The sequence below is a fragment of the Haliotis rufescens genome, unplaced genomic scaffold (genome assembly GCF_023055435.1).
Source record: "Haliotis rufescens isolate VD_foot unplaced genomic scaffold, xgHalRufe1.0.p SCAF_6, whole genome shotgun sequence".
Taxonomy (NCBI): Eukaryota; Metazoa; Mollusca; class Gastropoda; order Lepetellida; family Haliotidae; genus Haliotis; species Haliotis rufescens.
The window spans coordinates 31,028,179-31,089,400 of NW_025964334.1; the positions used below are offsets into that span (position 1 = coordinate 31,028,179).

The 61,222-nt window shown below is 41.3% G+C and overlaps 4 protein-coding genes across 5 annotated transcripts; 1 reads left to right on the forward strand and 3 right to left on the reverse strand.

Annotated features, from left to right (window-relative positions):
* Positions 1-3,252: 3,252 nt before the first annotated feature.
* Positions 3,253-6,027, reverse strand: LOC124117785 (zinc finger protein Eos-like). Its single transcript, XM_046479797.2, has 3 exons — positions 5,889-6,027; positions 5,401-5,523; positions 3,253-5,231 (listed from the first exon to the last, which is right to left on the reverse strand). Exons 2-3 carry the CDS (start codon positions 5,513-5,515, stop codon positions 4,132-4,134), a joined length of 1,215 nt encoding a protein of 404 aa, XP_046335753.1. The 5' UTR covers positions 5,516-5,523; positions 5,889-6,027; the 3' UTR covers positions 3,253-4,131.
* A 3,312-nt stretch (positions 6,028-9,339) lies between these two features.
* Positions 9,340-18,537, reverse strand: LOC124117770 (biotin--protein ligase-like). Of its 2 annotated transcripts, none has more exons than XM_046479775.2 (4): positions 18,441-18,537; positions 15,733-15,936; positions 13,582-13,809; positions 9,340-12,756 (listed from the first exon to the last, which is right to left on the reverse strand). In XM_046479775.2, the coding sequence occupies exons 2-4, from the start codon at positions 15,911-15,913 to the stop codon at positions 12,188-12,190; spliced, it is 978 nt and encodes a 325-aa protein (XP_046335731.2). In that variant the 5' UTR covers positions 15,914-15,936; positions 18,441-18,537; the 3' UTR covers positions 9,340-12,187. The 2 variants fall into 2 exon arrangements, with proteins under 2 accessions (XP_046335731.2, XP_046335732.2); XM_046479776.2 differs by lacking the exon at positions 18,441-18,537 and adding an exon at positions 16,104-16,235.
* Positions 18,538-18,616: 79 nt separating this feature from the next.
* On the forward strand, positions 18,617-24,252 carry LOC124117769 (synaptic vesicle 2-related protein-like). Its single transcript, XM_046479774.2, has 3 exons — positions 18,617-19,295; positions 20,315-20,596; positions 22,048-24,252. Exons 1-3 carry the CDS (start codon positions 18,731-18,733, stop codon positions 22,719-22,721), a joined length of 1,521 nt encoding a protein of 506 aa, XP_046335730.2. The 5' UTR covers positions 18,617-18,730; the 3' UTR covers positions 22,722-24,252.
* Positions 24,253-34,825: 10,573 nt separating this feature from the next.
* On the reverse strand, positions 34,826-58,318 carry LOC124117790 (gamma-aminobutyric acid type B receptor subunit 2-like). Its single transcript, XM_046479803.2, has 19 exons — positions 57,863-58,318; positions 55,050-55,187; positions 53,745-53,921; positions 50,376-50,474; positions 49,307-49,372; positions 48,849-48,965; positions 48,267-48,338; positions 47,202-47,414; positions 47,007-47,070; positions 46,584-46,667; positions 45,815-45,965; positions 43,300-43,432; positions 42,508-42,615; positions 41,386-41,508; positions 39,321-39,387; positions 38,382-38,490; positions 37,392-37,554; positions 36,463-36,603; positions 34,826-35,727 (listed from the first exon to the last, which is right to left on the reverse strand). Exons 1-19 carry the CDS (start codon positions 58,085-58,087, stop codon positions 35,662-35,664), a joined length of 2,316 nt encoding a protein of 771 aa, XP_046335759.2. The 5' UTR covers positions 58,088-58,318; the 3' UTR covers positions 34,826-35,661.
* Between the last annotated feature and the right edge of the window lie 2,904 nt (positions 58,319-61,222).

Sequence of the window (61,222 nt, forward strand, 5' to 3'; positions counted from 1 at the left end):
GGGCCACCCTTGACCCCCTTTCACCTCAAGGCTATCCCAATGGACAAGAGAACATATGATCATGATGTTGTGTTTTGTCAACAGAATGAGATTTCATAAAGAGCCAGCAGAAGAATTTTCCAAACATTTTATTACAGACAATAATCAAACATTCGGGGAACAATTTCATGGGATATCCTTATTTGGCATGTGGAAGTTTGGTCAACAAAGATAGGATTGTCTTTCATCACTAACACAGGACATAAACATACCACACACAGATAGTAACTGGCTCCATAGAAGCGATATTTGGCTAACTGTAGAAGAGATGTTTGGCTAGAATTCTAGAAGTGATATTTGGCTATGATTCTGGAAGAGATGTTTGGCTACAACCGTAGAAGTGATGTGTGGCAACAACCATAGATGTGATGTTTGGCTACTACCGTAGAAGTGATGTTTGGCTACAACTGTAAAAGTGATGTTTGGCTACAACCGTAGTAGTGATGTTTTGCTACTTAGAAGTGATGTTTTGCTACACCTGTAGAAGTAATGTTTGGCTGCAAATCTAAGTAAAAGTATAACATGAACTATCAAAACCATGTTCATGAAACAATATGATTAAAAAATGTTGCAAAACATGTAAGATTAACAAAAGGAATATATGTATACAAAACATGACCCATAAAACACACCATGTAAACAAAATCTATCATTCTTTCATGCTCACATGACCCGTGAAGATCCGTGGTAGAACTGGTCTTCAGCAACCCATGCTTGCCGTAAAAGGCGACTATGCTTGTCGCAAGAGGCGACTAACGGGATCGGGTGGTCAGGCTTGCTGACTTGGATGATACATGTCACCGATCCCAATTGCGTAGATCGATGCTCATGATGTCAATCACTGGATTGTCTGGTCCTGACTCGATTATTTTACAGACCACCGTCATATAGCTGGAACATTGCTGAGTGCGGCATTAAACAACAAACAAACAAATCATGCTCACACAAGATGGTTACCAGCTCACATGGCATCTGAGTATTCTGGCACTGTAAACCGCCATGTATTTCTGGTTCCGGCAAAACTTACTTAAAAAATCATGATTTAAACTCAGAATACTCAAGAATCGGTCTTTCAGATTCCAACACTTACAACATGTACAATTGATGTCAATCACCAATTTCATCTCTTTCTCTCTCTATAGGTACTGCATGGGACAATAGAGAAAAATTGCAAGACATCACTTTCAAACCCTGTTGGAATGGTCGAGGCATAGTATTTCTTATTTTTCCATTTATTTCAAACCTGGTAAAACTGATCACATAAAATTAGTTTATTTCTTTATATTTTATCACTGTTAGGAATACATGGGAGAATATTCTTTTTATGAACATCCGTACCTAACAACTGGCACTGAAATACATACATGTCAAATAAAAACCAGCCTGCTAGTCTGTGTCAAAAAACATAATTAAAGGGCTAAAAAATAGCCTCTAGTCCCATTTGCTAGTTCGCCTCAAAGAAAACCTGAGAGACAAAACTTGTTCACCCCCTCCGTTTATAATCAAAAGACATTATAAAATATCATTTCTATCAGTATCAATAGATACCAGGAAAATGTAAATCCAACACTTCTTTATTTTCTGATCTTTTTACATACATGTATCTCCATATCACATTTATCTGATTTTGATCAATGCCCAACGTAGTAGCAATAGCTTCTGAAGTGTTGGTACAAGAACACTGTACTCACTGTGTGCTCCTCCAATTGTTACGACGACTGAGTCATGTCCCATGATGCACAGAGGAAAAGGAAGCAGAGGGTTGTCAATTAACTGCTGCCATAGAAGGGTTACAAAACCTGTCTTTGGAAAATCAATTCCGGTTTCTAAATTTCAATATGAGTTTGTCAATTTGTAAACAAAAGTAAATGCATTTTGTCAGAATTCTGTTTTTTCCAGGTGCATATTAGAAGGGTTACAAAACCTATCTTTTGTAAATCAATTCCGTTTTCTAAATTTCAATATGAGTTTGTCAATATGAGGAGTCAGTCAGAATACCCTGTTTTAACGTTTTCGAGGTTGCATGATTAGAAAACACATTCCGACTGTCACTTTCATGATCTGGTAAGCAATGCTTTGATTGGTCGGATGAAAGGTCGTTCTGAAGTGACCCGTAATGGGACGTCCTCAGATCTTTGTTAAGCGGTAGCTAGATCTGAGATCTGAATTTAATGAGATTGAACATGCAGCAACACGAGGAAGACTAGAAGTATGTGAAAGTGAATGTTGTAGCTGGATCAAACAGGACAGTTGGTAAGACAGACAATGCACCACGCCATAAGCTCACTTGACGTTCAATCAGGTTAGCTTAGAATAAGAGCCATTTTCTTTAACAAATAAAAAAGGAACATGGATGAAAGAATTAAAAAAAAAACAGGACCAGTGTACTGGATTTCATGTTTTCATGATTAAACATCCTGACAAAATTTAAATTGTGGCAAACAGCTCATGTCTAGCCTCATTTATTTAGAGGATGCTGTCTGCAGGGTTCACTCTAGGATTGTTCTGACATGGGCCCATTATGTGAAAATTTCAAATATTCCAGAGGTACACCCACACTTGCCCATACAGCACAATCTTAAAATCCCCCATTGTATTTCAAAATGTGGGCCTTTTTTCAAATTTAGGGGCTAAAAGCACAAGGCCCCACCCTAGAATTTCTGACATGGGCCCTTTATGTGAAAATTTCATATATTCCAGAGGTACAACCACACTTGCCCATACTATGCATACAGCACAATGTTAAAATGCCCCATATATTTGAAAATATGGGCCTTTTTTCAAATTTAGGGGCTAAAAGCACAAGGCCCCACCCTAGAATTACCCATGCACTGTCATATATCTGGAATACCAAGGAACTAAACAAACAAACAAACAAACAAACATTATACATATAACTACAGCATTACTGCGAAACGTTTCTGCCCTATGAAACAGTTTATAGCCAATTATGTACAAAAAAAGGTCATTTTAGATTGCCTGAGAGATTCAATTACTTATTCATTGTTATCAATGAATATGGATCTTCTTTGGAGAAAACACAATGGTTTCACCTGAAATTAATCGAGTGAGTGAGTGAGTGAGTGAGTGAGTGAGTGAGTTGGGTTTAACGGCGCTTTTAACATTATTCCAGTTACATCACGGCGTGTCAGCTTAATGTGGGAGGAAAGCCCGAAGTGATGCAGGTCTCAGACGTTTACCACTTCTGTGAAACCCACGAGCACGGGTATGGTGCTGACAAACCTAGAAACATAATCGGGGCGAACCGGGATTCGAACCCACAATCATAGGTTTCTGGCATGTCCAGAGACGCAACTCTGCACAGCGAATAACGGCGCCGAAATTAATCGAAATATAAGACATAGATAGAAAGGAAATTTTACAAGAAATCCTTTTCAAAATAAAATTGAAACTTTGAGCTTTCCCAACCTGCAGAACATCATAAATAAAATCTCTTTCAACCTCAGTGGTTAATGTAATTTAAGTTAACTACAACTCTCTGGACTAGCTGACTATTTGCCATATCTAACTCTGTGTCTGTATAAACATGGTATAAAAGTAATAAATGCACACTTTCATCAAATTTCAGAAAACTGGAATATTTGAACACTCACTTCATGACTAAACAGGTCAGGTGCAGGGATTTATCTAGGGTTCTAAATTAAGTGCCCTTGTCAGGCAAATTGGGAAAAAGTGATCATTTGGGCAAATAGGGATTTATTTTATTGTTATATTTCTTTCTAATTCTGAGGTATTTCAACAATGTACTTTCATACTGTATTCAATGCAACAATGCAAATCTAAGCATTAAAAAGCCTCTTCCTCTTCATTGGTCCTGATAATTTCAGTGAAATACAATCAACCCTACAAAGCCATAAAATTAGTTTTACTGCATTAGCATGAACTGGGAAATGGTGAATGCTAATTTTGGAAATTTCACAGACATTTGCTGGAGATTTTGGGCCAATATTGGCCTCTGACTAGGAGTAGATAAATCCCTGCAGATGTCATGGATACTCCATCATGCTTGTACATGTTAAACAGAGCACAGAAATACAAAGCAGTGATAATCTTAAGAGAACTGTGAAGCTATTAGAGTTTGTGTTCACTCAGAAAGTGTGCAGTAAAGTCATATTTGTCCTTCAACAGTTTTCCACAGATATTGCAACAGCGGCAGTCCATCTTGTCGTGCATGCTGCGATGAAGGTGGTACATTGCCGCATCCTGGAATATCACACAACAGAAGTCACAGCGGAATATATCATCCCGCGACATCATGTGACGTATCAAATCTTCCGACGAGAAGTCCACCAGAGAGATCCGATTGTTTGTCCGAATCTGACTCTGAACATGACTAGAGTTGAAGCCCGAGGATAACCTTGACCCATACGACCTTGACCCTAGATGTCGGGACGGGGAATGTCCAAGAAGGGACTGTCGCAATGCTTGTGTAGGAATTCCGATGTCAGAGCTGGAGTGATTACTGTCGCTTGTGACACTCACGTTATCAGTATCGTCAGCACCTTTCACAATCTTATGTTCAGATGCGATTTCAACAGAGTCGTTCTGATCAGTTTTAGGGATGATGCTGTATCTTTGGGATGATGGGAATACTGGCTGGTTGCCTCCATCCGACAGAGGACTTTTGGAGACAGGATGAAGAGGAATCTTACCTTCCAACCACTTGTCTGATTGACTTGCGATGAGACTGTCTGTATCTGTCTCCAGATCTTCCACTTCTGTCTTGATCATCGTCTGAATATCAAGTTCAGGTTCCATCTTCCGTACAAATGCTGGTTTCCTTCTCCGCGTTGATGAGGGTAAGGGAGACAACTCTGTCTGATCCCCTCCATCCACAACCAAGTCCCGAACCAACTCAGGTTCTACCACTCCGGTGCCCATGGTCAGTTCTGTTGTTGACCATGTTCCACCCTCCTCCAACATGTGCTGTTGAATGTGTTGTTCAAGACGTTGTTTTCGGCAGAAGCCCATCTTGCAGATGTTACAGGAGTAGGGTTTTTCTCCTGTGTGTATGCGTTTGTGGCCATTGAGGTGAGATGACTGGGCGAAGCGTTTGTTGCAGATGTGACAGGCATATGGTTTCTCACCTGTGTGAGTTCGTTTGTGGATGATCAGGTGAGCTCTCTGTGTGAATCGCTTATTGCACACATTGCAGCCATGAGGACGTTCACCTGAAGATGATAACACACAACATTTATGACCCATGCTTATTATGCAGTGATTTAGTTTGCTGTAATGCTGTCATTAACGACATTCTAGCACCTCTCATCATAAAGCGCCACTGCCGATATGGCTGTTCGAAAAAAGGGTACTCGATTAAACATTAACATAGAGGCCAACCTGTGTGTGTGCGCTGATGTTCAAGGAGGCTGGCTGGGGAAGACAGGTGCTTGCCACAAGTAGTGCATCTCAGGCGGTCATTCCCTCCATCAATCTGTTCAGCCTTCAGTTCCATGATTGAGTCTAAAAAAACCCAAAATACTTAAATGATTAATATTACAATTTGACTTATCTATCAAAATAAACACTTCGACATTTGTTCATGTGTGATTATAATCAGAAACCGTAAAACAAATTATGGTCTCTGTAATGATTGATACATGGTTGTTGCAACCAGGTACATGTTGTCAAATTAGATGCCTTTATGATGAACATGATATTGCTAAATGTTTTATGCCATACCAACGCTCCTATATAGTGTAAGTAAACCACTAGCAAAAGTTAGATCTCGCCCAAAAATCATGATGTATTTTCAGAACTGACAAACTGAGTAGAAATTCCATTTTCTTTCGTCACAACCACAATATTTGTATGATCTTGTAACCAACCTTAACCAGAAGACGATGTTGGTTTTCTTTCATCAAACTATGGTGCCGTTATTGTTAATACAATGACACAACAGTCGACATTCTATAACTTAATCGTATGCTCTCCATCTGAATCCCGGAAGTTGGGTCTTGCTATCAAGGGGACGTCACTCTCATATTTTGTAAAGGTTCAATCTCCTCACAGCGATAGCCCTTCAGCGGAGCTCTCTTTACTGAAATATTCTCTTTTTCATAAATAGGTGTTTAGTATTGCTTGTTTGAATGAGTGAACCACTGTTTCTTATTGGATTTGAAAGGTTTTGTGCAAACGATATTTCTCATTGCTTCCAGGTGTGTTTTGTTAAAAGGGCACACATTTACATAATATATGATTGTCAGGTAAATATCTCCAGCACTCAGTCGAAAAACAAAACATCCGATTATGTGAAAACACATACCGGTACTTTTCGAGGCTGCATGATTAGAAGTCACATGCCGACTGTCACTTTCATGATCTGGTAAGCGACGCTCTGATTGGTCGGATGAAAGTTTGTTCTGACGTGACCCCTAATGGGATGTCCTCAGATCTTTGTTTAGCGGAAGCGAGAACTAACTTCTGATTTTAATGAGAATGGGGTAAGAGTAGGTCCCCTGTGCTGGTCGTATGTAGCGACTGAATTGGTTAGTTGTCAAGCTATAGTTGACTTGGTTTTTGCGCATGTCATCGTATCCCAATTGCGTGTGTCAGTGCTCATTATGTCAATCACTGAATTGTCTGAGTGTGGCATTAACATCAAACAAACATATTGCCACATGTATTCGTTTAACCATAACAACAACTGCCTAAAAAATTAGTCAGAACATTAAGTTAGGTTGTTGCGTACGTTCTCTCAAATGTTTTGGTCACTATAACCAATTCCGACAAACCAAAATCTGGATTCGGCCCTGAGAACAGTTAACCTATTGTGGAGAAAAAGGGGGAAGATGAAAGCACTTTTCCTTCGTGTGAGTCAAAACAAGACATACGTCGAAATAATGGTTCGTCAAGGGATCCTCCCTATAATTGACAGATGGCTGATGTAGAAATGAGTGAGTTTTCTCAGTTCGCTCCATTTCGAAAAGCATTTCAGTTATTTCACGGCATGTCAACATAATGTAGGATAGCCGGAAATGAGGCAGGCCTTTATCAATCGGTGAAAGCACCGAACACTTTTATGGTACTGGCAAACCGAGAAAAATAATAGGGTCGAATCTGTATGGGATTCGAACCTATGACCATAGGTTTCTGGCTCACCAAAAGATTGAAATCTGAACATCGAACTGCAGCGCCTCAGACGACTGGGACGACAGTATCCCAGTAGGAGTGGGTGAGTGAGTACGAAGGCCCCATGTGACACCTGCAAATATACAGATGTTTGCCACTGACGGTACACACACACCTCTACGTTGGCGATCTTCTTTATGCACGTGAATATACGCATACACTTCCTTGATAATACCCTTGACACCAGTAATATCTCCCCGACTCTATCCGGGTAAGATTGCTCTTAATATACCATTGCCAGCGAGGGAGATTCCCCTGAATAACCGGTGCCATAAATGTAATATCTCCAAAAGCTCCCTACACTTATCAGTGCTATTATTCTCTGTAAATATCAATTATCTCGAGTTTGTTTACTTAATATAGGCGAAATATCACCAATCAACATTTTAACATAAACAGAACTTTAGTGAAATAAAAATAGAGTTAGAATTCGTTTTGATCTCTTTGATACTCGTAAATGACTGCATTCAGTTTACATGAGATCGAATAACGCTTACCAGTCCTGCTGGGAACAGACGTGATACCAAATTAAAACCTGGTAAATTCTTAAGATTTGACACTTTTAATTGTTAATTGTCCTCAAATTACGCCAGCAACTTCATTGTCCCGTTAAAAGCATTATTTTGGTTAAATGAATTGTTTTTGCTAATGGAAACAATTTGGAGGACGGTTTCTCTTGACCATACGTTACATTCGTAAAAGTTATTTTTAATTATATTGTAATATTTTCAAATTAGTTATGACAGTGTGTCAACCTGGAAGAGATTTGTCCATATGTACATGCTTTCAGCCACTGGTTTGTCTGGTCTACATTTGTTTATTGACAGGCTGCGCTATAGCTGACAACCGTGATGTACCATCAACTTCAAACTGGCTCATACAGTTAATTTTATCCTGAATTGTGCTCCCACCCAGATAACAACAGACTTTGTGTGATGTGGTAGACATTTTAATAGCAGTGACAACAATCCAAGAACACAAAGTAAGTTCCATTGGTCTTAACATCAAATCAAAACATTCAATAGCATGTGAAATATATGTGTAAAATCACAGTTATATTTCGGTTGGAGATATGTTCTAATAACAAAAAATATATATGAATACATATTAACAACAAAAAAATGTCAGAAATCCTGGAATGTCACAACACACATCTATTACACATTCAAACCACTCAATATTTTAAAAACTACATCATATTCACACACAAACTGAACAAAATGACAACAATTAAAAATTGTCACTCATGGCAAGATCAAATCCTTTTAATGCCAGACCCGTTTATTTTTCTACCAATTTCTTGACATCTCATTGTAAGATATTAAAGAAACAAACATTTGTGAAACAATACATTTTTAAACAGAACAGGGTATAATTAGAAGAGTTCAGTCGACTTAAAAAGTAATTCCTTCTGGGTTATTGAAAGTCATTCATTTAGACAATCTAGATCTTTTTGCAAAAATTAATCCATAAATCTAGATCTTTTCGATCAAATTATATTGAGTAATGTATTTGTGAAATAACTATTTATGTTTTTCTGTTTCCCTTGAGCTGTCAGTTTTATCAATGACCTGGTCCACTTGCACAAAGCATTCTTAGTGTTTTGACTATCAAAAGTCTATGTTAAAGTATGCGAGTTACAATTGTCGAACAACTGAGACTGTTTAGTGCAAATGGACCCTGATCACATTCTAACTTACTTTAACACAATTTGGAGCATAAAATCAGATTATTGTTATTCTTATGTCAGATTGGTGAATAGTTTTTTCATAAAACATCTCTCTCATTATTCACAGCACTAATCTGGATGGCCGTAATACCCGTCGTCATGAAGATTAATTTGTTTTAACCCAGTATTTATATCACAGCATCTCAGCTTGATGTGGTTGAAAAGCCTGAGTGAGTGAGTGAGTGAGTGAGTGAGTTGGGCTTAACACCGCTTTTAACACTATTACAGTTATATCGCGGCGTGTCAGCTTGATGTGGGAGGAGAGACCGAAGTGATGCAGGTCTCAGACTTTTACCACTTCGGTGAAACCCATGAGCACGGGTAAGGTGCTGACAAACCTAGAAACATAATCAGGGCGAACCGGGATTCGAAACCTTAATCATAAGTTTCTGGTGCGCCCAAGGGACGCAACTCTGCACAGCGAATAACTGCGCCTTAGATGACTGGGCCACCTGTGCCCCCTGAAAAGCCTGAAGCGATGCAGGTCTTAAATGTTCATCATGAAGTCCATGGGTATAGTGCTGACAAACCTAGAAACATACAGAGAGCGAACCAGTTTAACAAAACCACATTTGTTCATCATGTGCAACTATTCTGCAGGAAACAGCTGGAATGTGCTTCCCTAATATGATTTGTATGTTTACATTAAAAAGTCAGTTTATGATAGTGATATTATACATTATAGCTAAAATGAATAGAATTATCATTAAACCGCCCGCATGTTATCAGAAATTATATCTAAAACGGACAGATGGTCGATATTGTTGTTTCTTTTTATTTGATAACAAATTCCATCCATTTTAGCTATAATAATGGCAACGCTTTTTTTCAGGGCATTATCATTTGCAGAAGCCCTCTGACTTTTCAACTGCCCTCCTTCGTCGGGACGTTAATGGAAGACCTCGGGCTTCTGCAAATCATAATGCCCTGACAAATAGCGTTACCCTTATATTACAAGTCTTCTTTCCATACTCAAAAGATGAGGATATTTCTCCTATCTGATTTGTTCGGTATTTTAGTGTAGTTTTCGTATTCTCAGTACTTAAATTCAATTACATTATGTATAATACTTAAATATCTTCAAATGTCCAGTTAAATAAGTGTTATTAATATTACCTCTCAAAAAGAGAAACGACCAAGATTCTAATATCCAAGTATGTGTTTATAAACACTGTTGGTATGTTGGTACGAATACCCACTGATCTACATGAAAATTCTCATGGTGGTATTAATACTCTGCGATGTATATGACACTTATGGCTGTATTTGTACATGTACATGGGAAATAATAAATTTTTTTACAAAAATTACATTACTTCTATACAAATTAGTTATGGATCAAAAGTCATCTATGTACTGTCACAATAGAGTATTTCATTTTCACAAGGTAAGACATTTTCTAGATATTCTACATACATATCTTGTTTTGTATTAATACATCATGTCATGATCTGAAGCTCAAACTTTGTCAAGGGGAACCTTAACATTATCACTGATTATTTGTACAGTAGTTGTATCCATTTTTGTATTTAAAAGAAACACAACAACCCTGGTATTTACTGTAACAGTACTGGATATCATAAATATTCTAATTATAACAATTTCCATACCTATAGCTTACATCATCTGAAAATGATTTCAGGAAACATATTCAGGATACCAGCCTCTCTAAATCAAACGTGAGGTGTTTGCAAGTACTTGCAAAAACAGAAGCAGATCCTTCACTGGTATTTCCCTAAGTATTCTAAAGTCTTAAAATATCACCCTGTATTTGCAGTCCACAAACATTACTTCCACACCTTGACCTTAACCAAGACGACAATTACCAACTATTACCAAGTCTCAGGACTGTATAGGTATAAGTGTAACAGCAACAATGACCTTGGCCTTAGATGTAATTTGATCAAAACCTTTTCACAAGCAGGGACCCATACTTGAGGTTTATACCAAGTTTAATGATACATGTACATGCATCAATACCACAAAAGTTTGAGCGAGAATTTTGGATTTCATTCCAGCAAAACCTTATGGGTCACAACATTATATTCTGTGAGTCTTTGGGTTTTGCCTGGAGACAGGATATGTTTTGGGTCATTGCTTCAAAACCTGTGCAATCTAATTTGTTTTTCACAACTCATTTCTTTCAGGATATCCAGCATGTCAGCAAACAATTTGTGGACAAACATTTTTTCTAGATTTATTCTGGAACTAATCTTTTTTTCCCCCAAAGGATTCCAGGGTTTTTTTCAAGATGAAATTATAAGCAGGATCCTGGGCTCTGATTTGTCCTGTCGTCAGAAAGTACCCCAGTGATCACTACCTCACTTCAGATGTATTAAATTATAAAAAGTTATGAGGATGTATTAAGTTATGATTATCAGTGGGCCAACACTGATAATCCTTTCACATTGGAAAGGAAACATTACATGTATTAGGAGGTATAGCCAGAGCTGTTAAAATAAAAACTCAAGGGTTAAAAATGGGGATTGGCCAATACCCTTAACGATAAACTGAGTGATTTTACGCCGCTTTTAGCAGTATTCCAGCAATATTATGAGAGGGGACACTGGAAATGGGCTTCACACATTTTACACATGTGGGGAATCAAACCCAGGTCTTTGGTGTGACGAGTGAATACTTAACCACTAGACTACCCCACCACCTCATACTCTAAACAAACATTTGAAAGCAATTTGCATTGACACCAGTTTACAATTACCAATAGAAATACACTGAATACCTGCATTTTCACAGTCCATTGCCTATAACTAGAAGAAATATCATAACAAACCTATAATAAAACTCATAATACATACTTTTCAATTATGATTTGTTAAAAATATAGATATGAAAAATGTCAAAATGTGAACACTATGGATCAAAGTGCTCAGCTCGTGACAAGTTACTGAATTATCAAATTCACTTCTCTGTTTACAAAATTATCAAACACCTTGAATAATTACGTTTGATAAGTCTAGAAAGTAAATGCCATTGTATGCTTATCTAGCATCAACAACTGCTGACAGGGAGGGAGGAGGAGGGTGGGTGGGAGATGCTTTGACTGATATGTCAGTTATCTCAAGTCATATCAGGGGGAAAGTAATGCAGTTTACCACCATCACACCAAGGATCACAAATTGGTTGAATCAGGGAATGGAGGCTATGATCAGCCAATACTGGTACGACTAAGGGTCACAACTCTGCAAAACAAGCTGCATGAAAGCCAAACAAAAATATTATGGATTTTTAGCAAAGAAGTTTTCACTTTCATTTCAACTTATTAAATAAGTTTTTTTTATCACAATCTAATCTTAGATGATGTAGCAGGGACTCAAAACATTGTTGTCTAGTTTTCTCGCTTTTCTTTAAATCATCTATCATAGCTGCAACAAAAGGGTCGTCTAAAGGAAAATGATCGTCCCTGCACTCTATATGGATCCCTGTCAAAACAGCCACACCTCTGCCAAATGTTGTTTTCACAATTGAAGCGGGAGCTCCTTCCACTGATGAATATTTGGCTAGAATATCAAAATTTGGAACTAAGTCACTGGTATGCAAAGAGTTCTCTCCCCATGAGGGTGATCCCAAGTCTGTCTGATGGTCAATGGCTGCCCTGGGAATGGTTTCCAGTGTATGTCCAGAGAGTTGGTTTTCGAGGTGATCCTTCATGACGGCCTTGGCATGGTTGTATGGCTGAAAATGCCCCCCTCCGTTGAAGTAGGAATGAAATTTCACAACCTTTTGCAGATTTGAGTCCCAGAATTCTGTGGGCACTGCAACTGCACCTTGGAAGGAGTTGTATTTGAAGTTTGGAAACACGGGACCTTCACAGAGACCTAAAAAGAGAGAGAATTATTTAAAGGGAGAGTGTTGCAATGGTTATGTACAACATGATGACAAAGTTTTGTTTATTTGTTGTTTAATGCTGCACTCGGCAATATTCCAGACATATGACGGTAGCCAGTACAAAATAGAATGACATGTAATAAAGAAGTTATCACGCATGTGTGTTTTGGGGTGCCAAATATCATCATTAGGAACAAACACGCCAAAGCTCCCTATATACAATGCTTATTCCTAATACAGGATATTTACCATCTCAAAAAAGCATGGCAAATGTAGCCTTCTAATTTCACCACTCGTTAACATTGTTGTCCACCTGTATCATGACTAGGAAACTCAAATGCGCTGTCTGCTGTATATGTATGTAACCTACACCTTCTAAGTATATTACATGTCATGTCCCTTAATGTGAAAATATGTAACATCACATACTGACTTGAATAAAAAAATATCCAGTGGTTGATATTGTGAACAACGATCCATGTCGTCAGGGTAAGAGGACACACTATTAACCACGTCACCGAGCCTGACCACCCGATCCACCACTACGACCAGCAATATTGTGGGTACCCTTTAGAACCCAGAATCCCCACTGGGTGATCAAACAACTAAGGTTATATGCTGATTTGTTGAGTTAGTGAGTGCGTAATGATTACTTGTTTAGTGTTGCTTTTACCAATATTGCAGCCATATCCCAGCAGTCAGAAACTTGAATTCAGCTTCCAACAAACACTTCCCATGAACCACAGCATCAGTCATAAAAGAACACTCACTCATTAATTGTGAATATTAAATATAATATACAAAAGTTCAAATACCTGGGAAAAATTTCAGATGTCTTTCTCCACAAACATCTAAGGGTCCACCTTTGTCGAATTCAATAAAGTCACAGGCGAAGTAGCCCCCTGAACACAACCCGAGGTAGGACCCTCCTTGGAGGACATAGTTTCGGATAATCTGTATCCCACGATCCCCCAGTGCACGGATGAGACCAAGGTCATATCCTCCACCAACAGCAAGCAGTGCAGCGTCCTTGACCCAGTGACCTGTCCAAGGTAAAGGACAAATTAAAAGTGGTGCAACTTGTTCAGTAAATTTCTTGTTTAAATACCCAAAGTATATATTTGATTCTCATAAATCACACTGTAAATGAGTGAAATTAAGAATCAAGGTCAAGGGGTCCTGGTCATAACCATATAATGTCAAAGTTCAAAATGTCAAGTTTTGGGGGTCCCTAGATTCAAATACCATTGCATATAACCTGAAAGACCCCAGGATCCGTCATAAATTGTCTTTATTTTCCACATTATTTGTGAGAAAAAAATACAATTAACAGGATGATGTGTCAAACTGCATATTTACAAACGAACCTGTCCTTAATATGCAAAGAAGTTTAAATGAATTTTTTTAATGTGGGCATGCAAAATATATACAATTAACAGGAGAATGTGTCAAACTGGATTCTATAAACAAACCTGTCCTCAATATGCAAAGACGCTTAAATGATAAGAAATGTCTTTGGTCACTGTTCATTTGTCATGGGTTAAAACATCCCATTACCCAATGATCAGGACAAGCAAATTTTCTAACGCGGTTCGCATAAAACAGCTGTTCGATTAAACTGACTTTAGCTTGCGCTATGTCACGTGACTTCCACTGACTCAGAAAAAGCGTGCTGCTTTTTGCTTTTAAGCAGGGTATAAGGGATTTATTCTGCCTCTCAGAAATCCATGTGTAGCCTGACGTGCTCGTGGCGGGGTATAAGATTTATTCCCCAGCTGAGAAATTTATTACCCTCAAAGACGGGATACACAGTATTTTATCAAGATCACATGGACCAATCAGATCTCATCATCATGACATGGAAGTATGAATAGTAAGAGTTGTTGTCAATCGATCATTATATGTCAAAATCTTATTTTTCAAATAGCCAGACCAAAAGATGCCTTAATGTTGCAAATGTTGATTGTTTTCTTCTAAAATAGTGACTCATCAAACTGTACCATATGTAAAAAACTAACCGGTAATATACCAAAATATTACACTTTTGATCAATGTTATTTTAAATATATACAGTGTTTCACATAGTCAACAATAAATCATTGACGTGTGAACATCTGATCAATATTTTCAAACTATTTTAAAAGATCATTACACACAATAATCTTAATGTATGTGTATAAAAAAAAATGCTAACATAATAACATGACAGGAAATACAAAGCTGTACATCACCCTGTATTATAATTTTTTATCGCAAAATAAAACTTTTCATTCAAAATGTCTCTTGTGAGAAATTGTTTTCCAAAATGAACATTGTGATATTCTGATAATCATGACACTTCTCCCAAAATGTATGAAAGAGTTCAACCTTTTAAGCAGCCATGAAGAAATGGGCTATCACTTGCATGGGTACATGTCATGTCATCAGTTTTTAATCACTTTTTTAAATGTAGAGTTTCGTTCAACAACAAACTCAATCAGGCAAGCGGTTTTATCATATTTATTGTCCTTGGGCAAATCAATTAAAAAATATGGACTCCCTGCACTGAAGCTCACTTGGATGTGTAGTTATTAGTCAACAGTTCCAAATGTGAACAACAGCTGCTGTCAACGCTGAATATCCTCACTACATTTCCTCAATGCTTAATACAGCGTAGTAATCAGTAACAAAGGAACATATTCATTTCCTGATTTTATGACACTTCAACCTCACCATATGGTAAACAAAGCATGTGTTTTAGTGTTGGCTATATAATAAAATAATTAAAAAAGACTGCAAATAGAAATAATTTCAAATTTAACACGTTTATTTATTAATAAAAGCAGCAAGGCTCTCTGTTATATCTTTCCAATGCCATCAACTTGATAAACTAAACTGCTAATTATACATAGGTTGTATCATAGACCATACACTATTATGTTATGGCCCCTGGTTATATATACAAGGCTATCCATGACGCAACTTACCCTTGATGATGTCAGCAGGTTCAATATAAGCAACTGTGTATGTCTCCTTAACAGCCCCCTTCAGCGATGCAAACAGCTCCATGCGACACTTCTCTTCAGCCCCTTCCCCATGATACACGTACACCTTACGTTTAGACATCCTCAGCAGTTGCATCAGAGAAAGAAGCCCTAAATACACCATCCACGCTCTCACAAAGCCACCACCTGAAAACCAATGTCAAAACCGTTAAAGAGAAATTCTATATCGACCCTGTTTGGGAGCACATGTGTGGAGCCCCACCACCATGTCTTCAGCATGGCTCGCGAGTCGTGCTTTGTAATTCTAGTTCAATAAATACGTTTGGACATTAATTGTTATTGCACAAACTCACATTTTGAAGTCGCGGTGGCATATTTCGTTACACTACAGTATTATCGAATGGCAGGTGTTGAACATGATAAATGTTCATGGACTTCAGTGAGGCGATCACTCGTACGATTCGTGATTTTATGAAATTGTGGATCAATCGTTGCTAAAACGACACAGGAATGTGTCACATATGCAGCATCGTCAATAGTAGTAGTAATGTTTACAAAAGTACCATTTTGGTACAACATATTCTCCATGATTTACACATTAACATAATTTTATATATACTATTATTTCAACTTATAAAAATGTATTTTAATCGTTTTATGATTGGTTGAATAATATATCTACAAACAGAATTAATACATATCATCAATGATCATGATGCGATACATTTGCCAGGAATAAATAAGTGCTCGTTCTATAACCTACGATAAACAATCGGAATTATTCCCTCGAACATTCACCATTCAGCGGTCGAAAAGTTTTCACACGCCTCTTATCGTGGCGAAGATGTAAAAGCTTTACCCACATGCACACTTTAATTAACCATGTTGAGCAACTCATATCGGAAGTAGAGTAAATGAACAGAATATTAATATACCTTTCAGATCAATTTTTCATTTCAGCGCTCCCTGTTTTTTCCCCAGCTACTGAGTATTTGTCACAATTTATCAATGGCTATTGTTAGCTTTCTGTGGGTATTCAATATATATTGAACCCCACTGGTTCCAGTCTATTGAGTATATTTACACCAGTCATTAGATATTTGTATAAATAATTCTTTATAATGATTTTTTTTCTTAAAATGCTGTTTCAGGTTACTTCTAATTTGTATCTGTTCCTGTGCAGTCCCAAGCGTGTACTCACAACAGCGATACACATGTCTAATAACAAAGCGAGTTCACGTATGTGTGATGCCTGTATAATTCGATCAATAGATAAAGATCGGAAAAGAAATACAAGCCCGCAAACATTGGGTGATAACTCAGTGTTGTCATACTATTGTTTAATTTTTTTTTATTTCCTGATTAGTTGTACGCAAGCAACTCACAATTAACTGGGAATGTATTTTATACACATACACAACTTATCTGGAGCTCTGTCATTGTCAATGGCAAATCATGAATGTAAACGCCCAGCCCTGGATATTGTGCAATGAATGTTCGACAGCTTGATTCCGGAGAGCTTCTGAGACAGATGTGATGTCTTTTTAGGCAAGTGATTTTGCAAGAAATATGCCTGTTTATCCAGCAGTGAATGGGTAGCCAGTAGGATGAGATGGTTATGGGACTGTTAAAATTTAAAATATAAATATGCACATTATATTATCGTTATTATACAGACGAACATAACCCTGTGGTGACCTCCGACCTTTTGAAAATATAATACGGACCAATGACCAAAAGAAAACAAACAAAAATACCTTTTTCTAAATAAAATAATACATGGAGTGTATTATCATGTCACATACCTCACCCCCACATCCACCCGTACCCCGCCATTTAGGAAATCCTGTATCCGTCTATGATAAGACCACGTCGTGTTACTGGAATATTGCTATCGGTGTAAAAACAAACTCACACAAACCTAGGGGGTGGGTGGGGAGGGATTGGTGGGAAATGGTGTGTGTGTGTGTGTGTGTGTGTGTGGCGATGATTAGATACTTCTTTCAGTTACAGCTGCAAAACCAGCATATACAGTCTGAAGCAAAACTATATTTTTCAAGGATTATCGGGGAAAACTTATTTCTTTCGATTAATCACAATATAATCGGCAGGAACTATAAACTTTCTGTAACAAAAGACACACTGATCGGAGTATCGGTTTAGCAGGTCCGGACTAGCGCGGTTTCAGTGTATATGGTAGCCCCACACCCGTCAACATATTCTATTTCCCTCGGAAAAACGGTAAATTAGTACAACATTTTAATACTTACAGCTGCTACACGGAATAGTACTTTAAACACGACCTTGAAAATTAATGAATCAACATTAATGAATAGGTCCATTTCCGCACAAAAAGTCAGACTTTACAATTTCCCATGCCATGTGTTTAACATGTCGATGTCCAATTTCAGGTCACAGGTGTCTATCATTCACGTAAACATGACAATCTGAGTTGCAATGCGGTGTGAAATAGCACAGCTCGAACCCACGATGAAGTCATGGCCATCCGCTATTGTATGTAACAATCAAACTACCGCCTACATTGTTAAACAATGTTGAATGTGTTTGTGACTAGCACACTGCTCTGGATAACATCCACTCGGTGAGATGCGGCATGGATAATTCAGTGCCTCACGGGGAAAATAGTTCCTGTAGAGATGTAACAATTGGATTAAGACGGGTCTACCTACCGGCATTTCGTTTGCACTGGCAACTGTATCGAGAATATTGTTATGAGTTAGCATCACGGACAGAGCGAACCAACGTTTCAATGTCAGAGCTTCGGCAATGATGAGGCTCTAAAAGGATGGGTCATGCCACCGAGAATCACAATTTCGAGCAACCATAAACATTCCATGTAGAATTTGGTGTGATATCTAAACCCTCATGCATTAAATGCGCTTATCAAACCTTTTTTCTGTTTACCTTATACATATTCAGGAATATATTTCCTTGAGTGAAAAGTCAATTAATAATCAATATGACGACAGGGGACTCTGATATTGGCTTGGCGAATGGAGTGATGACTACATCTCCAGATGAACCGTCTTCACAAAGTAAAGAACCGATGCAACCCTTCACTCCTGAAGACGAGATAGAGTCTGAAACATGTCTGCTGCAAGATCACGAAGACAAAGACAAGAAGATCATCCACCTTGATGAAGCCCTATCACAAATTAAGTTTGGACTCTTCCACATAAAGATGCTGATTCTCGCTGGCGGTGGATATTTCGCCGTTTGTTCTGAAATTCTGGTGTTTGTTTTCCTCAGTGAACCCGTGAAGAAGGAATGGAATCTCAATCACTATGACTTTGCCTGGCTTCCTTTCTTCAGTGGAGTGTGTGGTATTGTCGGAGGTTATGTTTTTGGCGTGCTGAGCGACAGGATTGGACGCCAGATTCCCTTCATCGTGTCAATATCAGTGTGTTGTGTGTTTGGGGTGGCATCGGCATTTGCTCCTTCCTACATCCTCCTGGTGATACTGCGATCCCTCGTCTCTGTCGGGACTGGGGGACTGGAGTCCGTGGACTTTGTCCTGCTGCTGGGTCAGTATGTAATAGTTATAGTGAGTGAGTGAGTGAGTTGAACGCCGCTTTGAACAGTATATCACTTATGCCGCCGTGTTAGCTTAATAAAGGAAAGCGCAAATGATGCAGGTCTTAGCGATTTATCACTTTGTTGAAAGCACCGGCACTGGTATTAGCTAATAGCTGAGGAACTTAGGTATCATAACCAAGGCCAATCTGGGATTCGAACCCACTAACATCGGATCCTGGCATGCCTGGGGGACGCAACTATGCACAGTTATGTTTTTTGTTTGTTTGGTGTTTAACGCCGCACTCCGCAATATTCCAGCTATATGACAACGGTCTGTAAATAATCGAGTTTGGATTAGATAATCCAGTGATCGATCGATCTACGCAATTGGGATATGATGACATGCTTCAACCAAGCCTTACCACCCGATCCCGTTAGCCCCGACAAGCATAGTCACCTTTTACGGCAAGCATGGGTTGCTGAAGACCTATTCTAACTCAGATCTTCACGGGATATGGCCAGACGCATTCTCCATCTCTTTTGACTACACTAATCATTGACACGCACAATACGGCAGATCAGATCCGAATGTGTGAGGTCCTTCTTTGTGGCGTTAACTGCCGTGATATTGCTGAATGTGCCGGGAAAGCACACTCTTGTAAAAGGTTATATTTTGAAACCATTATGTTTGTGGGACCAGTTTATCACAGCCACACATTGAGATACTTTTATAGTCTAGTTGTGGAGTTATAACTATATAAATGTGTATCTCAATCGTCCTGTGGGGACTGTGTGATTACAATGAATTTAATGTTAGCCGCTTTTAGCAATATTCCAGCAACATCACGGCAGGGGACACCATGAATTGGCTTCACACATTGGACCCATGTGGGGAATCGAACCCAGGGCTTCGGCGAGTGGAGCGAACGCTTTATCCACAAGGCTACCAAATCGCCGCCTGTGATTACAAATGATGGTAATCATATGCTTTTCTTCTGCTTTCATCTTTTCTTGTTTTTGATTGCAGAATTTCTTCCAAAACGAAACCGAGGCTCTTACATGGTGTTCATTACATTCTGTGGTGCTCTCGGTGCTGTGGCTGCGGGGGGTTTTGCGTGGCTCATCCTGCCTCGCTTTGGATGGAGGTGGTTTGTCGGCGCATGTGCAGTTCCGTCCATAATCGTGTTTATTCTGAGATTCATCGTGCGAACAGAATCACCACGTTATCTCATGATAAGCGGCCAGAAGGAAAAAGCAATGAAGGTTCTTAAGAATATAGCAACACAAAATAAAACGGAATTACCCGAAGGTAAGGCATGTGACATATCTCCATATAATTGAAATAAACTCAGCCCTAATTTTCTTTATTTTCAAATACTAGTATCCTGAACAGTGTATCTGATTTGGAAACCACAAAACTAAACTCATTAAAGTCCTATCTTAGTGCTCGCTACCGCTACACTTTGACCTGAGGACATCTCATTACAGGTCAATTGTGTATATATCAACTTGGTCTCGTCGCTATATGGCTGAAATAATGCCGATGTGACGTTAAATTTTAACTCACTCACTCACTCATTACAGGTCACGTCAGAACGATCATTCATCCAACCAATCACAGCGTCGTCCATCAGATGCTAAAGCTAAAGTCCCAATGTGTTTTCTAATCATAGGTTAACACCAGGCAATAAATGAAATGGCACACAACCTTTTTCAGAGGCGTAAATAAGTATTGTCCACAGGAAGATAAAATAAAACAGATGCTCGGAGTGTTTCAAAAACTCGACGAGAAGAATTTTATTTATTTTGAACACTTCAATATCAATATTGTAATGAAATTCCGTTTTCTTTAGTGAAGAACGAGGTGTGGAAGTCTACGGAAGCGTAGTAGGGCCACGGTGATTTTTTTGTCAAAGTATCTCCTACGTAGAACTTATTATCTCCTACGCAGGACTTAGTATCTTCTACGTAGGACTTAGTATCTCCTACGTAGGACTTAATCAATGAGGCTTGAATAGAACACACTATATATCAGTACTAAGTCCTACGGAGATACTAAGTCCTACGTAGGAGATATAAAGTCCTACGTAGGAGATACTAAGTCCTACGTAGGAGATATAAAGTCCTACGTAAGAGATAGTAAGTCCTACGTAGGAGATAGTAATTCCTACGTGGGAGACAGTAAGAAGAAGAATTTAATTTATTTTGAACACTTCAATCTCAATATTGTAATGAAATTCCGTTTTCTTTAGTGAAGAACGAGGTGTGGAAGTCTATGGAAGCGTAGTAGGGCCACGCTGAATTTTTTGTCTAAGTATCTCCTACGTAGAACTTATTATCTCCTACGCAGGACTTAGTATCTCCTACGTATGACTTCCTATCTCCTACGTAGGACTTAATCAATGAGGCTTGAATAGAACACGCTATATATCAGTACTAAGTCCTACGGAGATACTAAGTCCTACGTAGGAGATATAAAGTCCTACGTAGGAGATACTAAGTCCTACGTAGGAGATAGTAAGTCCTACGTAGGAGATTGTAAGTCCTACGTGGGAGACAGTAAGTCCTACGTAGGAGAAACTCAGTCCTACGTAGAAGATACTTAGACAAAAAACAATTTCACCGTGGCCCCACTACGCCTCCGTAGAAGTCAGAGTAATATACCTACCTACCTACCTACCTACCTACCTACCTACCTACCTACATGTATCCTTTGATATGTTGACGCTATTATGGTAAGACACATGGTGTTTGTTTCAGGTGAAATAATCTGCCCAGTTTCTACCGTTCGCGGAAGAATACAAGACCTTTTTTCTCCCGAGCTCCGCAGAAGAACACTGTTCATGAGCCTCATCTGGTTCTTCCAGTCCACCGGCTACTGGGGAGTCACCATCTACCTCCCAGAATACATGAACTCGCTGGGGGTGAATTCCTACATGAACATGTTCACTATCTTTATAGGTGAACTACCAGGAATTGCCCTTGCAATGATCGTCATAGAAAGACACATGCTCGGAAGGATCAACAGTCTTAAATTCTTCTCGTTCTTTACCGGGGCGTCGCTTCTTGTCTTTGCTTTCGTTCCCTTAGAAAGTATCAAAGCCGCGCTTGTTATTGTATGTTATTTCTTCATGGTGCCTATATACTCGATACTGAATGCATTTACCCCAGAAATATATCCCACAGATGTGCGGAGCACTGCCATGGCTTGGGCTAACATCGTCATTGAAATCCCGGGCTTGATTACTCCTTTTATCGGCGCCATGTTATTGTCGTCTGATATTGTCTGGCTATATCCGGTCACGTGGACCGCTTGCTTCCTGCTTCAGTTCATCTTCTGCTTCTTTGTGGGTGTGGAAACTGCAGGGGAGGAGCTGAATGACAGAAAAACTTGTGGGAAGCAGCCAGACAGTCACGTGTCCAGCACAGTGTAGGAGGAGTTTGTATGTGTATTTATTTGTATGTGTTGTCGTTTGCTGTGGGCATACGTGTGTCAACAATCAAATATTGCCTTGCAGTGTGAATGCAGATCTGAAGTCCCGTGATGACAGTGTGAATTCTGTATGATCTGGACAACCTATGTTCACGCGAAACCGTTCCGTGACAGTATAAAGTGCGCCTGTGCAGCAGGCTCAAATCAATCCCTTAAAGTTTCACTCTTTGAGCCAAGGTTCATTCAGCCGAGACTAAGGTATCTAACAGCTTGCATTGTGTAGAGGAACTGTAGCTACATCACGCCAGCCTGCAATATATGCTGCGAACATGGAACCGTATAATGAACTCCTGTATTGTACCTGGAACCCTACCAAGACATCCTGCATTGCGTCTGGAACACGAAACATCTGTATGTCTGCTAACAAGGTTTATGTCTGAAACCTGTTCTCTACAAACTGCCATGGAACCTTTACACACCAGTCTTCAGTGTGCGGCCATGGGGCCATGACATAAGTTTGGGACGCGTCCATGTATATACGGTTCTGGTTACAGTTATGACCAAACGGGACCATCAAATTCGTCAATCAGCACTCGGGTATTCATTTTAACCGCCTGTGAATAAAAACGAGAAGCACGAGGAGCAATTCAACTAGGGTATTGCTCCCCCGTTAGTACAGTATTTTGGATGCTGTGCACGCCGTGTCTGTCTTTGCGGAGCAGATGAAGATTTGTATCACTTGTAGGCTGAGCGCACATGAATGCAGTATGCTCGGATGCTTAAAGTTTTAGACACTGCAAAAGGGAGAGGTTGATATAGTGTGGATCTCAAGATTAAGGTACCTCAAGATATTTACATATCCAGGTTTGAGAAGTTGTGTCATATACCAGGATATCTTGGAAGTTTGTAACCGGTTGGATCAGTTTCGAATTCAAGGTTTTAGTGTTATCAGAATTGGTGCATTTTATCTCCATATATTTTATTGATAAGTTTTTCACGCTTGAATGAGTGCAGGACTGCAGATGTATATCATGTATACCTATTTTGTGGTAAGAGGCGACTAACGGGATCGGGTGGTCAGACTCGCTGACTTTGTTGACGCATGTCATCGCATTCCAATTGCGTGGATCGATGCTCATGATGTCAGTCACTGGACTGTCTGGCCCAGACTCAATTATTTACAGACCGCCGTCATATAGCTGTAATATTGCTGAGTGCGGCTTTAAACAACAAACGAACGAAGTTGTTGATGCATGACTGTGGAAAGAAACGCCACTGGTTGTACGAGAATAGTAACTGGTTGTGCCCACAGTCAACACAGGTGGCTGTGTTGTCATGGTGTCCAAAGTCAACACCAACGGACATCGGATGTATCTGTATAGATATTGACCACGTTGGAATTCACGATTTGCCCCATCTTGATTCTTGGTCTGTCAGCACAATTCTGTTGTTTGTTTGGTATTGACATGACAGAAATACTGTTCAAACGTAGACCGCCTCCGTGGACTAGTGGTAGAGCGTCTGCCCGGAGAGCGGAAGGCCCGGGGTTCGATCACCGGCCGCGTCATACCAAAAGACGTTAAAAGATGGTAATTATTATTAACATGTCTGGTGCTCGGCATTAAGGGGCTAAGACAAGGACTGGTCGGCTCGGAGTCAGTATTCTGTGTCTGAGTGGGGTATTCATGTTAAACTGCGGCATGGTATCTCAGTGGGCTAGCACTATAAATCGGCATCAGTCCGGACTAGTACAAGCATCCACACACACACACACACACACACACACACACACACACACACACGCTATATAAGAGCAATAATCTTGGACGCGACGTTAAACCCCATTTCACCTCACCTGTTTAAACGTCTTTAAACCATTTCACCCTCTTACGATGTCCACAGCTGTCTCTTTGACTGTCCCAGAGCGTTCTAATGTCCTAATGTCAATATAACATTGCACGTAGGTGTCCGATACATGGTTAGTACATACATGTGCTCACAGGGAGATACCGGACATTCAATGTTCAGAAAGCTTCTCTGGTTAGAGATCTTTGCAGCACGTCAAGTCAATTATTGGGAAAGATTTTTCATTGGTGTTTCTGGTAAGTACATATCGCGCTTTTATGTAAATGTATTGCAATGCATGTTTATTTACACAGATATATAGATTTATTTATGTATACACTCCAGGACATGTTTGTGTTTCTATATAGTTATATTCTTAGGTATAGAGGCAGCAGAGAGCGATAGAGAGATCCATCTTCCCGAGGCGAGAGAGAGAGAGAGAGAGAGAGAGAGAGAGAGAGAGAGATATTTTATGCCGGTTTTAATATTCCAACAATATAACGGCAGGGGCATCAGAAATGGGCTTCACACATTGCACCCATGTTGGGAATCGTACACTGGCCGCGTGACGAACGAACGCTTGATCACCAGGCTACCCCACCGCTCCTTACTCTAGGGAGCAAAGAACTGAATGGCCATCACTCACCATTATCATTCCTGAAGTAATCAAAATTACTTGACAATTGATAGATGCCGTTTATTTCATTCATTCGTTTTGCATTCTCTTATGGGCATTACTCGCCAGCGGCCCCCCCCCCCCCCCCCCAAATAACACCAGACCGCCATTTCATGCATGGCACTGGTCCCTGATCAAATATATACTGCTCAAAAGAAGATAAAGAACATCCGCTTGTTAAATATGACGTTATTTAATCCGTCATACCATGATAGATTAACTACAGTCAGGTATAGTCATATAGAAAAATCGGGTGTTCTTTAACTTCTTTTGTGGGGAATAGTAGACTGTGACCAGTATACCAGAGCTTGTTTAAACCATGGCGTCATACACCAGTCCTCCTGGCCCCTACTTACATTAAGTCAAATGACCCCATTTTTTAATTTAATCGGGGTCAGAGTAGGCCCCAATACTCCAAGTTAATTGTAATTATAAAAGCTGACTGATTTAATAATGTGTGATCTAGTTGATTGTTTCATCTTGCCCGGACGGCGTAGATCGTTGACCATGCTTTCATATTTCATCTCAAAATATCAGTTTTTAATAGCCAGTATTGAACATGACCATTTACGGGATATGAAAACTATTGTATTGCTTAGGAAGAGAATTTATGGATGTCAACTTCTTTATTATGAGGAACACAACGTTTCGGAGTATATGCTTACTCCTTCATCAGGCGAAGGAGTAAGGAGTAAGCATGTACTCCGATACATTGTGTTCCTCATAATAAAGAAGTTGACATCTATAAATTCTCTTCCGTATGTGTATCACTTCTAAATGCCTTTCAGAGACTATTGTATTGGTTGATATACACCTAGATTATACATTTGTACTTGGACTTTTATATATGACTGCATTTATCTTCGTGGCATTAATTCAATTGCTAATCAAAAAGTCCCACATGATGATGTCTTTGTCACTCTTCTTGAGTCCGCATTCGTTGCTTGCATGCATCCTACTCGACTTGGTGGATCGTTGATCCTGGCTTTCATGTTTCATCTCAAAATAGCAAGGTACTAAATTATGTTTCCTTGGTTTCATGGGCACTTGCGCTTGTATGAATTGTTTGTGAAACACCCGGCTTTGTTTATTATTCGTTTCTTAGATAATGAATTAATGACTTTTCCTTACCCTATTACCTTACCACTGGGTGTTTTTGTTTGATCTGGATCTCTGTTGATATCAGTTACCCAGCTGAAGTTGGTGTTTGTATATGCAGCGAACATTCATAATTGTATAACTTGGCGTTAGCCTTTAAACTCACTAATCTTTCTTATTTTTGCACTGACAAGTTTTTAATAGCCAGTTCAGTATTGAACATGACCATTTACGCGATATGAAAACTATTGCATTGGTTGATAATACACCGAGATTATATACATTTGTACCTGGACTTTTTCATACGATTGCATTAATAATGGTGGCATTATTTCAATCGCAAATCAAAATATCCCAGATTCTGATGTCTTTGTAATTCTTCTTGGAGTCCGCATTCGTTGCTTGCATGCCATCGTACTCGACGACGGTGATCGATGTTCGTGTTATCAACCACTGGTTTGACTGGTCCAGTTCTGACTTAACATAGTATCGCTGTTTTAACCCTAACATACAGCTGTTCCTTTCCTTTGGGGAAACTGAAAGTATGCTATCTGTTCAGCTGTCAGGAATATTTGCACAGGCCCTGAAATTGTGGATCCGGAATCTCGCGGTCCTGTTTCTGATATGTCAGTCAAGTCCATTTTAGTATTTGAAGTGAGGATTTCCATTCCGACTTACGATTATGACAACGTTTAAGAACTAATAGTCCTCTGTTTGATGAACGTTTTCAGGCATCAAATTAATCAACAGAAACTCGCCGCATTCATATATATTCAAATTGTCATTGATGTCAATTTCCCAGTACCGTGTTTCAATGTGTGCAGCACAGTAATGTTTTATTGTTATGGTAGTTGTTTGACTTTCATTTTATGCTTTGGCATATGAATAAAACCGATTTCTCAATATTCAAGATATCAACACCAGTCCACAAGACCCGTGAATATCCGGGTTAGAATAGGTCTTCAGCAACTAACGGGATCGGGTGTTCAGGGCCGCTGACATGGTTGATGATGTCAATAATGATGTCAATCACTGGATTGTCTGGTCCAGACTCGATTATTTACAGACCGCCGTCATATAGCTGAAATCTCGCTGAGTGCGGCGTTAAACAACAAACAAAAGCAATTGCGTGGATCGATGCTCATGATATCAATCACTGGATTGTCTGGCCCAGCCTCGATTACTTACAGACCGCCGTCATGTAGCTGGTATATTGCTGGGTGCGGCGTTAAACAAACAGTCCACAAATTCTGGGGTGAACTACAGTGCCTCCTGGTGACACTCTAACATAAGGGAACGCAGACCAGTTTATTATTTTATAGACCAATTGTTATTACGTTTTAGTTTGAATTAGTTTTATGTGAATTTTTAGTATGAATGTGACCTATGGTGTGGGATCCGTATAACGGACAGATTTTCGAATAAATGACAGGAGTGTGGTGCTTTTTTGTGCATGCCGTGTATGTTTTAACTTGCTTAATAAAATGCTTGAAAAATAACTTTATTGATGTGATTAATAAATCTGACTTGGTTGATGCATGTCATCATATCCCAATTGTGTGGATCGATGCTCATGATATCAATCACCGGATTGTCTGGTCCAGACCCGATTATTAACAGACCGCCGTAATGTTGCTGAAATATTTTGAGTGCGGCGTTAAACAACAAACAAACAAGATCACTCTGTTTCCACATCATCAAAATATATATGCATATCTTCCCAAATCACACAACAGATATTTCGAATAATTTGTTTAAATAATGATATAGATATTTGTGTCAGAGAAAAAGAATGCTATCAAGATATGAAATCGGTATTGAAATGCATCTCGGTAGCGCCATGGATAATTACTGGAATATATTTTCCATGGCGCAAATTGTGACGTCAACTTTGGGTATTAATTTTTAGAAATAACAGATAACTCGGTTAAGCTTTCTCTTTATTGGTGACAGAAAATGCCATTTGTAAATTGTAAATAAGTTAATATTCAAATATTTATTTATTCAAGTCTACAAGGTCAGTTTATCTAGAGAAGTAGCTCTTGAAAGCGTTAGGCTGTGCACAGGGTGTAGACCTTTTGACCCAGAGTTGTGTTTACTCAGCCAAGGTCGACATCGTGCGCCTGGACCTGTCCAGAGGTGAAATGGTGAGATTCACTGGTGTACAGTAGCACATATGGAATTTCAAAGAAATTCACAACATAATTACACGACACGGATTGTTCTACATGTTTCAACCATATACTCAGGGAGAAGTGATAACAGTTACTGTATTCTGACTATGGTAACTGTAATCACTTCTCCCTGATTCCCGTAAAGGTCCAGGGTAGAACAGGTCTTCAGCAACACATGCTTACTGGTAAAAGGCGACTATGCTTGTCGTAAGAGGCGACTAACGGGATCGGGTGGTCAGGCTCGCTGACTTGGTTATTAAGAGTCATCGATCCCAATTGCGTGGATCGATGCTCATGTTGTCAATCACCGGATTGTCTGGTCCAGATTCGTAAAAATCGACTCCGGTCCAGACATCATGCGCATCGAACTATGCAATTGGGATACCATGACACTTAACGATCGAGCTGATTTTGAATCATATCTTTGCTAATGATATTACCATTTTACGGTTCGACCAACATTCGATTATTTACAGACCACCGTGACAAGTGGTAGTACTGCTGACTAGCGTAAAGTAGTGTGTACTTTAGTGTTACTAACCACCTCTTACGCACAAGGAACTTGACTCATGTATGTCTGAAATGAATACAGACAGATCTGTAATGTTTCAAGAACAGGTCAATGATGCTTGAGGATTTACACTCGGACAGATCTCGAAATACAATGTAAAAGAGAAACGATTACAGCCTGTGACATTTATTGCAACAATTAACAAGAATAGTACAACATAAAACGGTAATTCCTAATTGCAATTTTTAGTGTCACACAAATGGACAGATAAATCCGTCGGTTGCTCAAATATGTTTTCATACAAAGTCTCAATTATGCAATGCAATAAGAAATTTAAACACACGACTGAGGTGTTCACCGTGGAGGAAGGCAATAAAGACATCGTGTTACTGTTTCTGGTTTATATTTTATTTGTTCATGTGAAGGGTGCATTAATGTCCGGCAAGATTGTGACATTAGATGAACTTGCTGTCGTTTGAAATGTTGACAGTTTTGCATTGTAGGATTGCCGCCTCCACCATCTCTAACCAAAGCGGTCATTTTACACTGTTCTTTACTGTATTCACTCACAGGTCGGCCAATGACAAAATATAAGATGCGGCAAAAAAGTACAAATGCTATTTAATATTCGAACTTGCACATCAAGATACCCATTAGAAGAAATCGTACATCAAGTTCGCACTATAATACCTAACTGCCTTCAGTGTCCGTTACGACACAACCAAGAACACGGAAAACGTCGAAAAGGATGTTATTCTTCCCGAGTGCGTTGTTGTCTCATAACGAAAACCTCCGGTACTTTGGTCTGCGAAGTCGACGTATATTTCAGATAGTTGGTCTTTTGTGTGCAAAATCGTGAAATAGCACACATGCTTCTGTGTAATGCCACTAATGGATACATCTTGCCGTGAGACACGGTGTCAGACCTTTACCACTCTGATGAAATTTACAAACACGGGTGTGGTGCTAGCAGACCAAGGATCGTGAACGACGGGAATCTGGGATTCGAACCCATTACCACAACCATAATGCCACTGTGCAGTGCGGCGTCTTTGACAGTCACCATGACCCATTACATTTGGTGCTCAGAACAAACAGGTGTTCACAGCAACAGTGTACTACATCACTACGTGGCATGGATGGAATAGTAAGGGTGTGAGGAACAACAAACATGAACTTACAGTCTATATCGTCTTATAAGTGTGGAATATGCAGACTTCATGAAGCCATACCGTGTAAGGCCATATTAACAAAAATATTGTTTCGCATCACTTTTTAAAAACCAAAATGGGTAGGTGGTCGAATTTTTGTTCAAGTTTTTTTGTGTATCTTAACCATTTTACAAAAACGCCCGTCCAGGGCTTTAAAACACCCCAATCTGTCGTATGAAAATCACGAACGGCAATGCGGTCATCGGGGCGGGTTACATACAAAAGTCCAAATTCTGAATGGAAATTTACACTAAAAATGTGGAACCTGAACCGAGTAAAGCATGCCAAATTCTTTTTTAAAACTTTAGGGCAGGGCCCTACGTTTTTACTGTGGTATATGCCATGTGTCCATTTGTGTCAAATCTATTCAGTGTCAGCCTTCCCTTTTCATATTTTAAATAATTATCACTTTCCCATTCTCGCCTATTTTTAGATATGATCATAACAAGTGCATTAGTTCACTAATGTTGAAGGATGCTGTGTGACTGCGATGTCATCTAGTCAAACAATCTTTGTATCTTTAAATAGTGTACAAACAACAGAACGACGGACAGCTTCAAGACAACTTAAACAATACACCACACCAAAACGCCACGACCAATAGTGTCGCGAAGACAGGGTGACCGGTGCGGCAAAACAGACAGTGAACGAACCTAGTCATTAAAACAGGTTTAGAAAATAATCGGAATGTCAACAGCCGTTCAAGGCTGTACTTGATGTGAGGGAGTCGTTCAGGCTGTACTGGGTGTGAGAGAGTAGTTCAGGCTGTACTGGGTGTGAGAGAGTCGTTCAGGCTGTACTGGGTGTGAGAGAGTAGTTCAGGCTGTACTGGATGTGAGAGAGTAGTTCAGGCTGTACTGGGTGTGAGAGAGTCGTTCAGGCTGTACTGGATGTGAGGGAGTCGTTCAGGCTGTACTGGGTGTGAGGGAGTCGTTCAGGCTGTACTGGATGTGAGAGAGTCGTTCAGGCTGTACTGGATGTGAGGGAGTCGTTCAGGCTGTACTGGATGTGAGGGAGTCGTTCAGGCTGTACTGGGTGTGAGAGAGTCGTTCAGGCTGTACTGGATGTGAGGGAGTCGTTCAGGCTGTACTGGGTGTGAGGGAGTCGTTCAGCCTGTACTGGATGTGAGAGAGTCGTTCAGGCTGTACTGGATGTGAGGGAGTCGTTCAGGCTGTACTGGATGTGAGGGAGTCGCTCAGGCTGTACTGGATGTGAAGGAGTTCAGGCTGTACTGTGTGAGGGAGTCGTTCAGGCTGTACTGGGTGTGAGGGAGTCGTTCACGCTGTACTGGATGTGAGGGAGTCGTTCAGGCTGTACTGGGTGTGAGGGAGTCGTTCAGGCTGTACTGGGTGTGAGGGAGTCGTTCAGGCTGTACTGGGTGTGAGGGAGTCGTTCAGGCTGTACTGGATGTGAGGGAGTCGTTCAGGCTGTACTGGATGTGAGAGAGTCGTTCAGGCTGTACTGGATGTGAGGGAGTCGTTCAGGCTGTACTGGGTGTGAGGGAGTAGTTCAGGCTGTACTGGATGTGAGAGAGTCGTTCAGGCTGTACTGGATGTGAGGGAGTCGTTCAGGCTGTACTGGATGTGAGGGAGTCGTTCAGGCTGTACTGGGTGTGAGGGAGTCGTTCAGGCTGTACTGGGTGTGAGGGAGTCGTTCAGGCTGTACTGGGTGTGAGGGAGTCGTTCAGGCTGTACTGGGTGTGAGGGAGTAGTTCAGGCTGTACTGGATGTGAGGGAGTCGTTCAGGCTGTACTGGATGTGAGGGAGTCGTTCAGGCTGTACTGGATGTGAGGGAGTAGTTCAGGCTGTACTGGGTGTGAGGGAGTCGTTCAGGCTGTACTGGGTGTGAGGGAGTCGTTCAGGCTGTACTGGATGTGAGGGAGTCGTTCAGGCTGTACTGGGTGTGAGGTAGTCGTTCAGGCTGTGCTGGGTGTGAGGGAGTCGTTCAGGCTGTACTGGATGTGAGGGAGTCGTTCAGGCTGTACTGTGTGAGGGAGTAGTTCAGGCTGTACTGGGTGTGAGAGAGTCGTTCAGGCTGTACTGGATGTGAGAGAGTCGTTCAGGCTGTACTGGATGTGAGAGAGTCGTTCAGGCTGTACTGGATGTGAGGGAGTCGTTCAGGCTGTACTGGATGTGAGGGAGTCGTTCAGGCTGTACTGGATGTGAAGGAGTTCAGGCTGTACTGTGTGAGGGAGTCGTTCAGGCTGTACTGGATGTGAGGGAGTCGTTCAGGCTGTACTGAATGTGAGGGAGTAGTTCAGGCTGTACTGGATGTGAGGGAGTCGTTCAGGCTGTACTGGATGTGAGGGAGTCGTTCAGGCTGTACTGGATGTGAAGGAGTTCAGGCTGTACTGTGTGAGGGAGTCGTTCAGGCTGTACTGTGTGAGGGAGTAGTTCAGGCTGTACTGGGTGTGAGAGAGTCGTTCAGGCTGTACTGGATGTGAGGGAGTCGTTCAGGCTGTACTGGATGTGAGGGAGTCGTTCAGCCTGTACTGGGTGTGAGGGAGTCGTTCAGGCTGTACTGTGTGAGGGAGTCGTTCAGGCTGTACTGGGTGTGAGGGAGTCGTTCAGGCTGTACTGGGTATTAGGGAGTCGTTCAGGCTGTACTGGATGTGAGGGAGTCGTTCAGGCTGTACTGGATGTGAGGGAGTCGTTCAGGCTGTACTGTGTGAGGGAGTCGTTCAGGCTGTACTGTGTGAGGGAGTCGTTCAGGCTGTACTGGGTGTGAGGGAGTCGTTCAGGCTGTACTGGGTATTAGGGAGTCGTTCAGGCTGTACTGGATGTGAGGGAGTCGTTCAGGCTGTACTGGGTGTGAGGGAGTCGTTCAGGCTGTACTGGGTATTAGAGAGTCGTTCAGGCTGTACTGGATGTGAGGGAGTCGTTCAGGCTGTACTGGATGTGAGGGAGTAGTTCAGGCTGTACTGGATGTGAGAGAGTCGTTCAGGCTGTACTGGATGTGAGGGAGTCGCTCAGGCTGTACTGGATGTGAGAGAGTCGTTCAGGCTGTACTGGATGTGAGGGAGTCGTTCAGGCTGTACTGGGTGTGAGAGAGTCGTTCAGGCTGTACTGGGTGTGAGAGAGTCGTTCAGGCTGTACTGGATGTGAGGGAGTCGTTCAGGCTGTACTGGATGTGAGAGAGTAGTTCAGGCTGTACTGGGTGTGAGAGAGTCGTTCAGGCTGTACTGGGTGTGAGAGAGTCGTTCAGGCTGTACTGGATGTGAGGGAGTCGTTCAGGCTGTACTGAATGTGAGGGAGTAGTTCAGGCTGTACTGAATGTGAGGGAGTCGTTCAGGCTGTACTGGATGTGAAGGAGTTCAGGCTGTACTGTGTGAGGGAGTCGTTCAGGCTGTACTGAATGTGAGGTAGTCGTTCAGGCTGTGCTGTGTGAGGGAGTCGTTCAGGCTGTACTGGGTGTGAGGTAGTCGTTCAGGCTGTGCTGGGTGTGAGGGAGTCGTTCAGGCTGTACTGGATGTGAGGGAGTCGTTCAGGCTGTACTGTGTGAGGGAGTCATTCAGGCTGTACTGGATGTGAAGGAGTTCAGGCTGTGCTGGGTGTGAGAGAGTCGTTCAGGCTGTACTGTGTGAGGGAGTCGTTCAGGCTGTACTGGATGTGAGGGAGTTCAGGCTGTACTGGATGTGAGGGAGTCGTTCAGCCTGTACTGGATGTGAGGGAGTCGTTCAGGCTGTACTGGGTGTGAGAGAGTCGTTCAGGCTGTACTGGATGTGAGGGAGTCGTTCAGGCTGTACTGGGTGTGAGGGAGTCGTTCAGGCTGTACTGGGTGTGAGGGAGTCGTTCAGGCTGTACTGGATGTGAGGGAGTCGTTCAGGCTGTACTGGATGTGAGGGAGTCGTTCAGGCTGTACTGGGTGTGAGGGAGTCGTTCAGGCTGTACTGGATGTGAGGGAGTCGTTCAGGCTGTACTGGATGTGAGGGAGTCGTTCAGGCTGTACTGGATGTGAGGGAGTCGTTCAGGCTGTACTGGATGTGAGAGAGTAGTTCAGGCTGTACTGGGTGTGAGAGAGTCGTTCAGGCTGTACTGGATGTGAGAGAGTCGTTCAGGCTGTACTGGATGTGAGGGAGTCGTTCAGGCTGTACTGAATGTGAGGGAGTAGTTCAGGCTGTACTGGATGTGAGGGAGTAGTTCAGGCTGTACTGGGTGTGAGAGAGTCGTTCAGGCTGTACTGGATGTGAGGGAGTCGTTCAGGCTGTACTGAATGTGAGGGAGTAGTTCAGGCTGTACTGGATGTGAGGGAGTAGTTCAGGCTGTACTGGGTGTGAGAGAGTCGTTCAGGCTGTACTGGATGTGAGGGAGTCGTTCAGGCTGTACTGAATGTGAGGGAGTAGTTCAGGCTGTACTGGATGTGAGGGAGTAGTTCAGGCTGTACTGGATGTGAGGGAGTCGTTCAGGCTGTACTGGATGTGAAGGAGTTCAGGCTGTACTGTGTGAGGGAGTCGTTCAGGCTGTACTGAATGTGAGGTAGTCGTTCAGGCTGTGCTGTGTGAGGGAGTCGTTCAGGCTGTACTGGGTGTTAGGTAGTCGTTCAGGCTGTGCTGGGTGTGAGGGAGTCGTTCAGGCTGTACTGGATGTGAGGGAGTCGTTCAGGCTGTACTGTGTGAGGGAGTCATTCAGGCTGTACTGGATGTGAAGGAGTTCAGGCTGTGCTGGGTGTGAGAGAGTCGTTCAGGCTGTACTGTGTGAGGGAGTCGTTCAGGCTGTACTGGATGTGAGGGAGTTCAGGCTGTACTGGATGTGAGGGAGTCGTTCAGCCTGTACTGGATGTGAGGGAGTCGTTCAGGCTGTACTGGATGTGAGGGAGTCGTTCAGGCTGTACTGGATGTGAGAGAGTCGTTCAGGCTGTACTGGATGTGAGGGAGTCGTTCAGGCTGTACTGGGTGTGAGGGAGTCGTTCAGGCTGTACTGGGTGTGAGGGAGTCGTTCAGGCTGTACTGGATGTGAGGGAGTCGTTCAGGCTGTACTGGATGTGAGGGAGTCGTTCAGGCTGTACTGGGTGTGAGGGAGTCGTTCAGGCTGTACTGGATGTGAGGGAGTCGTTCAGGCTGTACTGGATGTGAGGGAGTCGTTCAGGCTGTACTGGATGTGAGGGAGTCGTTCAGGCTGTACTGGATGTGAGAGAGTCGTTCAGGCTGTACTGGATGTGAGGGAGTCGTTCAGGCTGTACTGGATGTGAGGGAGTCGTTCAGGCTGTACTGGATGTGAGAGAGTCGTTCAGTCTGTACTGGATGTGAGGGAGTCGTTCATGCTGTACTGGATGTGAGAGAGTCGTTCAGGCTGTACTGGGTGTGAGGGAGTCGTTCAGGCTGTACTGGATGTGAGGGAGTCGTTCAGGCTGTACTGGATGTGAGGGAGTCGTTCAGGCTGTACTGGATGTGAGGGAGTCGCTCAGGCTGTACTGTGTGAGGGAGTCGTTCAGGCTGTACTGGATGTGAGGGAGCTGTTCAGGGCTTGTTCCAGTTGCTGGATACGTGACTCCTTCTACAAATAGCAAAATGAGTTTTCATGCATGAACAAAGTGATTTGAATGAGCGATTTGATATTACCGCCCCTCTGAAATGTATTTCAGTTATATCGAGGTTGTCAGCTTCATGTGTGAGGGAAATCACGGATTGAAGACGATAAACGCCAAAGGTAAGGTGCTGATAACAGAGGCGGCGAATATGGGATAGTTACCAATATGAAGCGGATCCTGGCACAATTACTGGATGTAAGTCTGCACGGCGAATAGCATCGCCTTAAGAAACCTTACCACCCATGGCCTCAGATAAAAGGAGTTTATCTTACACAAGTGATAAATGAAATTATCTGTCATAGGTCTGTCTCCAACAAAATCTCAAACATTCCGCAACATTTCATCGTCACTTCGATTCGATCAAAGTGAAAACCGCCACAGAAAACAAATATATCAGCCTCATTGCTTAGGGCTGACTGCGGGTGATATTTAGTGTGAATGTATCGCTCACTCGTACCAAGAATTGAGAAAACTTTAGGAAAAATTAGAAGAGGCTAATTGGCTGAGAAGAAAGTTCTCCTGTGGAGGTGTTTCGGGAGATGTATCGTATCGAAGTAAAAGATCCGATTTCAATGAGATGAGATTGCTGAGAATACGCTCTGTTTCTGAAACCTTATCACGTATTGCCACATATAATGGCTATTTAACCCGTATGTATTCAATTCAGTGTGAACGTTGCAGTTTCTTCCTGCAAGACATACCTCCAACAGCAAGACCTCCAGTCGGGACCTTGTCTCCATCTTCTGGGTGAGAGTGTCAATGGGGACAACCTGCTTAACATCGACCCCGCTCAGCAGCTTGTTGTCGATGACGCCGTTAGGGTCCTTCCACACAGCGTGCATCTGCAACACAACGTTAGAGCCGAACTCTGCTAGCGAGCAGTTCAAAAGATCAATGTTTAGAGAGATGTCTCTCCGTGTTCGTAGGAATGTTGACATTTTCATAAATCTGGCAATCTCATTAAAATCAGATCTTAGTTCTCGCTGCCGCTAAACAAAGATCTGAGGACGGGTCACGTCAGACCGACCTTTCGCAAACTCTGACCGACCAATGGAATTACTGACAAGAAGTCGACATTAGCCAATCAAAAGGCAGCTTTCTCGTGCTTTACGGCACTAATTTTAAATTGGCGACAACGCATCGAAACATATTTTGACAAATTCTCGCTTAAAAATTTGAAAACTATCGTTCGGAATACCCCGTTTTAAAGTTTTCGAGGCTGCATGATGAGAAATCACATTCCGACTGTCACTTTCATGATCTGGTAAGCGACGCTCTGATTGGTCGGATGCAAGGTCGTTCTGACATGACCCCAAATGGGATGTCCTCAGATCTTTGGTTAGCGGTAGCGAGAACTAAGATCTGATTTTAATGAGATTGATAAAGCTGGTAGTGCGGCAGAGCCTTGAGTATGCCAACTTGACTGTTTATTAACTCAACTAGTTTTTTTAGCCTTCTGCGGAGATGCATTTCCTTCAAAGAATAAAATATGACGATTAGAGTTTTGAACTGCAAATTCCCTGTAAAGTAAAAATGCAGACCTGTTGACACCCTCTCCCCTTCCACTAACTCCAAAATTTAAGAACAGCGACTTGGCTGGTCCAACGCAACATGATTGGAACGAACTCACCTTTGGGACAAATATCAGGCTGATGGTTACGGACGAACACACGATGATGCAGATTGGAGAGATGACGTAAACAGCGGCGATGTTGTTCACCCCCAGGAGGTAGAAGACGGGAACACCAATCAGTGATACCAGGGCCACGGTGTACACACTCATTCGGCTGTACCTGCATGCAGATAACAATGTTGGGTTTAAGGCCGCTTTGACAGTATTCCAGTTATATCATGGCGTGTCAACTTGCTGTTTGAAAAGGCCAAAGTGCTGCAGGTCCAAGACGTTTACCACTTTGGGGAAACCCACGAGCACGGGTATGGTTCTGACAAACCTAGAAACGCAGTCAGGACGAATCAGATAATCCTGTCAGCATGTTGTTGACTAACACTAGTCAGCAATGCCAGAGCTAAATGATGGCTTCATGTATATAGGCGTCGCCAGACCGATTCGTAGTTAAGAACTGAGAAATGACCCACGCCGCCCGGGCACGATTGAAACGCTCTCAGCCTGGTCGTCCATTGTACCCACCTGATCATCACCAGTCGGCTTTACGACAGGAAAGGGTAATGTGGCCCTATTCTGCCCCGAAATCACCATGGAGTCGTTGGAGCCAGATCAGAGGGTATACCAAATCGATATAACACCAACTATAAGTGTGGATGCAACCAGTGTCACGTAGATGTTGAACACACGTTGAACCGAGTGTGTGTGTGAGATGAGCCAAACGCTACTTTGAACGCTATTTCAGTTATATCACGGCATGTCAGTTTGATGAGCAGGAAGCCTGAATCGACGCAGGGCTTTTGAAGATTTAAAACCCAGAAAACCTAGAAAAATATTCAGGGCGAATCGGGATTCGAACCCGCGATAATAAGTTTCTGGCACACCTATGTGACGCACCTCGACACAGCGAATCCAGGCGTCTGAAACGACTAAACAAGCCCTGCCTCACACGTTGAACTGATCTACAGATATTTTACAGATACGGGGATGACGCACCTGCTGTCATTGATAGCATCAATAGAGATGTGACGTGTCTGCCAGGTGAGAAACAGTCCAAACAGCAGTAGCAAGCCCTTGAATGCCAGAAGAACCGCCACCCAGTAACCTCGAGGAAAATACAATCCATTATTAACTATTATCTGGCTTGTTGAAAAAAAATTCATCAACAATATTTAGCTGAATTTAAGTGGTGGCTATATTTCATAGTACATTTAGACTGGAGCTTATGAATTGTCCTGTATCTTTATCATTACGAAAAAACAAATTTTGGATTGGATTATGGAAATGAAAAGTTTTTGTGTTTGTGTTCCTAGGTAATATTTGATATGATTTGATATATTTATGTATTCATGTGAATGTATAAAGAGTGAGCGGCAATCAACAGTCATCAATATCCCAGCAATACCACAGCGGCTTGTACATGATCATGCTGACTAGAGGTTGATCAAATGTTGTTTGTTTGTTTGTTGTTTAACGCCGCACTCAGCAATATTCCAGCTATATGACGGCGGGCTGTAAATAATCGAGTCTGGGCCAGGCAATCCAGTGACTGACATCATGAGCATCGATCTACGCAACTTGGATACGATGACATGCATCAACCAAGTCAGCGAGCCGTACCAGCCGATCCCGTTTGTCGCCTCTTATGACAAGAATAGTCGCCTGTTACGGCAAGCATGGCCTGCTGATGAGCTATTCTCAACCCGGATCTTCACGGGTCGGTTGATCACATGAGCACACCGTAGGGGGCAATGACGTCACACATTGTAACCACCTGTCCCTTGTGGTCGGCTCTTAGACAAGGTACTATGTGGATGTATTGGAATGTTGGAATGGGTCTGGAATGTTGTATTGAGGTGTGTTGAAATTAATGATTAGGTCACGGGACGATTTCTACTATGAACATATCGTACTTTTAGATGCGTTCACTATTACCTCCATATTTGCACGAGCAGACTTCAAGCAGTGGCTGAATCAGGCGGTCGCTATCAGATGGGTCCGACTGTGTAAGAAATGACAATGACTATTCTTGAAATGACACTGTTGTAACATCTACTGGCATTTAAGTGAGTAGGCCACATCACATTCATATGGTTATCCTCGGTCATTCAGAATAATGCAGACAGTACTATTTCCTACATAACGTGAAAAGCATCTTCCAATCACTCATGCTATTCTTGACGGTTGGCAGTAACTATATCTCATACTTCTATACAGACACGTAAAGTGTGCATTTGCAAATTGTCAGACATTCAAATGACCTTTTTTTCTTTCTTACATTGCCAATTACATAAGAATGGCTAACATGAGCGACAGGCACTGATAGGGCCGCTTTTTTTCCCAGCTGATAAGAACCGATACATATGAGCACATCAGTGACCTTCTTCCCGAGTGTGGAACCTAGGCTATGATGTAGTGGAACATGGTCAGTGACCATGATGTTTTTCACCACATGTCAGTAGGCTACTGTTTTTATCTGCATCTCTTCCTTCAGTACGCTTCCTGAAAACATCTAATATCAGCCCTTTCGACACAGTTTAGCCTTATCTATACATTAATTGTTGTAATGCACTCAAGTGTTAAACGGAAGAAAGTAGGAGGCTGTTTTTCAATTCACACGAACACATTTCTAAAAGTTCTTCTTAACCCTAAAATAATGCAGAATCTGTGTGTCAAACATGGCTCTTACCCAACTCGTCCTAAAGGTTCGCTAGGCCCTCTGAAAGCTGTCATTGTGAGGGACCGACCGTTTGATATTCTCAGGGGTCGTCTTGGATTTTGTATCGAGATAAGATATTTTTTCAGCTACAGCTATTTGAAACACCTTGCAAAAATGTAATTTTGGAGGGAGGCAATTTCTATTTTTTTCAACAGTATGAAGCATAATAATATTTCTCAAGATTTTTGGGGAAAATTATTTTTTTAGATAAAATCCAAGCCGGCTCCCCATCCCACACCCGGAGAATATCAAAGGTCGGTCTCTGACGCTTTCATCCTCATCCATGTAGTCATTTGATGACTGGTTGTCAACAGCCATTTCCATTGAACAACTCTCAATCTTCTCTGTGTAATACCACAGTACATCGCCCTTTCTTCATTAATACACTCGCGCTATTTCTAAACTCTTTATCAGAAAGTGTACAGTTTATCAATGTCTAACCATGGTTCCATGGTGCGCGTGTGATGGGGAACTTCCACTTAGGGCATCAACCTTGAAAACAGCCAAGGTTCGGCTGGCTCTGAACCTAATTAGAGTGATTATCTACGACCATATGATTTTAACTGGGAGGATGTAATGCGCATCGATAACATAATTACAGAGAAAGTCATTCTATCCATTATCGATCTTATCGAAATCGAAAGGTATACAATAAGGATGATTTGCATGGGGCGTGTGGGAAAGTTGCAGCCAATTGAGAGTACGTTATCATTACTGTGGACGACAACCTGCTTTCCACTTATCATCTGCGCGTTCGCTCATTGAAGTCACTTCAAATCAATATATACTGCACAAAAGAAGTTAAAGAACCCCTGATATTAACATGATATTAAGTCCTCCAAGCTTCCATGTGAGGAAGATGGCAGGGACTTGCTGCCAGTTCCTGGCACTTCTCCTATTATACAGCGACTGCCACCTTTGATTACTATTAGATGTCTTTCCTGCAACTAAGACTAGTTCTACTGTTAATACTTTACCGTTTCCTTATTTTTTACGCCAAAGTCAGTAATATTTTAGCAGGATCGTAACTAGGTCAAACAAACCATGGGTGATATTGTCAACAAAGACCCACGCCAAGAGTCTGACAATCTGATCCAATAAAGTCGCCTCAAGCCTCACCACAAGCAATTGAGTGCTTGGGTCCTGTTCTAACCCGGATACCCACCATAGGAGTGCAGCTACAACAACGACTGCGACTACGACAATATTGAGATTTCTACTTCTCTTTTCCTTCACAACGGCTGCCACTACGTCGACAACGATACATGACGAGTTACCTACCTGTTCCGGCAGCTTGATGATGGAGCGGTCGAGGGGATCTTGAGTGAACCAAGTGATGAGAATTATCCCATCTATTCCCAATAGCGTCGCAATGCTGGTCACCAAGCCTAAGTCCTTAACAACCTACACACACACATATTTATAATGATTCATGATTTTCATTAGGGACCTACCATTTACTATTCTGGGAGGGGGGTCTCGTTTTTTATGAAGGGAGATCAAAATCATTCATTTGCAGTTTGTTTGTTGTTTAACGCCGCAATTAGCAATATTCCAGCTATATGACGGCGGCCTGTACATAATCGAGTATAGACCAGACAATCCAGTGATTGAGATCATGAGCAATTGGGATACGATTACATGCATCAACCCAAGTCACCGAGTCTGACCACTCGATCCCGTTAGTTGCCTCTTACGACAAGAATAGTCTTCACGGGTCTCCACTGCAGTACAAACCGAACATGACTACTTTACACTGAATACGACATGACATACCGAGTCAGGAAAAAGTCAACACTATCTGATGATCGATTGACCATCAGATGGTCAAACACTAACTGAAAGGTTCAATGTCTAGTGAATTATACCTAGCATCAGAAAATCAAAAGTAATTCGCAATGTATTATAACGCGGGGCGCATGGGTTGAGTTTGTTCAAGTTCCACGCTGATTCAAACAGTATGTCAGTTCTATCACCACATGCAGGGATATGCTGCTTGAAGGCCTTAAGTAATCTGAGATTCGAACCCATGACCCCCGGATCCTGGATCCGGAAGAAACATTTTTGGGCTTGGTTTGGTTGTTGTTTTTTAACGCCGCACTCAGCAATATTCCAGCTATATGACGGCGGTCTGTAAATAATCGAGTCTGGACCAGACAATCCAGTGATTGATATGATGAGCATCGATCCAAGCAATTGGGATCGATGGCATGCATCAACCAAGTCAGCGAGCCTGACCACCCGATCCCGTTAGTCGCCTCTTACGACAAGCACAGTCGCCTTTTACGGCAAGCATGGGTTGCTGAAGACCTAATCTACCCCGGATCTTCACGGGTCGAAGAACCCTTCCACATGATACTTGCACGAATTAGATATCACTACCGAATGCTATAACGTACGTACCCGTTTGCATGCTGTTTTGTTAGCCACGATCTGATGCAGTCGCCAAGTCTTTGTGAACATCGCCCCAAACGCAATTGTAAACGCCATGGCCAACACAACCACCCGGACCTGACAACAAACAGTTAATATTGGTTGGTTGGTTGGTTTGTTGTTTAACGCCGCACTCAGCAATATTCCAGCTATATGACGGCGGTCTGTAAATAATCGAGTCTGGACCAGACAATTCAGTGATTGACATCATGAGCATCGATCCACGCAATTGGGATCGATGACATGCATCAACCAAGTCAGCGAGCCTGACCACCCGATCCCGTTAGTCGCCTCCTACGACAAGCACAGTCGCCTTTTATGGCAAGCTTGGGTTGCTGAAGACCTATTCTTCCCCGGATCTTCACGGGTCACACAGTTAATATGGGCTCGATATCCATAGTTTAGGTATGTGTTGTAAAGGGATGGAATTTCTTTGTTATTTCTTTGCACATGTCGACTTGGGGACCGGGGTAATAACAATCCTGAACTTAGCATCATGTCAATGAATTAATGGGAGTTTCGATATTTCAATGTACATGTATATTTGTACTTATGATACCTAAACTGGAGTGACAGAATATGGTTTTACGCCTCAACATTCCAGCAATGTCACAGCTTCACACATGGGCTTCACAATGGGCTTCACACATGGTCTTCGGAGTGACGAGCGAACGCTTTAACCACTATGCTACCCCACCCCGTTAAACTGGATCTAATAAGCAACTCATATAAGTATAATGATATCATAAACTTGAAACTCACATTACAGACAAGGCCAAGGTTGTCAGGTACGACGACTCGACCGTCCACACCATTAAGGATCAGAGCACTATAGGCCAAGATGCACCCAATTAGGATGGCATTGTTTATAGCAGGCGCGGAGAGTTTGATGTAGCTGAAACACAGACACGTTATGCACATGTCAGTAGGAGAATACACATCAAAGCACATAATACCTTTGCTCAAAACACTGACTTGAAATAATGTCTTGAAAACAGTCAAACCCACCTATTTGTGTAATATATACCCACACGCAAAAGAAACGCAAGTCGAGTATGCAGTATACATGTTATTTATTTTCAACAGTAAAGACAAGAAATACTAATAGGGCAAGATTGACAAAAATTTAACTGAAGACAGTTTAATGGATTAAAAGGCAGATGACATAATTGTTTTTTTTCAAATGTTGAGGGCTTACACAGTTTCAGGTCAATACCCAAAATGTCAGTCAATACCTGGTGTGACCACCATTAGCATTGATCACTGCCACACATCTCCTGTACATTGAGTGGATCAGACGATTTGTGAAGGCCCTAGGGATCCTCCTGCACACATCCAGAGCAGCTGTGCGTAGTTCATCGGCAGTTGTAGGGACTGGGCGCACATTGTGCAGACGCCCTTGAACCTCATCCCACAAGTGTTCGATGGGGTTCAGATCAGGGCTGAGGGCTGGCCAACCTAGAACACGGATGTTGTGTTGTTGCAGAAAGGCCATGGTAGCTCTGGCAACATGGGGACGAGCGTTTTCCTGCTGGAAAATGTGTTGTTGATGTTGTGCAAAAAATGGAACAACGTGGGGTCTGATCACTTGGTCGATATACCACTGAGCAGTGACGCCGTGTCTCCGACCTTGACCAACATTCAGAAAGCACATGGCGACATCTGAGGTTGTTGGAACGGAGACGTCGGATCACAATGTCCCGGCTAATGTGTCGATTATGTGTTCCTATGGTCTGTCGATCACTTTCACTTGCAGTTAGGAACGGATGTTGACGGGTAAACTGTCGACCTTGTCGAGGTGTGGTGACCCTGGACGACCGCTCCGAGGAAGGTCATCTGTGGTCTGTGTAGCATTGTATCGATGCAGGAGACGGTAAATTGTGGTTATGTTAACGTTGAAATGACGGGCAACATCTTGGACAGACTCTCCAACTTCCAAACGTCCGATAGCCTGGTTTCTCTGAATTTGAGTTAGGCGTCGCATTGTTGACCAAGGAGTGGTAGGTCCAAGAATCGGCCACAGTTTTATAGCCACTACAGTTCGTGACAGTTCGTGCATGTTCGATTTCGCGAGAAATGGGTGCATGATACCCACACATTCATTGAAATGGTACGTTTTGGCGATTCGTTTTTTATGTTGCGTTTTTACTCGGGGCTTCCAAAATGCAACCAAAAATATTGATAACACCATCAGGCTTCACTACATGCTAAAACTCGTATCAATTTATGGTTCCGTCCGTGTTTGTTACCTATTTGCTTAAAACCACTTGCGTTTCTTTTGCGTGTGAGTATATATATATATATATATATATATATATATATATATATATATATATGTCACTCTCTCACTTAAACTATTTCTCCATTCAAAGTAGAAAAAAATGTAAGTCAGTAAATATATCAAGTGACAGTGCAAAGAGAATCATATGACTGACCTCGCCCCTACAGTACTTCAACACCTGGTATATCTAGTTACAGATACAACGACCTTCACCGCCAGTGTGATCTGGTTTATCCTTGCTGCACCTGGAGAGGGCACGCCCTCTTGACACATGACACCACATGTGGGACTTTCATTTGGACAATTTGGCTAATTTGTCGAAAGTAAAGTGGCTACAGAAGTTTGGACAAACAAGATGAAACAATCAATAAAGGACCATAGCATGGTCAATAGTACATAGTTCGAGAGCCCACTTTCTGATAGAACGGAAGGCCACAGTATAAATATTGAACGTCAACGCCAGAGAATAACCAGTCTTGATTTTCTGCCGAAACAGATTTCATTGGGCCTAAAAGGCAAAATAGCGGTGAGAAGTATTTGAATGGATCACTTAAAATCAGTGATGCCCCCCCCCCCCCCCCACCACCACCACCACACACATACACACCGCCTTCCCTCATAATACAAAAATATGATAAATTACAAAATTGGCATGTCTGTCTGTCAGTAGGTAGTTATACTTTGTCTGAGAAAAACAAAATATAAAATCTAACCAATTTCACATAATTGTGTTGCGTTGCACGAACATATTTTTGTGACATCCAAAATGGGCATGTTTCGGGGTCTGTAAAAAAGTTGCGGAATATTCTGTGCATAAAACAAATTGTTTCTAAATAAAACACCAAAAATCAGACTCTATTATCACACTCAGAAACAACAAATGATCCATCTTGACAGCTAGTTTCTGTCGAAATATTGTTCAGCGACATCGATGGGTTCAAGGCAAATAGGTAATTTATTCTACATTCAAAATAAGAACTTACTGTGATTACTTACCCATGCTTCCTGTTCTTGATGTTGAAGATGAGGAACGCCACACAAACCAGGGCCCCAGTTACCCCGATACACACAAACGCAACAAGAGCCCCGTGTGGTAAGTGTTGTGTCCTCCTCTCGCGCGAGAATCCGTCTTTTGGAATGCCACCCCCTGCACCAAAGCAATTTCAAACTCAGTATTCCATCGTTACGTCTTTTCATAGTCATGACACTACTCTCCATTAATATTTTATCATAAAAAGTCTCTTATGGTATAGAGATCACCTTGTATGCTTTGGAATAAAAAGAAACACATCGATACTGCAGTTATTTTCCCAAAGGCCAGGTTTATTAAACATTATCCCAGTTTATAGATGTAAGTCTGATGTCAATTTCAGATGATCATATGACAGCTGGCATAATTAATGTGCATGGATATGTACATTCCATTCTAAGATATACACATATATACACCGCAGTCATAAACAAGAAGGGCAACCTATCAAACGTTATGAGAGTGATCGCAAAATAGTTAGCCCTTCGGTTTCTAAAAGAGATATTTTTTTGTCAAAAGAAAATAGCAGTTTTAAATTTTGATTATCCCGAGGAAACGAGGGCTAAAATTGAGAGAAGAATGTTTCGGAACTTAAATTAGAAATGTTACTGCCCGTGTGCATTTTACAAACGCTGTTACTCAAATTCACAGTTTACCTATTAAGTTCCTGAGTATTATGATACTTCTGTTTGTAAGTTAGACATATACATGTCTCAGTAAATAGATACTACTCACCTCTCCACTTGATGGGAGTGTCGTCATACAGCGTCAGTTTCTTATCAAATGGACAGTACTTTCCTATCAGTTTCCTTTCATCCCCTGGTGTCAGTAGTAATACATTAAAATCGAATTTGGGGGACCATTTAACAAATATAATATATGAAAACTGAATTAATCGCCTTGGGTTGCGTTTGACATTTTCTGAATGAATCTCCTTTTAATACTTAGGTGTCATTTCAACCAAACAAGGGACGGGAGAATCCGCACAAATAATTTGGCCCAACCAACTACATTGAATTCATTGTTTTGGACTGCGTTTGAGATTTTGCAACTAAAGTTTTACTCTCAGGTTCACGTGTTATTTCAGTCACATAGTCATATAGCACAAGGAATTATTGTTGGACGAATATTGCTCATGGAGGTGTTGTAAAGCTTCACCTTGTATCTGCGTGATTGAAGTGTGTCCCTTCCTGTTCCCTTTGGCGTCATATCCTATTTTACCCTGCAACAATACGGTGGGTACAAATATTAGTATTCTAATCAATACATAAACAATCTATATACCAATTTTCATAAAAAAAACAGATAAAAGTCGATTAGTCTCCAATACGAGATATTTGACTTCATACGTACCGTAAGTCCATAGAACACGAGATCCGACATGATGCGCGAGAACGTACGCACATACGTTTCGTTCTTGTAACAGAAGGTCTCGAGAGTTACGCCTTCTTTAGCCGCTTGGTCGAGAGTCAAAGCGAGGCTCATCGCTCCATCGAAGGCGTAGCTTGCATACTTATCGTAATAGGATGACTTCTGGCGTATGTATGCTTCGAAATCAGTCGGATTCTGTAGGGGAAAAAATGTAAACGTGAAACATTTGAAAATAGGCCCGAACAATGCTTAACTAAGGAAAAATTAAAGTTCCTAATGATGTAGTGTATAACCAAGTCCCAATCTCATTAAAATCAGACCTTAGTTCTCGCTACCGCTAAACAAAGATCTGAAGACATCCCATTGAGGGTCACGTCAGAACGACCTTTCATCCGACCAATCAGAGCGTCGCTTACCAGATTATGAAAGTGACAGTCGGAATGTGATTTCTAATCATGCAGCCTCGACAACTTTAAAACGGGGTATTCCGAACGATAGTTACATGTTTAACGACTGAATCCTTACAATCTAGATCATCCATTAGCCCTTCTAGAATGTTTTTTTGTTCAGTTTTCAAATTTGCAATCGAGAATTTGTCAAAATATGTTTGGAAGCGTAGTCGCCAATTTGAAATATGTGCCCTAAAGCACGAGAGAGCTGCCTTCTGATTGGTCATTCCATTGGTCGGTCAAAGTTCGCGCAAGGTCGGTCTGGTGTGACCCGTAATGGGATGTCCTAAGATCTTTATTTAGCGGTAGCGAGAACTAAGATCTGATTTTAATGAGATTGAACCAAGTCCATAGAACATTACAATTGTTTCATTTCCCCCGAAATACGTCATCATATATAAGAAAACCAACCTGCAGTCCTCACAGTTGTATTGTATCTTTACTGGTTGTATTATATCAGATTAGAAAGTTGGAATGTTATATTCTTTGTTGTGAAATGAGATACTCTCACATCAAAATACTGTGTATCGTAATACATTACATCACTAGAATAGTCGCTTGTTGTGTAATTATGAATATCCCTCCGCGCAAGCCTTACCACGTCAAATGCTTCCTGTGTCCCTACATCGCTGTGCATGAAGTCCATCATTATCATGCCATCAGTGATCTCCTGCATAAGATAAGCATTACAAGTAGAATGGGATCGAGGTACCAATGTCAAAAGAGGGATGGGGAGAAAACGGATATTTTAGTTTCAACCAGGAAAACTATCAACTGTAGGTGAACCCGTGTCTATAAACCTCTTCTTAACACATCATTGTCCATATGTCCATACCTTCTTCTACTAAATGAGGTCAGAAGAGAAATCATATCAAGTCTGTAATTTCAAAAATCGTTGTCCTCATGGAACAAACAAGAACTTGTTATTCGATATTTATGTATTTGATGCGGGTAACATAGTATTTTGGACCGTGCGTTTTTACAGTGTTTCGGCGCCTGTTGTCAGCCAAGTAACATTTTGAAGACGTTTGTAAAGTTTAGCTCAAAACCAATTTTTAAGTGTTTATTTTCTTCTGCCCGGCAGTTTACATCAAATGATGTGTGCTCTTAAGTCTTTACGTCAGTAACTCTGACGTTTGAGCATACACTTCTTCTGTTTAACTGTGGAGCACCATCTCACCTTGAGCTCCTGGGTTGAGCAGGTGCAGGGGATGGAGGGGTTGTCCCACCAGCTACCGGCCTCCCACCCTAGCATCACCCACACATACTTCTTCCCGCACATTCCGCGTGCGTATGCCTGGAGGAATATTGCATTAAATTCGGACAAATCCGATCTCAAGGACAAAGAAAGATTGATCACGATAAATTAAAAACTTGATCTTCAGAACATTGTCAACTATTTTATAGCTTGTCATTTTCATGTCATGTACAGGTTACTACTATATGTAGGTACATATTTATCTCTGTTTAAAAGTAAAAACGATGGACGTAGGGGCATTATAGTATTATTTTCTTCTTCAGTATAAACTTCCCTGCCGATTGATGTTGGCACAATGATTTCAGGATCAATATGGTTAATTATTTCATGTAACAGTTTAGGAAATGTAAATATTGTAAACTCTAACAGTTGAGACTTACCTCACAGAAGACCTGCTTGGCTTTGTTGACGGGTATGTTGGCCACGATAACCCTGGCATCATGTTGCTTCAAGCAAACATTGAATTCAGTGCGGGTATTTATAAGCAAACATTGAATTCAGTGCGGGTATTTACATATTCAATTCTTTATTCATGTACATGTGTAGGCCAGCGGCCCATGGTACAATATTCGGTCCATCATTAACATTTATAGGCTTAGTGTTTGGAGTCTAACATTCATAGCATGGTATATAAAAGTTGCAACATTTCTAATTACAGTTTCATTGTTTACCGCCATAAGCATATTGAATTTAGCAAGAGTAGGATGGTCAAAATACTTCTGTGGTAAATACTGAAGACGAAGTTCATCATAAGCGTTACAAATTAATAAAAAATGATATTCTTTCTCGACATATCTTTGGCTGCAACTATTGCACAATCTCTGCTCTCGTGGAGTATTAACGTATCTACCAGTCTCAATATGGAGAGTGTGGGAGCTACAGCGAAACTGGGCTAGTGCAACACGAAATTTGTTGATAGTGATAGCAGACAAATACAACTCCAGACTAAATGATTTTTTAAAAAGTGTATGGAACATTTTAGAACTATTTGCTAAAGACCAATGCCAGTCCTGTTCGTAAGCAAATTTTAACCGATCTTCACATTCGGAAATAAATGATTCGGGGCAAATAACATTGGTTCTCCCATATATATCCAAATCCAAGGCGGGTATTTATAAGCAAACATTCAATTCAGTGCGGGTATTTATAAGCAAACATTCAATTCAGTGCGGGTATTTAAGTATGATATATCTGTAAAATTCGTATTTCTTATAAATAATCAATCTGGGAACATAGAAAAGCAACTAAATTATTCTGTTGCAACTTCATTAGAAATGCATTGCTCATTACTTATCACAATGCAGTACACATCCTTAGTTACAGCTTGCATTTACTTACTATATGCAAAATTTCGTGTAAATATGTTAACGGTAATCACCCATTTTTTCACTTATGCATATATAATTAGAATGAGCGAACGAGGAACGTCCTGAGTCGAGCGCAGCCTACCTTGAGTTTGTCGAGAGAAGCACCGGTGTCGGTGATACATTCGGACGCCACAATCTCATTACCGCCAGCTTTCCATAGATCCACGAAGTGATCCTTCGCCTGGTTCAACAATATACATATAGGATGCGGTTGCAGGACAGGTGATCTGTGCGAAATTACATTAAGCTACATGCTACTTTCATAATTCAGCATTGCATTTTGCTTTTTTCAAACTGCCTTTATGCAACATGGTTTATTACATATACCATTGACCAACATTCGAAACTACAACCTCATTCTTGACAGACGTGATTATGCCTGGAACAATATGACGTTCTTCTGTTTAACATCTGCTTCAATTTTGTCGCGTGGACAATTCACCAACGTTCTGCTTTATCAATGTTTTTTAATATCATTTCCTCGACATGAAACTTTCTATGGATAACAGCTATCTTTTTTTTACAAATAAGGACGATGTTATCCAGCCTGTTGTTTGTAAAGCAGTTTTATCCATAAAAGTGTCAAGGATTATTTCCTGAAACTTCCAAATGGCCATCAACGATATGTATATATTTCCACTTGGTACAGTAAATGGGGATTGATAAACAGGCATAGCCTATATAAATATCTCTCTTTAAGTACGAAGAACAATCAGGCAAGGGCAGGCATTATTGAAGTTATCTGAGTAAGAGCACCCCTGTGATCAAGTGGATAGAGAGTCGGTGTCGGAGAGCGGATGGTCGGTGGATCGATCCCTGCCCGCGTTATACCAAAATATGTTCTAAGATGACTCTCGGCATTAGGGGATAAAACAAACAAGTACCGGTCTGCTCGGTGTGTACTGTGTCTGAATAGGTAACCGTGTTTAATAAACTGCGACGTAATCACTATTAAACAGGCATTATTCCGGACTTGTACAAGCACGCACGCACGCAGCTATATAAGTGCAATAATCTTGAACGTGACGATAAACCCCATTTCCACTCCCGACGTTATGAGCGAGTGGGTGTGTGAATTTGTCACCGCTGATAACTGTATTTCAGTTATATGAAGACGGAAATCCCGAAGTGATGCCGGTCTCAGACGTTTACCACTTTGGTGAAACCCACGAATAAGGGTATGGTGCTGTCAAACCAACAATCACAATCAGGGCGAATCTGGGATTAGAAACAAGTGTGTATTGCAAGTTTCCATCATCTAACAGATCTAATTGTCACACTGAAATATTTCACCGAAACTAATGAGTGAGTGAATGAGTATGTTTTACGCCGCTTTTAGCAATATGCCAGCAATTTTATGGCGGGTAACCCGGGGAAATGGGCTTCACACATTGTACCTATGTGGGGAATCGAACCTGGGTCTTCGGCGTGACGAGAGAATGCTTAACAAGGTTACCTCGACGCCCATCATCGAAAATTAGTCAGCAGTAGTCACATTCGTTAATACTTACTGGACTATAATAATTCCGACTTAGAGGGAACAGCCCTTTTTTATATTGTACTGTTTCGTTTAGTGATATCTTTTTATGGTTGTATGCTAGTTTTAAACATTAATCTGTGATATTCTAGTAATTATACTGTCCATCGATGACAGGTTTTATTTAGTTTAAATATAAGTATTAAAAATGTATAACTTCTCGTCACGATATGGCTGAAAAACTGCCGATGTGACGTAAAGCATTAACTCACTCACTCACTCACTTGCCATTAACCAAATCACATTTATCATATTTATACAACTGATGCATACTGCTGCTATGTGTCACGTTTGCCGATAATCATCGCTCAAAGCAAGCTAATGAATCATCAACGGATGGTGTTTTCACGGTTAATTAAGTTTTTACTTGTCCTATACATAGTGTTTATTACTATCGATGGTCACGAAACAAGACACAAGAATAATGTGAAACACTGCAGGCGGTGTCTACATTACTAATGAGAAAGGTATCATCATATTTCATACCCGTGTCATCCTATCATTCACCGCGTCACTGGGGGTGATTACAATCTCAGATCCGCGGTAGTAATACATGTATCATTCATGTTTTGCATGCAATATATCAACGTCACGTCATGGGTTCAAATGAAAAACATAAAATAACATTGCTTGTAAAAGCTACGTAAATAATGAGGATATACTGGATATAATTAACGTTAAAACAAATACGTATATCTTGGTAAGGCAAATGTATATCAATAACCAGTCATTATTTTCTGATATCATCTGTATGATGTGTGATAGTGTTTTTGACAAAAACTATGTTAATATCTTTGATAGGCATTTATAAGTTGGAGTACGAAGTTAGGATAAGATTTATGGATGAACAACTTCTTTATTTCAAATAAGAGCGACGTTTCGGTGTAGGTTCTATCACCGTTATCAAACAAGTATTAACGATGGTATTATTTGAATTATTTAATTTATATAGCATATAATGAGCTTTATGAAAATGGTATACCCATACCTATTAATTTCGTTGGAACTTGTCACACTGTACTAAATTAAGCCTCTACTACCTAAATTGTTTAGAATGACCTAGAGGATCCCGCATTAGAATACGTCTCCAGTAACCTATGCCTGACATACGAGGAGGCAAAATGGAACGGGTGTCAAAACTCTTGCGTGTCCTCGTACGCCGTGAGGCGTTAAACACAACATATCAATCACTGTGTGTTTGTTTGTTGTTTAACGCTTCACTCGGCAATGTTCCATCTATATGACGGTGGTCTGTAAATAATCGAGTCTGGGTTAGACAATCCAGTGATTGGCATCATGAGCATCGATCCACGCAAATGAAATACCATGACATGCATCAACCAAGTCAGCGAGCTTGACAACCCGATCCCGTTAGTCGCCTCTTGCGACAAGCATAGTCGCCTTATACGTCAAGCATGGGTTGCTGAAGACCTATTCTACCCCGGGTCTTCATGGGTACAAGGAATAAAATGCCATGTGAGAATATTGACTTTCCCCCCTTCTATCATGTCATATTTGAATGATACAATAATGCAATCGACAGTTATACCATGATAAGGTCTCCGCATGCATTTCCTTATATGTGTCATTATTGCAAGATGTTTATCACGATACTCGTACATTTCTGGTCTTGACAAAGAAACCATGACATGACGTTCTCATTGAATAATTTTGATTAATTTGGTCCGCCCATGTGGCCATCTGAAAATTTCGCTTTTTGTCAGTTATGATATAACTGATACTGTTCAAAGCGGCGTTAAACCAACGCTTTCTGTGCTGGCGATTGGTACTCACAAAAATATGTTCTACTTTAGGTAAACGGTATACTGACACTCTACACAATGTAATGCACGCTCACCGAATGATGTACAATTCTATTCATGGCTATAGATGATGACATCAGCGAGTGCTTACCGTTGAATAAATCTTATACTTGTCATCTTCGTACAGACAGGCCACGCGTTTCCATTGGAAATGTTGGAACAGAGCCACCTTGGCAGGGTTGAACACTTGATCTGGTCCCAGAGTTCGGTAGAAGTAGGGGAAACGGGTTCGGCAGTTGAGGTCCGGTGTCCGAGCTCCGAATGACATCTGGTGGTAAATTGGCAAAATGATTCACACCAAGAAGTAAATACACAGATGGTTTCAAGGGACCATTATAATCAATGGTAGTTTGTTACTGACACGAAAAATGACGTTATGAGGACACCGCGAGCAGGGTGTTCTGTGCTACAGAAACGTCCAGTCGAGGATGAGGTCATATCAATCATGTCCCAACCAGGACCTCCGTTCATCGTTGTGCTGTGCGTATTGGTGTATAATCCAAACGTTTATTTGTTCAGATATATCCCCTGCAAAAATGCTTTGGGTTTGGTACGGGCAGACTTTGCTTGGCAGTATGCCAAAACTGAAGCCGATGTTTTATGAAACCATTTTATCTAGGTCATATCTGAGAAACATTCAACATACATGTTAAAACATAATGTTCACAAACGTGGGATTGTTGTTACCAAATCAGCACCCCCCCCCCCCCCCCCCCCATAAAAAAAAATGGTTTGAAACAATATAATTAAAATCAGATATTTTATTCCGATACCACACCTCTCTGCATGATGACCTGAGACCCATCCGTAGGAGGTCGCATCAGGGGAACTTTCAATCCAGCCAATCTGCGTGCATATTTACACACTCGTTTCTGAGCGCGATGGCATCTACATCCAAAGAGAGGACCATCGAAAGAATATTTGTGTTGTGTGGGGGATTTCATTTGACAAATACGAAACTTCTGAATGGAAGTGGTCAATAATAAATGGCGAATCGTTTTAGAAGGAAACATCTGATTGGCTTAAGAAAACACACACACACACACACACACACACACACACACACACACACACACACACACACTCACACACACACTTCATTTAGATTGGGCGGACAAAGTTCACCTGACGCGCCCATCGACAGAGGGGCTGTCAGATCTCACGCAGAGGGGTACCGTAGTAAAAGATCTGATATTAATGAGATTGGATTTTGAAATGACACAGCCATGAGTAATCCTGATTTCGGCTACAGGGTCACCATGTACTTCACCTTTTTGTGGATAATCAAATTTACCTTTTCAGAACCGTAAATGACATTGGAAACTACATTTATATGTCGCCATTTCAGATCATAATCTAAAATTCTATAGCATTCGCTTCAATAGTTCAAACTCACCTGAAGTAAATTCCAGGCGGTGGCAGCTTCAGCAACATGTGCCGCCATCTTGGGCATGACCGGTCCAAGCAGCATCAGCTTCTTCGGCGGGGTTTGAATGAGGTCGAACAGGAGCTTCATGCTCACGGTGTTGCTGCCCTGTGAATAACAGTAAACTGTCACTGAGTGAGTGGAGTTTGAGGTGAGGTGAAATTGGGTTTAACGTCTATTGTAATTGCATAGCGACCTGCATGCATACACGTGTGTGTGGCCGCACCAACTTGCTTTTGTATTCTCCGAGCGCCAGGTAGGGTAACAAGTACCATTTGTAACGTCTTTTGATTTGACGCGGCAGGGGATCGAACCACCGACTTCCCGCTCTCTGGGCAGACGCTTTATCCATAAGACCACTAAGTCGGCGGAATGGAATTAGGTCGCACACATGATGACGTTTCTCGAGCAACAGTACCTTATTCCAAATCCTGCGTTAAGTACATATTTTACAAGTGAAAAAGCAATGAGTTCTGTGCACCTATTCTGACACGGAATCCCAAAATGGGTATATCAAAACGCTAGACATGACATCAAAACATCGACACCACTGGATACTGCACATTCTTTATTACATAAGCAGAAGTATGAATCCATCGCCACAGCATCATGATTATGAGCTTGAGTGAGTGAGTGAGTTTAATCCCGCTTTTAACAGTATTGCAGTTATATCGCGGCGTGTCAGTTTAATGTGGGAGGAAAGCCCGAAGTGATGCAGGTCTCAGACGTTTACCATTTCAGTGAAACCCACAAGCACGGGTATGGTGCTGACAAACCTAGAAACATAATCGGGGCGAACAGGGATTCGAACCCACAATCATAGGTTTCTTGCGCGCCGAAGGGACGCAACTCTGCTCAGCGAATCGCAGCCTTAGACGATCGGGCCACCCGTGACCCCCATGAGCTTGATGTAACAAGAATGCGTGTTTTTGTTAGAATAACCTGTACTCGATTTTCGTCGGTGTCATTCACGAAATTTAACGTGAGATTTTTATTTTCGTCATCTATTTCAAAACTTTTAAAAGTTCTCGTGTTTAATTTTCCGATGCGTTTACAGCGAGAATACACTTATTATGAAGGGTCACAAGCAGTATACATCGTCAAGGGTCGTGTAGCTCACCTGTAAAATGTAGTTGAGCTTTGGATAGTTTAAATTAATATCCCATGACAGCAGTGCTACGATTATCAGAGATGCAAAACCACTGCATGGAAGTGAAGTAAAGGTTACAGAAGGGTAAAGAGTAACCTCAAACATATGATCGTATATATCAGGATGCACAGTGGTTGCTGATAGACGATTGCACCAAGCAGCAGAACGATATTATATACAGATACACAGTACATGTTATATTTCATCCTCCGCATTTTTTGTAGCAACTTTCGTTCATTTCTATTTTATTTTTCTGTAGAACACAAATATACAATGGAGCGAATCAATGTATCTTATCGCCAACTTATAGAGCTTGAGTTTCAACAGACAAGTTTTTGACATACGAGTTTTCAATGGAAGAACGAACAACCAGAATAAACACAAATATTACTATATAATATCTTCTATATTTATGTCGGTAAATCCTTATGCATATTATAAATCAAAACTCCGCACAAAATTCTGTTTTAGTCATTAAAAATCCCTTGATTATTTTTATTGTCACATCGATCTTTATCGTCGGCGGTATAAAAAAACTTTTTATTCTGATAATATTTGTTTCATGAATTTTTGATTTTTTATGTTTGGCGGATTCGGAAACCAAGCAAAAGAAAATGTAAGGCCTCACGTAAACGTTTCTTTTCTCCGTTACCCAATTATTCATTTGAACAACTTCAGTCATTTTCATTTCTTTCTACGGCTAGATTTTATTTATCTCTCTGTATATAATACCAATAAGAATAGGTAAGTGGTTATTGAGTTCAGCTGAGGACACACCATGACATGTTGTCATTGTGGCACAACAAAGAAGACACAAGTCTTGATCACATAATCATTGTGTGTGTGTATGTGTGTATGTGTGTAAGCGTGCTTGTGCTTGTGCGTGCATGTTTGTGTGTGCGTGCATGTGTGCGTGCATGTGTGCGTGCGTGCGTTTGTGTGTGTGACATCCAAACAAGGTTACCCAGGGGCGTTACAATTTCACTTTTATAGAGATATCTTAGCATATGTGTGTGTGACTTCTTGTACTAGTCCGGACTACTGCCGATTTTATAGTGCTAGCCCACTGAGATACCCAGCAGCAGTTTAACATGAACACCCTTTTCAGACACAGAATACTCAATCCGAGGCGACTAGTCCTTGTTTTAGCCCCTTAACGCCGAGCGCCGGGTAGAGTGACAACACGTATCTCTTAACGTCTTTTGGTGTGGCGCGTCGGCGGGGATCGAACCCGCTCTCCGGGCGATCTACCACTAGACCGCGGAGGCAGTCAATTCAGTCAAGATAACGCCGTTCTTATAAAATGAGATACAGGTAAGATAAACATTTATGCGTCTGGGCCCACTTGCACGAAGGGATCTTAGCGCTACGACTATCGTAAGCCTACGTTAAAGAATGGTAGTTTCGATCATCTTAGCGCCGAGACCGCTTTGTGCAAGTGGGCCCTCGGCATCTCGTGGGGACCTGGGTTAAGAACTATTGATTTTTTATTTGCTTGAAAATCGAAAAAAAATTATCAGGTGGTCAACTTTGCGTGTCATCGCACCCAAACGGCGTGGCTTGTCTGGACCATAATTGATTATATACCAGCTACCGTGGGAGAGTTGGAATAGTTCTGACAAACAAATCTTACCTGTGTGTCGTTCCACACCAACACAATCTCGTGGTCGGGAAGGATGTCCGTTCTATTGTTGACCATGTCAATGGCGTACTGGACGGCGGGAAGGGTTGTCTGTCCCTCATTCGAGTTCGGTCCAGTCATTGGGAAAAACCCGCCAATGTAAAGAGGAGTTTTCTCCGCAAATGCCAGCGTCAGCATGAAGCAGACGACAACTCGCAAAGTGCCGCTTGTTCCCATTTCCCCCGAAAGCAATATAACTTTAGATTATATCAGAAGCATTACTTTTTAGGCAAACAAAATGGCACGAAATTCAGCTTTTCCGTCGTGTACGTCAGCAATGCATGTTTAAGTCTCAAAAGCTGGTATGAAATGAACGTTTATGCTTGTGTGTTACAAGGAACGAGAACAAACGCTAATGTGTATACCAACCAAACGCGAATGCCTCCCTATGGGATAATCGAACCAATCCCAGCTGCTCTCTCATTTGGTGCCGTCATTATTGCTCGTGTTAATCAGGAGTGGGCGTGGTTTAACATACAGTGTTTTGACGCGTTGTCATAACGATGCCGACTCCGAAATATGAATTCCGTGTTCAGTTGAGATGCAGTGCGTCCGAAACCAGTGTGACGCGGTCACATAAGCTCCGCCCACTCATGAATATTGTAGACTTAAGATCATTGTAGGTTTAAGGGTACAACATACGTCCTTGGGGCGTGTACCTAGATACTCTTTATGTTCATATTCTTATTACAATGTTCACGTGCTACGCTATTTATTATTACCGATTCCGCATCTTATGATTACAAAATCTTTGAAACGCTTCACGAACGTCAACACGCCCTGTAATTAACTTTCGCTTATTTGTTTTCTTTCTCGGGGGATCATTATTTTCATTGATCCGTACATATATGCGAAACGGGTTTCATTTTCAGAATGAGTAAACATATAATTAAGCAGAGTTCATAAGGAACAAGAATAATATTATTTTGTCAATTTGTTTTGTACGAAGAAAGTAAATGTTGTGCCTTATCGCCAGGGGCGTAACTAGGAATATCTAAATTGGTAGCACATGCATGCTGCACAGCTTGACATAGTAGAGCTCGATCTTTACTATGTTGCCTAGGAAACTTGAGTACTTTATAAGGCCATTTTAATTGTTTTTAAATAAGCAAATATCAGATCAAACACAAGTAGTGTGTTATGTTACATGACACATGCTTACAGACACAAATACAAGGGGAACCAAACACAAGCAGATTCCAGTAATAATGCCTCCAATATTGATGCCACATTGATAAATTGCAAAATTGTAAGGTAACAGTACAGATTCGAACCCAAGTCAGGCTCCTTGTCTTCTCAATGGTGTGCATTGAGTTTGTCTGAACGATTTCAGGTCGCTCAGATATGTAAGGTATCGGGTGATCAGGCTCGCTGACTTGTTTGATGCATGCCATCGTATGCTCATGGTGTCAATCACTGGATTGTCCGATCCAGACTCTATTGTTTACAGACCGGCGTCATATAGCTGGAATATTTCTGAGGGCGGCGTTAAACAAAACAGAAAAGAAAAAGAGTTAGCGTAAAAAAGTCGTTACCTTAGAACCTGTGCTTAATACATAAACTAAAATTCAAAGGGAAACCAGAAGAACTGGCCATTGTGAGATTCCATAAATGTAATATATGTTTTTAATCGTGTTGAGGAAACTTTATTCCAACTATAATATTCTCACTGTGACTTAAAGCTAAATCAGTGAAATCAACCTTACAATACGACATGCCATGGGCAAGTGTGTGAGAGTGGGCTATATTTCATAGCTATCTTATTAATTTAGAAAGTGCAAATATGAAAAATGTGTTTTCTTTTCAATTTTTGGGGGATGGGTGGTAAACAGTGTAAACAATTGCTTTTTGTGCTACGCAGTAGTTATGCCACTGACCGCATCAAATATAATGGCAACTCTGTATGTTATAAAATAGATTTGATACTGATTTGACATGGTAATTTATTAACATCTTAGGGGCGAGTTAAACGTTCGATGACGAATAAATAGAATATTTCCTCAAGTTTTGAGGCATACTTGGCACACGTCCTAACACGTTTGTTCGAAAATGATGAAACTATTTTCAGAAAGTGTGAGTTGGGTTTAACGCCGCTTTCAACAGCATTCCAGTTATATCATGGCGCGTCAGCTTCGTGTGGGAAGAAAGTCCGAAGTGATGCAGGTTTTAGACGTTTACCACTTTGGTGAAACCCACGGGGGCGGTGCTGAAAACCTAGAAACATAATAGGCTGAATTTTCAGAAAGAAAAAAACCAAACAAATCAAAGTACCATTGCATGAATTTTATCAAGACCTAGCACCCAGCAGTTGTTAAGCAACACCAACACACCAGGCATAGAAGTGTTTATTTTAAAACTGTCGGTGTCTTTCTTGCATTTCATCTCGTTTTATTTGTTGTTATTCATTGATTTGAAACGTGAAACTACAAGAGACATTGAACAGAAAGCTCCCACTCCACTAAGGAATATTTTCATCAGGCTCCGAACTCCTGTACTGCTCACTTTGTTGGCCCGTTTGCACAATCATGTCGATGGAAGGCAATGTCGGTTTTGTTTACTTATCAAATCATAAAAAAGATACAGGTCATATTATGCTGGTGCTAAAACACTGTGTGATGCACAGCGATAAGTAATAATTAATTGCTGCATGTCGAGCTAATGGATGATACGCCCTTTGCTTTGTTGAAGAACTTGATGTTGTCGCTGCACCTACTGTCCCAGACATGGTCATCAGATATCCTCGTTGCAATCCGTTTTGAGTCTGATGTTTGAGTAATTGTTTGTTGTTTACGCAGCATGCACTCTGCAACACGGCGACTGACTAAATAATCGAGTCTGGACCAGACAATCAAGTGGTCGATATTGTGAGCATCGATCCACGCTCTCGAGGTACGAGGACACGCCATCAACGGTCACCGAGCCTGACCACCCGATCAACTAGGTCGCCTCTTACGACCAGCACAGGCTGCTGGTGGCCTTTCATACCGGGAATCCCGATGGGGTCTTTTGTGTAATCACATGATTGGCAGACAACGCAGAATTCATCAATATTCCAGCTGTAGCAGGTAGGTCAGTAGTTGATATTACAAGCAATGTCACACCACGTGGTGAGCGATGAGTGGGACTTTAGTTAACCCGCTTTGAACAATATTTCAATAACATGACGGGGTGTGAGCTTGGCGTGGTAACTAATCCCCAAGTGTTGTAGGTACGATGACAGTCGATGAACCAAGACTCAATGCTTTAACACCAGGTATGTGGGCTCTAGGACAAGCAACAGATACACGGTGACCTATTCAAACGCTGGTGACC

Bases quoted from the DNA above. Each gene is read 5' to 3' on its own strand.
- LOC124117785 (XM_046479797.2), bottom strand. From the start codon at position 5,515: ATGGAACTGAAGGCTGAACAGATTGATGGAGGGAATGACCGCCTGAGA. The intron at 5,232-5,400 runs GTTGGCCTCTAT...TATCATCTTCAG, and splicing joins ACATCAGCGCACACACACAG to GTGAACGTCCTCATGGCTGC.
- LOC124117770 (XM_046479775.2), bottom strand. From the start codon at position 15,913: ATGGTGTATTTAGGGCTTCTTTCTCTGATGCAACTGCTGAGGATGTCT. The intron at 13,810-15,732 runs GTAAGTTGCGTC...TACCTTGGACAG, and splicing joins ACCTGCTGACATCATCAAGG to GTCACTGGGTCAAGGACGCT. The intron at 12,757-13,581 runs GTATTTGAACTT...CTCTCTTTTTAG, and splicing joins ACATCTGAAATTTTTCCCAG to GTCTCTGTGAAGGTCCCGTG.
- LOC124117769 (XM_046479774.2), top strand. From the start codon at position 18,731: ATGACGACAGGGGACTCTGATATTGGCTTGGCGAATGGAGTGATGACT. The intron at 19,296-20,314 runs GTCAGTATGTAA...TTTTGATTGCAG, and splicing joins GGACTTTGTCCTGCTGCTGG to AATTTCTTCCAAAACGAAAC. The intron at 20,597-22,047 runs GTAAGGCATGTG...TGTTTGTTTCAG, and splicing joins TAAAACGGAATTACCCGAAG to GTGAAATAATCTGCCCAGTT.
- LOC124117790 (XM_046479803.2), bottom strand. From the start codon at position 58,087: ATGGGAACAAGCGGCACTTTGCGAGTTGTCGTCTGCTTCATGCTGACG. The intron at 37,555-38,381 runs GTGCGTCATCCC...ATCTGCATGCAG, and splicing joins GATGCTATCAATGACAGCAG to GTACAGCCGAATGAGTGTGT. The intron at 35,728-36,462 runs GTATGTCTTGCA...TGCTATTTGTAG, and splicing joins TGGAGGTCTTGCTGTTGGAG to AAGGAGTCACGTATCCAGCA.